Genomic DNA, 70,251 nt, shown 5'->3' with positions numbered 1-70,251 from the left:
CTGGCCCAGCAGGAGCAAACATATGCTAAAAATGTATGCAGAACCAAGCTTTTCAGTGAAGAGCAGCCAGGCACATTTTAGCAAGTTTCACTTGTAAGTGGGGTTGGAAACGCTTTTCAGGCTCAGTACTGGCCTCAAAATATGCAGCCCTGCTGTATCTCATGATAGCAGGTGGTTAAGTCGAAATTTGCTGCTCGGCTGACCCAGCAGGAGCAAACCTATGCCAAAAATGTACGCAGAATCAGCTTTTCAGTGAAGAGCAGAGAGGCACATTTTGGCAAGTTTCACTTGTAAGTGGGGTTGGAAACGCTTTTCAGGCACAGTACTGGGCTCAAAAGATGCAGCCCTGATGTCTCTCATGATAGCAGATGGTTAAGTAGAAATTCGCTGCTCTGCTGACGCAGCAGGAGCAAACGTATGCCAAAAATGTATGCAGAAACAAGCTTTTCAGTGAAGAGCAGCCAGGCACATTTTAGCAAGTTTCACTTGTAAGTGGGGTTGGAAATGCTTTTCAGGCTCAGTACTGGGCTCAAAAGATGCAGCCCTGATGTCTCTCATGATGCAGGTGGTTAAGTAGAAATTCGCTGTTCGGCTGACCCAGCAGGAGCAAACGTCTGCTAAAAATGTATGCAGAACCAAGCTTTTCAGTGAAGAACAGCCAGGCACATTTTAGCAAGTTTCACTTGTAAGTGGGGTTGGAAACGCTTTTCAGGCTCAGTACTGGGCTCAAAAGATGCAGCCCTGCTGTCTCTCATGATAGCAGGTGGTTAAGTAGAAATTCGCTGCTCGGCTGGCCCAGCAGGAGCAAACATATGCTAAAAATGTATGCAGAACCAAGCTTTTCAGTGAAGAGCAGCCAGGCACATTTTAGCAAGTTTCACTTGTAAGTGGGGTTGGAAACGCTTTTCAGGCTCAGTACTGGGCTCAAAAGATGCAGCCCTGATGTCTCTCATGATAGCAGGTGGTTAAGTAGAAATGTGCTGCTCGGCTGACCCAGCAGGAGCAAACGTATGCTAAAAATGTGTGCAGAACCAAGCTTTTCAGTGAATAGCAGCCAGGCACATTTTAGCAAGTTTCACTTGTAAGTGGGGTTGGAAACGCTTTTCAGGCTCAGTACTGGGCTCATAAGATGCAGCCTGATGTCTCTCATGATAGCAGGTGGTTAAGTAGAAATTTGCTGCTCGGCTGACCCAGCAGGAGCAAACGTATGCTAAAAATATGTGCAGAACCAAGCTTTTCAGTGAAGAGCAGCCAGACACATTTCAGCAAGTTTCACTTGTAAGTGGGGTTGGAAATGCTTTTCAGGCTCAGTACTGGGCTCAAAAGATGCAGCCCTGATCTCTCTCATGATAGCAGGTGGTTAAGTAGAAATTTGCTGCTCGGCTGACCCAGCAGGAGCAAACGTATGCTAAAAATGTATGCAGAACCAAGCTTTTCAGTGAAGAGCAGCCAGGCACATTTTAGCAAGTTTCACTTGTAAGTGGGGTTGGAAACGCTTTTCAGGCTCAGTACTGGGCTCAAAAGATGCAGCCCTGATGTCTCTCATGATAGCAGGTGGTTAAGTAGAAATTCGCTGCTCGGCTGACCCAGCAGGAGCAAACGTATGCCAAAAATGTATGCAGAAACAAGCTTTTCAGTGAAGAGCAGCTAGGCACATTTTAGCAAGTTTCACTTGTAAGTGGGGTTGGAAATGCTTTTCAGGCTCAGTACTGGGCTCAAAAGATGCAGCCCTGATGTATCTCATGATAGCAGGTGGTTAAGTAGAAATTTGCTGCTCGGCTGACTCAGCAGGAGCAAACCTATGCCAAAAATGTACGCAGAATCAGCTTTTCAGTGAAGAGCAGAGAGGCACATTTTAGCAAGTTTCACTTGTAAGTGGGGTTGGAAACGCTTTTCAGGCTCAGTACTGGGCTCAAAAGATGCAGCCCTGATGTCTCTCATGATAGCAGGTGGTTAAGTAGAAATTCGCTGCTCGGCTGACCCAGCAGGAGCAAACGTATGCTAAAAATAAGTGCAGAACCAAGCTTTTCAGTGAATAGCAGCCAGGCACATTTTAGCAAGTTTCACTTGTGAGTGGGGTTGGAAACGCTTTTCAGGCTCAGTACTGGGCTCAAAAGATGCAGCCCTGATGTCTCTCATGATAGCAGGTGGTTAAGTAGAAATTCGCTGCTCGGCTGACCCAGCAGGAGCAAACGTATTCCAAAAATGTATGCAGAAACAAGCTTTTCAGTGAAGAGCAGCTAGGCACATTTTTAGCAAGTTTCACTTGTAAGTGGGGTTGGAAATGCTTTTCAGGCTTAGTACTGGCCTCAAAAGATGCAGCCCTGCTGTATCTCATGATAGCAGGTGGTTAAGTCGAAATTTGCTGCTCGGCTGACCCAGCAGGAGCAAACCTATGCCAAAAATGTACGCAGAATAAGCTTTTCAGTGAAGAGCAGAGAGGCACATTTTGGCAAGTTTCACTTGTAAGTGGGGTTGGAAACGCTTTTCAGGCTCAGTACTGGGCTCAAAAGATGCAGCCCTGATGTCTCTCATGATAGCAGGTGGTTAAGTAGAAATTCGCTGCTCGGCTGACCCAGCAGGAGCAAACGTATGCTAAAAATGTGTGCAGAACCAAGCTTTTCAGTGAAGAGCAGCCAGGCACATTTTAGCAAGTTTCACTTGTAAGTGGGGTTGGAAACGCTTTTCAGGCTCAGTACTGGCCTCAAAAGATGCAGCCCTGCTGTATCTCATGATAGCAGGTGGTTAAGTCGAAATTTGCTTCTCGGCTGACCCAGCAGGAGCAAACCTATGCCAAAAATGTACGCAGAATCAGCTTTTCAGTGAAGAGCAGAGAGGCACATTTTGGCAAGTTTCACTTGTAAGTGGGGTTGGAAACGCTTTTCAGGCTCAGTACTGGGCTCAAAAGATGCAGCCCTGATGTCTCTCATGATAGAAGGTGGTTAAGTAGAAATGTGCTGCTCGGCTGACCCAGCAGGAGCAAACGTATGCTAAAAATGTGTGCAGAACCAAGCTTTTCAGTGAATAGCAGCCAGGCACATTTTAGCAAGTTTCACTTGTAAGTGGGGTTGGAAACGCTTTTCAGGCTCAGTACTGGGCTCATAAGATGCAGTCTGATGTCTCTCATGATAGCAGGTGGTTAAGTAGAAATTTGCTGCTCGGCTGACCCAGCAGGAGCAAACGTATGCTAAAAATGTGTGCAGAACCAAGCTTTTCAGTGAAGAGCAGCCAGACACATTTTAGCAAGTTTCACTTGTAAGTGGGGTTGGAAATGCTTTTCAGGCTCAGTACTGGGCTCAAAAGATGCAGCCTTGATCTCTCTCATGATAGCAGGTGGTTAAGTAGAAATTTGCTGCTCGGCTGACCCAGCAGGAGCAAACGTATGCTAAAAATGTATGCAGAACCAAGCTTTTCAGTGAAGAGCAGCCAGGCACATTTTAGCAAGTTTCACTTGTAAGTGGGGTTGGAAACGCTTTTCAGGCTCAGTACTGGGCTCAAAAGATGCAGCCCTGATGTTTCTCATGATAGCAGGTGGTTAAGTAGAAATTCGCTGCTCGGCTGACCCAGCAGGAGCAAACGTATGCCAAAAATGTATGCAGAAACAAGCTTTTCAGTGAAGAGCAGCTAGGCACATTTTAGCAAGTTTCACTTGTAAGTGGGGTTAGAAATGCTTTTCAGGCTCAGTACTGGGCTCAAAAGATGCAGCCCTGATGTATCTCATGATAGCAGGTGGTTAAGTAGAAATTTGCTGCTCGGCTGACTCAGCAGGAGCAAACCTATGCCAAAAATGTACGCAGAATCAGCTTTTCAGTGAAGAGCAGAGAGGCACATTTTAGCAAGTTTTACTTGTAAGTGGGGTTGGAAACGCTTTTCAGGCTCAGTACTGGGCTCAAAAGATGCAGCCCTGATGTCTCTCATGATAGCAGGTGGTTAAGTAGAAATTGGCTTCTCGGCTGGCCCAGCAGGAGCAAACATATGCAAAAAATGTATGCAGAACCAAGCTTTTCAGTGAAGAGCAGCCAGGCACATTTTAGCACGTTTCACTGTAAGTGGGGTTGGAAACGCTTTTCAGGCGCAGTACTGGGCTCCAAAGATGCAGCCCTGATGTCTCTCATGATAGCAGGTGGTTAAGTAGAAATTCGCTGCTCGGCTGACCCAGCAGGAGCAAACGTATGCTAAAAATGTATGCAGAACCAAGCTTTTCAGTGAAGAGCAGCCAGGCACATTTTAGCAAATTTCACTTGTAAGTGGGGTTGGAAATGCTTTTCAGGCTCAGTACTGGGCTCAAAAGATGCAGCCCTGATGTCTCTCATGATAGCAGGTGGTTAAGTAGAAATTCGCTGCTCGGCTGACCCAGCAGGAGCAAACGTATGCTAAAAATATGTGCAGAACCAAGCTTTCAGTGAAGAGCAGCCAGGCATATTTTAGCAAGTTTCACTTGTAAGTGGGGTTGGAAACGCTTTTCAGGCTCAGTACTGGCCTCAAAAGATGCAGCCCTGCTGTATCTCATGATAGCAGGTGGTTAAGTCGAAATTTGCTGCTCGGCTGACCCAGCAGGAGCAAACCTATGCCAAAAATGTACGCAGAATAAGCTTTTCAGTGAAGAGCAGAGAGGCACATTTTGGCAAGTTTCACTTGTAAGTGGGGTTGGAAACGCTTTTCAGGCTCAGTACTGGGCTCAAAAGATGCAGCCCTGATGTCTCTCATGATAGCAGGTGGTTAAGTAGAAATTCGCTGCTCTGCTTACGCAGCAGGAGCAAACGTATGCCTAAAATGTATGCAGAAACAAGTTTTCAGTGAAGAGCAGCCAGGCACATTTTCGCAAGTTTCACTTGTAAGTGGGGTTGGAAACGCTTTTCAGGCTCAGTACTGGGCTCAAAAGATGCAGCCCTGATGTCTCTCATGATAGCAGGTGGTTAAGTAGAAATTCGCTGCTCGGCTGACCCAGCAGGAGCAAACGTATGCTAAAAATGTGTGCAGAACCAAGCTTTTCAGTGAAGAGCAGCCAGGCACATTTTAGCAAGTTTCAATTGTAAGTGGGGTTGGAAACGCTATTCAGGCTCAGTACTGGCCTCAAAAGATGCAGCCCTGCTGTATCTCATGATAGCAGGTGGTTAAGTCGAAATTTGCTTCTCGGCTGACCCAGCAGGAGCAAACCTATGCCAAAAATGTACGCAGAATCAGCTTTTCAGTGAAGAGCAGAGAGGCACATTTTGGCAAGTTTCACTTGTAAGTGGGGTTGGAAACGCTTTTCAGGCTCAGTACTGGGCTCAAAAGATGCAGCCCTGATGTCTCTCATGATAGCAGGTGGTTAAGTAGAAATGTGCTGTTCGGCTGACCCAGCAGGAGCAAACGTATGCTAAAAATGTGTGCAGAACCAAGCTTTTCAGTGAATAGCAGCCAGGCACATTTTAGCAAGTTTCACTTGTAAGTGGGGTTGGAAACGCTTTCCAGGCTCAGTACTGGGCTCAAAAGATGCAGCCCTGATGTATCTCATGATAGCAGGTGGTTAAGTAGAAATTTGCTGCTCGGCTGACTCAGCAGGAGCAAACCTATGCCAAAAATGTACGCAGAATCAGCTTTTCAGTGAAGAGCAGAGAGGCACATTTTAGCAAGTTTTACTTGTAAGTGGGGTTGGAAATGCTTTTCAGGCTCAGTACTGGGCTCAAAAGATGCAGCCCTGATGTCTCTCATGATAGCAGGTGGTTAAGTAGAAATTGGCTTCTCGGCTGGCCCAGCAGGAGCAAACATATGCAAAAAATGTATGCAGAACCAAGCTTTTCAGTGAAGAGCAGCCAGGCACATTTTAGCACGTTTCACTGTAAGTGGGGTTGGAAACGCTTTTCAGGCGCAGTACTGGGCTCCAAAGATGCAGCCCTGATGTCTCTCATGATAGCAGGTGGTTAAGTAGAAATTCGCTGCTCGGCTGACCCAGCAGGAGCAAACGTATGCTAAAAATGTATGCAGAACCAAGCTTTTCAGTGAAGAGCAGCCAGGCACATTTTAGCAAATTTCACTTGTAAGTGGGGTTGGAAATGCTTTTCAGGCTCAGTACCGGGCTCAAAAGATGCAGCCCTGATGTCTCTCATGATAGCAGGTGGTTAAGTAGAAATTCGCTGCTCGGCTGACCCAGCAGGAGCAAACGTATGCTAAAAATATGTGCAGAACCAAGCTTTCAGTGAAGAGCAGCCAGGCATATTTTAGCAAGTTTCACTTGTAAGTGGGGTTGGAAACGCTTTTCAGGCTCAGTACTGGCCTCAAAAGATGCAGCCCTGCTGTATCTCATGATAGCAGGTGGTTAAGTCGAAATTTGCTGCTCGGCTGACCCAGCAGGAGCAAACCTATGCCAAAAATGTACGCAGAATAAGCTTTTCAGTGAAGAGCAGAGAGGCACATTTTGGCAAGTTTCACTTGTAAGTGGGGTTGGAAACGCTTTTCAGGCTCAGTACTGGGCTCAAAAGATGCAGCCCTGATGTCTCTCATGATAGCAGGTGGTTAAGTAGAAATTCGCTGCTCTGCTTACGCAGCAGGAGCAAACGTATGCCTAAAATGTATGCAGAAACAAGTTTTCAGTGAAGAGCAGCCAGGCACATTTTCGCAAGTTTCACTTGTAAGTGGGGTTGGAAACGCTTTTCAGGCTCAGTACTGGGCTCAAAAGATGCAGCCCTGATGTCTCTCATGATAGCAGGTGGTTAAGTAGAAATTCGCTGCTCGGCTGACCCAGCAGGAGCAAACGTATGCTAAAAATGTGTGCAGAACCAAGCTTTTCAGTGAAGAGCAGCCAGGCACATTTTAGCAAGTTTCACTTGTAAGTGGGGTTGGAAACGCTATTCAGGCTCAGTACTGGCCTCAAAAGATGCAGCCCTGCTGTATCTCATGATAGCAGGTGGTTAAGTCGAAATTTGCTTCTCGGCTGACCCAGCAGGAGCAAACCTATGCCAAAAATGTACGCAGAATCAGCTTTTCAGTGACGAGCAGAGAGGCACATTTTGGCAAGTTTCACTTGTAAGTGGGGTTGGAAACGCTTTTCAGGCTCAGTACTGGGCTCAAAAGATGCAGCCCTGATGTCTCTCATGATAGCAGGTGGTTAAGTAGAAATGTGCTGTTCGGCTGACCCAGCAGGAGCAAACGTATGCTAAAAATGTGTGCAGAACCAAGCTTTTCAGTGAATAGCAGCCAGGCACATTTTAGCAAGTTTCACTTGTAAGTGGGGTTGGAAACGCTTTTCAGGCTCAGTACTGGGCTCAAAAGATGCAGCCCTGATGTCTCTCATGATAGCAGGTGGTTAAGTAGAAATTCGCTGCTCGGCTGACCCAGCAGGAGCAAACGTATGCCAAAAATGTATGCAGAAACAAGCTTTTCAGTGAAGAGCAGCTAGGCACATTTTAGCAAGTTTCACTTGTAAGTGGGGTTGGAAATGCTTTTCAGGCTCAGTACTGGGCTCAAAAGATGCAGCCCTGATGTATCTCATGATAGCAGGTGGTTAAGTAGAAATTTGCTGCTCGGCTGACTCAGCAGGAGCAAACCTATGCCAAAAATGTACGCAGAATCAGCTTTTCAGTGAAGAGCAGAGAGGCACATTTTAGCAAGTTTTACTTGTAAGTGGGGTTGGAAATGCTTTTCAGGCTCAGTACTGGGCTCAAAAGAAGCAGCCCTGATGTCTCTCATGATAGCAGGTGGTTAAGTAGAAATTCGCTGCTCGGCTGGCCCAGCAGGAGCAAACATATGCTAAAAATGTATGCAGAACCAAGCTTTTCAGTGAAGAGCAGCCAGGCACATTTTAGCACGTTTCACTGTAAGTGGGGTTGGAAACGCTTTTCAGGCGCAGTACTGGGCTCCAAAGATGCAGCCCTGATGTCTCTCATGATAGCAGGTGGTTAAGTAGAAATTTGCTGCTCGGCTGACCCAGCAGGAGCAAACGTATGCTAAAAATGTATGCAGAACCAAGCTTTTCAGTGAAGAGCAGCCAGGCACATTTTAGCAAGTTTCACTTGTAAGTGGGGTTGGAAACGCTTTTCAGGCTCAGTACTGGGCTCAAAAGATGCAGCCCTGATGTCTCATGATAGCAGGTGGTTAAGTAGAAATTTGCTGCTCTGCTGATGCAGCAGGAGCAAACGTATGCCAAAAATGTATGCAGAACCAAGCTTTTCAGTGAAGAGCAGCCAGGCACATTTTAGCAAGTTTCACTTGTAAGTGGGGTTGGAAACGCTTTTCAGGCGCAGTACTGGGCTCCAAAGATGCAGCCCTGATGTCTCTCATGATAGCAGGTGGTTAAGTAGAAATTCGCTGCTCGGCTGACCCAGCAGGAGCAAACGTATGCTAAAAATGTATGCAGAACCAAGCTTTTCAGTGAAGAGCAGCCAGGCACATTTTAGCAAATTTCACTTGTAAGTGGGGTTGGAAATGCTTTTCAGGCTCAGTACTGGGCTCAAAAGATGCAGCCCTGATGTCTCTCATGATAGCAGGTGGTTAAGTAGAAATTCGCTGCTCGGCTGACCCAGCAGGAGCAAACGTATGCTAAAAATATGTGCAGAACCAAGCTTTCAGTGAAGAGCAGCCAGGCATATTTTAGCAAGTTTCACTTGTAAGTGGGGTTGGAAACGCTTTTCAGGCTCAGTACTGGCCTCAAAAGATGCAGCCCTGCTGTATCTCATGATAGCAGGTGGTTAAGTCGAAATTTGCTGCTCGGCTGACCCAGCAGGAGCAAACCTATGCCAAAAATGTACGCAGAATAAGCTTTTCATTGAAGAGCAGAGAGGCACATTTTGGCAAGTTTCACTTGTAAGTGGGGTTGGAAACGCTTTTCAGGCTCAGTACTGGGCTCAAAAGATGCAGCCCTGATGTCTCTCATGATAGCAGGTGGTTAAGTAGAAATTCGCTGCTCTGCTTACGCAGCAGGAGCAAACGTATGCCTAAAATGTATGCAGAAACAAGTTTTCAGTGAAGAGCAGCCAGGCACATTTTCGCAAGTTTCACTTGTAAGTGGGGTTGGAAACGCTTTTCAGGCTCAGTACTGGGCTCAAAAGATGCAGCCCTGATGTCTCTCATGATAGCAGGTGGTTAAGTAGAAATTCGCTGCTCGGCTGACCCAGCAGGAGCAAACGTATGCTAAAAATGTGTGCAGAACCAAGCTTTTCAGTGAAGAGCAGCCAGGCACATTTTAGCAAGTTTCACTTGTAAGTGGGGTTGGAAACGCTATTCAGGCTCAGTACTGGCCTCAAAAGATGCAGCCCTGCTGTATCTCATGATAGCAGGTGGTTAAGTCGAAATTTGCTTCTCGGCTGACCCAGCAGGAGCAAACCTATGCCAAAAATGTACGCAGAATCAGCTTTTCAGTGAAGAGCAGAGAGGCACATTTTGGCAAGTTTCACTTGTAAGTGGGGTTGGAAACGCTTTTCAGGCTCAGTACTGGGCTCAAAAGATGCAGCCCTGATGTCTCTCATGATAGCAGGTGGTTAAGTAGAAATGTGCTGTTCGGCTGACCCAGCAGGAGCAAACGTATGCTAAAAATGTGTGCAGAACCAAGCTTTTCAGTGAATAGCAGCCAGGCACATTTTAGCAAGTTTCACTTGTAAGTGGGGTTGGAAACGCTTTCCAGGCTCAGTACTGGGCTCATAAGATGCAGCCTGATGTCTCTCATGATAGCAGGTGGTTAAGTAGAAATTTGCTGCTCGGCTGACCCAGCAGGAGCAAACGTATGCTAAAAATGTGTGCAGAACCAAGCTTTTCAGTGAAGAGCAGCCAGACACATTTTAGCAAGTTTCACTTGTAAGTGGGGTTGGAAATGCTTTTCAGGCTCAGTACTGGGCTCAAAAGATGCAGCCTTGATCTCTCTCATGATAGCAGGTGGTTAAGTAGAAATTTGCTGCTCGGCTGACCCAGCAGGAGCAAACGTATGCTAAAAATGTATGCAGAACCAAGCTTTTCAGTGAAGAGCAGCCAGGCACATTTTAGCAAGTTTCACTTGTAAGTGGGGTTGGAAACGCTTTTCAGGCTCAGTACTGGGCTCAAAAGATGCAGCCCTGATGTCTCTCATGATAGCAGGTGGTTAAGTAGAAATTTGCTGCTCGGCTGACCCAGCAGGAGCAAACGTATGCTAAAAATGTGTGCAGAACCAAGCTTTTCAGTGAAGAGCAGCCAGGCACATTTTAGCAAGTTTCACTTGTAAGTGGGGTTGGAAACGCTTTTCAGGCTCAGTACTGGCCTCAAAAGATGCAGCCCTGCTGTATCTCATGATAGCAGGTGGTTAAGTCGAAATTTGCTGCTCGGCTGACCCAGCAGGAGCAAACCTATGCCAAAAATGTACGCAGAATCAGCTTTTCAGTGAAGAGCAGAGAGGCACATTTTGGCAAGTTTCACTTGTAAGTGGGGTTGGAAACGCTTTTCAGGCACAGTACTGGGCTCAAAAGATACAGCCCTGATGTCTCTCATGATAGCAGATGGTTAAGTAGAAATTCGCTGCTCTGCTGACGCAGCAGGAGCAAACGTATGCCAAAAATGTATGCAGAAACAAGCTTTTCAGTGAAGAGCAGCCAGGCACATTTTAGCAAGTTTCACTTGTAAGTGGGGTTGGAAATGCTTTTCAGGCTCAGTACTGGGCTCAAAAGATGCAGCCCTGATGTCTCTCATGATGCAGGTGGTTAAGTAGAAATTCGCTGCTCGGCTGTCCCAGCAGGAGCAAACGTATGCTAAAAATGTATGCAGAACCAAGCTTTTCAGTGAAGAACAGCCAGGCACATTTTAGCAAGTTTCACTTGTAAGTGGGGTTGGAAACGCTTTTCAGGCTCAGTACTGGGCTCAAAAGATGCAGCCCTGCTGTCTCTCATGATAGCAGGTGGTTAAGTAGAAATTCGCTGCTCGGCTGGCCCAGCAGGAGCAAACATATGCTAAAAATGTATGCAGAACCAAGCTTTTCAGTGAAGAGCAGCCAGGCACATTTTAGCAAGTTTCACTTGTAAGTGGGGTTGGAAACGCTTTTCAGGCTCAGTACTGGGCTCAAAAGATGCAGCCCTGATGTCTCTCATGATAGCAGGTGGTTAAGTAGAAATGTGCTGCTCGGCTGACCCAGCAGGAGCAAACGTATGCTAAAAATGTGTGCAGAACCAAGCTTTTCAGTGAATAGCAGCCAGGCACATTTTAGCAAGTTTCACTTGTAAGTGGGGTTGGAAACGCTTTTCAGGCTCAGTACTGGGCTCATAAGATGCAGCCTGATGTCTCTCATGATAGCAGGTGGTTAAGTAGAAATTTGCTGCTCGGCTGACCCAGCAGGAGCAAACGTATGCTAAAAATATGTGCAGAACCAAGCTTTTCAGTGAAGAGCAGCCAGACACATTTCAGCAAGTTTCACTTGTAAGTGGGGTTGGAAATGCTTTTCAGGCTCAGTACTGGGCTCAAAAGATGCAGCCCTGATCTCTCTCATGATAGCAGGTGGTTAAGTAGAAATTTGCTGCTCGGCTGACCCAGCAGGAGCAAACGTATGCTAAAAATGTATGCAGAACCAAGCTTTTCAGTGAAGAGCAGCCAGGCACATTTTAGCAAGTTTCACTTGTAAGTGGGGTTGGAAACGCTTTTCAGGCTCATTACTGGGCTCAAAAGATGCAGCCCTGATGTCTCTCATGATAGCAGGTGGTTAAGTAGAAATTCGCTGCTCGGCTGACCCAGCAGGAGCAAACGTATGCCAAAAATGTATGCAGAAACAAGCTTTTCAGTGAAGAGCAGCTAGGCACATTTTAGCAAGTTTCACTTGTAAGTGGGGTTGGAAATGCTTTTCAGGCTCAGTACTGGCCTCAAAAGATGCAGCCCTGATGTATCTCATGATAGCAGGTGGTTAAGTAGAAATTTGCTGCTCGGCTGACTCAGCAGGAGCAAACCTATGCCAAAAATGTACGCAGAATCAGCTTTTCAGTGAAGAGCAGAGAGGCACATTTTAGCAAGTTTCACTTGTAAGTGGGGTTGGAAACGCTTTTCAGGCTCAGTACTGGGCTCAAAAGATGCAGCCCTGATGTCTCTCATGATAGCAGGTGGTTAAGTAGAAATTCGCTGCTCGGCTGACCCAGCAGGAGCAAACGTATGCTAAAAATAAGTGCAGAACCAAGCTTTTCAGTGAATAGCAGCCAGGCACATTTTAGCAAGTTTCACTTGTGAGTGGGGTTGGAAATGCTTTTCAGGCTCAGTACTGGGCTCAAAAGATGCAGCCCTGATGTCTCTCATGATAGCAGGTGGTTAAGTAGAAATTCGCTGCTCGGCTGACCCAGCAGGAGCAAACGTATTCCAAAAATGTATGCAGAAACAAGCTTTTCAGTGAAGAGCAGCTAGGCACATTTTTAGCAAGTTTCACTTGTAAGTGGGGTTGGAAATGCTTTTCAGGCTTAGTACTGGCCTCAAAAGATGCAGCCCTGCTGTATCTCATGATAGCAGGTGGTTAAGTCGAAATTTGCTGCTCGGCTGACCCAGCAGGAGCAAACCTATGCCAAAAATGTACGCAGAATAAGCTTTTCAGTGAAGAGCAGAGAGGCACATTTTGGCAAGTTTCACTTGTAAGTGGGGTTGGAAACGCTTTTCAGGCTCAGTACTGGGCTCAAAAGATGCAGCCCTGATGTCTCTCATGATAGCAGGTGGTTAAGTAGAAATTCGCTGCTCGGCTGACCCAGCAGGAGCAAACGTATGCTAAAAATGTGTGCAGAACCAAGCTTTTCAGTGAAGAGCAGCCAGGCACATTTTAGCAAGTTTCACTTGTAAGTGGGGTTGGAAACGCTTTTCAGGCTCAGTACTGGCCTCAAAAGATGCAGCCCTGCTGTATCTCATGATAGCAGGTGGTTAAGTCGAAATTTGCTTCTCGGCTGACCCAGCAGGAGCAAACCTATGCCAAAAATGTACGCAGAATCAGCTTTTCAGTGAAGAGCAGAGAGGCACATTTTGGCAAGTTTCACTTGTAAGTGGGGTTGGAAACGCTTTTCAGGCTCAGTACTGGGCTCAAAAGATGCAGCCCTGATGTCTCTCATGATAGAAGGTGGTTAAGTAGAAATGTGCTGCTCGGCTGACCCAGCAGGAGCAAACGTATGCTAAAAATGTGTGCAGAACCAAGCTTTTCAGTGAATAGCAGCCAGGCACATTTTAGCAAGTTTCACTTGTAAGTGGGGTTGGAAACGCTTTTCAGGCTCAGTACTGGGCTCATAAGATGCAGCCTGATGTCTCTCATGATAGCAGGTGGTTAAGTAGAAATTTGCTGCTCGGCTGACCCAGCAGGAGCAAACGTATGCTAAAAATGTGTGCAGAACCAAGCTTTTCAGTGAAGAGCAGCCAGACACATTTTAGCAAGTTTCACTTGTAAGTGGGGTTGGAAATGCTTTTCAGGCTCAGTACTGGGCTCAAAAGATGCAGCCTTGATCTCTCTCATGATAGCAGGTGGTTAAGTAGAAATTTGCTGCTCGGCTGACCCAGCAGGAGCAAACGTATGCTAAAAATATGTGCAGAACCAAGCTTTCAGTGAAGAGCAGCCAGGCATATTTTAGCAAGTTTCACTTGTAAGTGGGGTTGGAAACGCTTTTCAGGCTCAGTACTGGCCTCAAAAGATGCAGCCCTGCTGTATCTCATGATAGCAGGTGGTTAAGTCGAAATTTGCTGCTCGGCTGACCCAGCAGGAGCAAACCTATGCCAAAAATGTACGCAGAATAAGCTTTTCAGTGAAGAGCAGAGAGGCACATTTTGGCAAGTTTCACTTGTAAGTGGGGTTGGAAACGCTTTTCAGGCTCAGTACTGGGCTCAAAAGATGCAGCCCTGATGTCTCTCATGATAGCAGGTGGTTAAGTAGAAATTCGCTGCTCTGCTTACGCAGCAGGAGCAAACGTATGCCTAAAATGTATGCAGAAACAAGTTTTCAGTGAAGAGCAGCCAGGCACATTTTCGCAATTTTCACTTGTAAGTGGGGTTGGAAACGCTTTTCAGGCTCAGTACTGGGCTCAAAAGATGCAGCCCTGATGTCTCTCATGATAGCAGGTGGTTAAGTAGAAATTCGCTGCTCGGCTGACCCAGCAGGAGCAAACGTATGCTAAAAATGTATGCAGAACCAAGCTTTTCAGTGAAGAGCAGCCAGGCACATTTTAGCAAGTTTCACTTGTAAGTGGGGTTGGAAACGCTATTCAGGCTCAGTACTGGCCTCAAAAGATGCAGCCCTGCTGTATCTCATGATAGCAGGTGGTTAAGTCGAAATTTGCTTCTCGGCTGACCCAGCAGGAGCAAACCTATGCCAAAAATGTACGCAGAATCAGCTTTTCAGTGAAGAGCAGAGAGGCACATTTTGGCAAGTTTCACTTGTAGGTGGGGTTGGAAACGCTTTTCAGGCTCAGTACTGGGCTCAAAAGATGCAGCCCTGATGTCTCTCATGATAGCAGGTGGTTAAGTAGAAATGTGCTGTTCGGCTGACCCAGCAGGAGCAAACGTATGCTAAAAATGTGTGCAGAACCAAGCTTTTCAGTGAATAGCAGCCAGGCACATTTTAGCAAGTTTCACTTGTAAGTGGGGTTGGAAACGCTTTCCAGGCTCAGTACTGGGCTCAAAAGATGCAGCCCTGATGTCTCTCATGATAGCAGATGGTTAAGTAGAAATTCGCTGCTCTGCTGACGCAGCAGGAGCAAACGTATGCCAAAAATGTATGCAGAAACAAGCTTTTCAGTGAAGAGCAGCCAGGCACATTTTAGCAAGTTTCACTTGTAAGTGGGGTTGGAAATGCTTTTCAGGCTCAGTACTGGGCTCAAAAGATGCAGCCCTGATGTCTCTCATGATGCAGGTGGTTAAGTAGAAATTCGCTGCTCGGCTGACCCAGCAGGAGCAAACGTATGCTAAAAATGTATGCAGAACCAAGCTTTTCAGTGAAGAACAGCCAGGCACATTTTAGCAAGTTTCACTTGTAAGTGGGGTTGGAAACGCTTTTCAGGCTCAGTACTGGGCTCAAAAGATGCAGCCCTGCTGTCTCTCATGATAGCAGGTGGTTAAGTAGAAATTCGCTGCTCGGCTGGCCCAGCAGGAGCAAACATATGCTAAAAATGTATGCAGAACCAAGCTTTTCAGTGAAGAGCAGCCAGGCACATTTTAGCAAGTTTCACTTGTAAGTGGGGTTGGAAACGCTTTTCAGGCTCAGTACTGGGCTCAAAAGATGCAGCCCTGATGTCTCTCATGATAGCAGGTGGTTAAGTAGAAATGTGCTGCTCGGCTGACCCAGCAGGAGCAAACGTATGCTAAAAATGTGTGCAGAACCAAGCTTTTCAGTGAATAGCAGCCAGGCACATTTTAGCAAGTTTCACTTGTAAGTGGGGTTGGAAACGCTTTTCAGGCTCAGTACTGGGCTCATAAGATGCAGCCTGATGTCTCTCATGATAGCAGGTGGTTAAGTAGAAATTTGCTGCTCGGCTGACCCAGCAGGAGCAAACGTATGCTAAAAATATGTGCAGAACCAAGCTTTTCAGTGAAGAGCAGCCAGACACATTTCAGCAAGTTTCACTTGTAAGTGGGGTTGGAAATGCTTTTCAGGCTCAGTACTGGGCTCAAAAGATGCAGCCCTGATCTCTCTCATGATAGCAGGTGGTTAAGTAGAAATTTGCTGCTCGGCTGACCCAGCAGGAGCAAACGTATGCTAAAAATGTATGCAGAACCAAGCTTTTCAGTGAAGAGCAGCCAGGCACATTTTAGCAAGTTTCACTTGTAAGTGGGGTTGGAAACGCTTTTCAGGCTCATTACTGGGCTCAAAAGATGCAGCCCTGATGTCTCTCATGATAGCAGGTGGTTAAGTAGAAATTCGCTGCTCGGCTGACCCAGCAGGAGCAAACGTATGCCAAAAATGTATGCAGAAACAAGCTTTTCAGTGAAGAGCAGCTAGGCACATTTTAGCAAGTTTCACTTGTAAGTGGGGTTGGAAATGCTTTTCAGGCTCAGTACTGGCCTCAAAAGATGCAGCCCTGATGTATCTCATGATAGCAGGTGGTTAAGTAGAAATTTGCTGCTCGGCTGACTCAGCAGGAGCAAACCTATGCCAAAAATGTACGCAGAATCAGCTTTTCAGTGAAGAGCAGAGAGGCACATTTTAGCAAGTTTCACTTGTAAGTGGGGTTGGAAACGCTTTTCAGGCTCAGTACTGGGCTCAAAAGATGCAGCCCTGATGTCTCTCATGATAGCAGGTGGTTAAGTAGAAATTCGCTGCTCGGCTGACCCAGCAGGAGCAAACGTATGCTAAAAATAAGTGCAGAACCAAGCTTTTCAGTGAATAGCAGCCAGGCACATTTTAGCAAGTTTCACTTGTGAGTGGGGTTGGAAATGCTTTTCAGGCTCAGTACTGGGCTCAAAAGATGCAGCCCTGATGTCTCTCATGATAGCAGGTGGTTAAGTAGAAATTCGCTGCTCGGCTGACCCAGCAGGAGCAAACGTATTCCAAAAATGTATGCAGAAACAAGCTTTTCAGTGAAGAGCAGCTAGGCACATTTTTAGCAAGTTTCACTTGTAAGTGGGGTTGGAAATGCTTTTCAGGCTTAGTACTGGCCTCAAAAGATGCAGCCCTGCTGTATCTCATGATAGCAGGTGGTTAAGTCGAAATTTGCTGCTCGGCTGACCCAGCAGGAGCAAACCTATGCCAAAAATGTACGCAGAATAAGCTTTTCAGTGAAGAGCAGAGAGGCACATTTTGGCAAGTTTCACTTGTAAGTGGGGTTGGAAACGCTTTTCAGGCTCAGTACTGGGCTCAAAAGATGCAGCCCTGATGTCTCTCATGATAGCAGGTGGTTAAGTAGAAATTCGCTGCTCGGCTGACCCAGCAGGAGCAAACGTATGCTAAAAATGTGTGCAGAACCAAGCTTTTCAGTGAAGAGCAGCCAGGCACATTTTAGCAAGTTTCACTTGTAAGTGGGGTTGGAAACGCTTTTCAGGCTCAGTACTGGCCTCAAAAGATGCAGCCCTGCTGTATCTCATGATAGCAGGTGGTTAAGTCGAAATTTGCTTCTCGGCTGACCCAGCAGGAGCAAACCTATGCCAAAAATGTACGCAGAATCAGCTTTTCAGTGAAGAGCAGAGAGGCACATTTTGGCAAGTTTCACTTGTAAGTGGGGTTGGAAACGCTTTTCAGGCTCAGTACTGGGCTCAAAAGATGCAGCCCTGATGTCTCTCATGATAGAAGGTGGTTAAGTAGAAATGTGCTGCTCGGCTGACCCAGCAGGAGCAAACGTATGCTAAAAATGTGTGCAGAACCAAGCTTTTCAGTGAATAGCAGCCAGGCACATTTTAGCAAGTTTCACTTGTAAGTGGGGTTGGAAACGCTTTTCAGGCTCAGTACTGGGCTCATAAGATGCAGCCTGATGTCTCTCATGATAGCAGGTGGTTAAGTAGAAATTTGCTGCTCGGCTGACCCAGCAGGAGCAAACGTATGCTAAAAATGTGTGCAGAACCAAGCTTTTCAGTGAAGAGCAGCCAGACACATTTTAGCAAGTTTCACTTGTAAGTGGGGTTGGAAATGCTTTTCAGGCTCAGTACTGGGCTCAAAAGATGCAGCCTTGATCTCTCTCATGATAGCAGGTGGTTAAGTAGAAATTTGCTGCTCGGCTGACCCAGCAGGAGCAAACGTATGCTAAAAATATGTGCAGAACCAAGCTTTCAGTGAAGAGCAGCCAGGCATATTTTAGCAAGTTTCACTTGTAAGTGGGGTTGGAAACGCTTTTCAGGCTCAGTACTGGCCTCAAAAGATGCAGCCCTGCTGTATCTCATGATAGCAGGTGGTTAAGTCGAAATTTGCTGCTCGGCTGACCCAGCAGGAGCAAACCTATGCCAAAAATGTACGCAGAATAAGCTTTTCAGTGAAGAGCAGAGAGGCACATTTTGGCAAGTTTCACTTGTAAGTGGGGTTGGAAACGCTTTTCAGGCTCAGTACTGGGCTCAAAAGATGCAGCCCTGATGTCTCTCATGATAGCAGGTGGTTAAGTAGAAATTCGCTGCTCTGCTTACGCAGCAGGAGCAAACGTATGCCTAAAATGTATGCAGAAACAAGTTTTCAGTGAAGAGCAGCCAGGCACATTTTCGCAATTTTCACTTGTAAGTGGGGTTGGAAACGCTTTTCAGGCTCAGTACTGGGCTCAAAAGATGCAGCCCTGATGTCTCTCATGATAGCAGGTGGTTAAGTAGAAATTCGCTGCTCGGCTGACCCAGCAGGAGCAAACGTATGCTAAAAATGTATGCAGAACCAAGCTTTTCAGTGAAGAGCAGCCAGGCACATTTTAGCAAGTTTCACTTGTAAGTGGGGTTGGAAACGCTATTCAGGCTCAGTACTGGCCTCAAAAGATGCAGCCCTGCTGTATCTCATGATAGCAGGTGGTTAAGTCGAAATTTGCTTCTCGGCTGACCCAGCAGGAGCAAACCTATGCCAAAAATGTACGCAGAATCAGCTTTTCAGTGAAGAGCAGAGAGGCACATTTTGGCAAGTTTCACTTGTAAGTGGGGTTGGAAACGCTTTTCAGGCTCAGTACTGGGCTCAAAAGATGCAGCCCTGATGTCTCTCATGATAGCAGGTGGTTAAGTAGAAATGTGCTGTTCGGCTGACCCAGCAGGAGCAAACGTATGCTAAAAATGTGTGCAGAACCAAGCTTTTCAGTGAATAGCAGCCAGGCACATTTTAGCAAGTTTCACTTGTAAGTGGGGTTGGAAACGCTTTCCAGGCTCAGTACTGGGCTCAAAAGATGCAGCCCTGATGTATCTCATGATAGCAGGTGGTTAAGTAGAAATTTGCTGCTCGGCTGACTCAGCAGGAGCAAACCTATGCCAAAAATGTACGCAGAATCAGCTTTTCAGTGAAGAGCAGAGAGGCACATTTTAGCAAGTTTTACTTGTAAGTGGGGTTGGAAACGCTTTTCAGGCTCAGTACTGGGCTCAAAAGATGCAGCCCTGATGTCTCTCATGATAGCAGGTGGTTAAGTAGAAATTGGCTTCTCGGCTGGCCCAGCAGGAGCAAACATATGCAAAAAATGTATGCAGAACCAAGCTTTTCAGTGAAGAGCAGCCAGGCACATTTTAGCACGTTTCACTGTAAGTGGGGTTGGAAACGCTTTTCAGGCGCAGTACTGGGCTCCAAAGATGCAGCCCTGATGTCTCTCATGATAGCAGGTGGTTAAGTAGAAATTCGCTGCTCGGCTGACCCAGCAGGAGCAAACGTATGCTAAAAATGTATGCAGAACCAAGCTTTTCAGTGAAGAGCAGCCAGGCACATTTTAGCAAATTTCACTTGTAAGTGGGGTTGGAAATGCTTTTCAGGCTCAGTACTGGGCTCAAAAGATGCAGCCCTGATGTCTCTCATGATAGCAGGTGGTTAAGTAGAAATTCGCTGCTCGGCTGACCCAGCAGGAGCAAACGTATGCTAAAAATATGTGCAGAACCAAGCTTTCAGTGAAGAGCAGCCAGGCATATTTTAGCAAGTTTCACTTGTAAGTGGGGTTGGAAACGCTTTTCAGGCTCAGTACTGGCCTCAAAAGATGCAGCCCTGCTGTATCTCATGATAGCAGGTGGTTAAGTCGAAATTTGCTGCTCGGCTGACCCAGCAGGAGCAAACCTATGCCAAAAATGTACGCAGAATAAGCTTTTCAGTGAAGAGCAGAGAGGCACATTTTGGCAAGTTTCACTTGTAAGTGCGGTTGGAAACGCTTTTCAGGCTCAGTACTGGGCTCAAAAGATGCAGCCCTGATGTCTCTCATGATAGCAGGTGGTTAAGTAGAAATTCGCTGCTCTGCTTACGCAGCAGGAGCAAACGTATGCCTAAAATGTATGCAGAAACAAGTTTTCAGTGAAGAGCAGCCAGGCACATTTTCGCAAGTTTCACTTGTAAGTGGGGTTGGAAACGCTTTTCAGGCTCAGTACTGGGCTCAAAAGATGCAGCCCTGATGTCTCTCATGATAGCAGGTGGTTAAGTAGAAATTCGCTGCTCGGCTGACCCAGCAGGAGCAAACGTATGCTAAAAATGTGTGCAGAACCAAGCTTTTCAGTGAAGAGCAGCCAGGCACATTTTAGCAAGTTTCACTTGTAAGTGGGGTTGGAAACGCTATTCAGGCTCAGTACTGGCCTCAAAAGATGCAGCCCTGCTGTATCTCATGATAGCAGGTGGTTAAGTCGAAATTTGCTTCTCGGCTGACCCAGCAGGAGCAAACCTATGCCAAAAATGTACGCAGAATAAGCTTTTCAGTGAAGAGCAGAGAGGCACATTTTGGCAAGTTTCACTTGTAAGTGCGGTTGGAAACGCTTTTCAGGCTCAGTACTGGGCTCAAAAGATGCAGCCCTGATGTCTCTCATGATAGCAGGTGGTTAAGTAGAAATTCGCTGCTCTGCTTACGCAGCAGGAGCAAACGTATGCCTAAAATGTATGCAGAAACAAGTTTTCAGTGAAGAGCAGCCAGGCACATTTTCGCAAGTTTCACTTGTAAGTGGGGTTGGAAACGCTTTTCAGGCTCAGTACTGGGCTCAAAAGATGCAGCCCTGATGTCTCTCATGATAGCAGGTGGTTAAGTAGAAATTCGCTGCTCGGCTGACCCAGCAGGAGCAAACGTATGCTAAAAATGTGTGCAGAACCAAGCTTTTCAGTGAAGAGCAGCCAGGCACATTTTAGCAAGTTTCACTTGTAAGTGGGGTTGGAAACGCTTTTCAGGCTCAGTACTGGGCTCAAAAGATGCAGCCCTGATGTCTCTCATGATAGCAGGTGGTTAAGTAGAAATGTGCTGTTCGGCTGACCCAGCAGGAGCAAACGTATGCTAAAAATGTGTGCAGAACCAAGCTTTTCAGTGAATAGCAGCCAGGCACATTTTAGCAAGTTTCACTTGTAAGTGGGGTTGGAAACGCTTTCCAGGCTCAGTACTGGGCTCATAAGATGCAGCCTGATGTCTCTCATGATAGCAGGTGGTTAAGTAGAAATTTGCTGCTCGGCTGACCCAGCAGGAGCAAACGTATGCTAAAAATGTGTGCAGAACCAAGCTTTTCAGTGAAGAGCAGCCAGACACATTTTAGCAAGTTTCACTTGTAAGTGGGGTTGGAAATGCTTTTCAGGCTCAGTACTGGGCTCAAAAGATGCAGCCTTGATCTCTCTCATGATAGCAGGTGGTTAAGTAGAAATTTGCTGCTCGGCTGACCCAGCAGGAGCAAACGTATGCTAAAAATGTATGCAGAACCAAGCTTTTCAGTGAAGAGCAGCCAGGCACATTTTAGCAAGTTTCACTTGTAAGTGGGGTTAGAAACGCTTTTCAGGCTCAGTACTGGGCTCAAAAGATGCAGCCCTGATGTCTCTCATGATAGCAGGTGGTTAAGTAGAAATTCGCTGCTCGGCTGACCCAGCAGGAGCAAACGTATGCCAAAAATGTATGCAGAAACAAGCTTTTCAGTGAAGAGCAGCTAGGCACATTTTAGCAAGTTTCACTTGTAAGTGGGGTTGGAAATGCTTTTCAGGCTCAGTACTGGGCTCAAAAGATGCAGCCCTGATGTATCTCATGATAGCAGGTGGTTAAGTAGAAATTTGCTGCTCGGCTGACTCAGCAGGAGCAAACCTATGCCAAAAATGTACGCAGAATCAGCTTTTCAGTGAAGAGCAGAGAGGCACATTTTAGCAAGTTTTACTTGTAAGTGGGGTTGGAAATGCTTTTCAGGCTCAGTACTGGGCTCAAAAGAAGCAGCCCTGATGTCTCTCATGATAGCAGGTGGTTAAGTAGAAATTCGCTGCTCGGCTGGCCCAGCAGGAGCAAACATATGCTAAAAATGTATGCAGAACCAAGCTTTTCAGTGAAGAGCAGCCAGGCACATTTTAGCACGTTTCACTGTAAGTGGGGTTGGAAACGCTTTTCAGGCGCAGTACTGGGCTCCAAAGATGCAGCCCTGATGTCTCTCATGATAGCAGGTGGTTAAGTAGAAATTTGCTGCTCGGCTGACCCAGCAGGAGCAAACGTATGCTAAAAATGTATGCAGAACCAAGCTTTTCAGTGAAGAGCAGCCAGGCACATTTTAGCAAGTTTCACTTGTAAGTGGGGTTGGAAACGCTTTTCAGGCTCAGTACTGGGCTCAAAAGATGCAGCCCTGATGTCTCATGATAGCAGGTGGTTAAGTAGAAATTTGCTGCTCTGCTGATGCAGCAGGAGCAAACGTATGCCAAAAATGTATGCAGAAACAAGCTTTTCAGTGAAGAGCAGTTAGGCACATTTTAGCAAGTTTCACTTGTAAGTGGGGTTGGAAATGCTTTTCAGGCTCAGTACTGGGCTCAAAACATGCAGCCCTGATGTCTCTCATGATAGCAGGTGGTTAAGTAGAAATTTGCTGCTCGGCTGACCCAGCAGGAGCAAACCCATGCCAAAAATGTACGCAGAATGAGCTTTTCAGTGAAGAGCAGAGAGGCACATTTTAGCAAGTTTCACTTGTAAGTGGGGTTGGAAACGCTTTTCAGGCTCAGTACTGGGCTCAAAAGATGCAGCCCTGATGTCTCTCATGATAGCAGGTGGTTAAGTAGAAATTTGCTGCTCGGCTGACACAGCAGGAGCAAACGTATGCTAAAAATTTATGCAGAAACAAGCTTTTCAGTGAAGAGCAGCCAGGCACATTTTAGCAAGTTTCACTTGTAAGTGGGGTTGGAAATGCTTTTCAGGCTCACTACTAGGCTCAAAAGATGCAGCCCTGATGTCTCTCATGATAGCAGGTGGTTAAGTAGAAATGTGCTGCTCGGCTGACCCAGCAGGAGCAAACGTATGCTAAAAATGTATGCAGAACCAAGCTTTTCAGTGAAGAGCAGAGAGGCACAGTTTAGCAAGTTTCACTTGTAAGTGGGGTTGGAAACGCTTTTCAGGCTCAGTACTGGGCTCAAAAGATGCAGCCCTGATGTCTCTCATGATAGCAGGTGGTTAAGTAGAAATTCGCTGCTCGGCTGACCCAGCAGGAGCAAACGTATGCTAAAAATGTATGCAGAACCAAGCTTTTCAGTGAAGAGCAGCCAGGCCCATTTTAGCAAGTTTCACTTGTAAGTGGGGTTGGAAATGCTTTTCAGGCTCAGTACTGGGCTCAAAAGATGCACCCCTGATGTCTCTCATGATAGCAGGTGGTTAAGTAGAAATTCGCTGCTCGGCTGACCCAGCAGGAGCAAACGTATGCTAAAAATGTGTGCAGAACCAAGCTTTCAGTGAATAGCAGCCAGGCACATTTTAGCAAGTTTCACTTGTAAGTGGGGTTGGAAACGCTTTTCAGGCTCAGTACTGGCCTCAAAAGATGCAGCCCTGCTGTATCTCATGATAGCAGGTGGTTAAGTCGAAATTTGCTGCTCGGCTGACCCAGCAGGAGCAAACCTATGCCAAAAATGTACGCAGAATCAGCTTTTCAGTGAAGAGCAGAGAGGCACATTTTGGCAAGTTTCACTTGTAAGTGGGGTTGGAAACGCTTTTCAGGCTCAGTACTGGGCTCAAAAGATGCAGCCCTGATGTCTCTCATGATAGCAGGTGGTTAAGTGGAAATTCGCTGCTCTGCTGACGCAGCAGGAGCAAACGTATGCCAAAAATGTATGCAGAACCAAGCTTTTCAGTGAATAGCAGCCAGGCACATTTTAGCAAGTTTCACTTGTGAGTGGGGTTGGAAACGCTTTTCAGGCTCAGTACTGGGCTCAAAAGATGCAGCCCTGATGTCTCTCATGATAGCAGGTGGTTAAGTAGAAATTCGCTGCTCGGCTAACCCAGCAGGAGCAAACGTATGCGAAAAATGTATGCAGAACCAAGCTTTTCAGTGAAGAGCAGAGAGGCACATTTTAGCAAGTTTCACTTGTAAGTGGGGTTGGGAACGCTTTTCAGGCTCAGTACTGGGCTCAAAAGATGCAGCCCTGATGTCTCTCATGATAGCAGGTGGTTAAGTAGAAATGTGCTGCTCGGCTGACCCAGCAGGAGCAAACCTATGCCAAAAATGTACGCAGAATCAGCTTTTCAGTGAAGAGCAGAGAGGCACATTTTAGCAAGTTTCACTTGTAAGTGGGGTTGGAAACGCTTTTCAGGCTCAGTACTGGGCTCAAAAGATGCATCCCTGATGTCTCTCATGATAGCAGGTGGTTAAGTAGAAATTCGCTGCTCGGCTAACCCAGCAGGAGCAAACGTATGCGAAAAATGTATGCAGAACCAAGCTTTTCAGTGAAGAGCAGAGAGGCACATTTTAGCAAGTTTCACTTGTAAGTGGGGTTGGGAACGCTTTTCAGGCTCAGTACTGGGCTCAAAAGATGCAGCCCTGATGTCTCTCATGATAGCAGGTGGTTAAGTAGAAATTCGCTGCTCGGCTGACCCAGCAGGAGCAAACGTATGCTAAAAATGTGTGCAGAACCAAGCTTTTCAGTGAAGAGCAGCCAGGCACATTTTAGCAAGTTTCACTTGTAAGTGCGGTTGGAAATGCTTTTCAGGCTCAGTACTGGGCTCAAAACATGCAGCCCTGATGTCTTTCATGATAGTAGGTGGTTAAGTAGAAATTTGCTGCTCGGCTGACCCAGCAGGAGCAAACCCATGCCTAAAATGTACGCAGAATGAGCTTTTCAGTGAAGAGCAGAGAGGCACATTTTAGCAAGTTTCACTTGTAAGTGGGGTTGGAAACACTTTTCAGGCTCAGTACTGGGCTCAAAAGATGCAGCCCTGATGTCTCTCATGATAGCAGGTGGTTAAGTAGAAATTTGCTGCTCGGCTGACCCAGCAGGAGCAAACGTATGCTAAAAATGTATGCAGAACCAAGCTTTTCAGTGAAGAGCAGCCAGGCACATTTTAGCAAGTTTCACTTGTAAGTGGGGTTGGAAATGCTTTTCAGGCTCACTACTAGGCTCAAAAGATGCAGCCCTGATGTCTCTCATGATAGCAGGTGGTTAAGTAGAAATGTGCTGCTCGGCTGACCCAGCAGGAGCTAACGTATGCTAAAAATTTATGCAGAACCAAGCTTTTCAGTGAAGAGCAGAGAGGCACAGTTTAGCAAGTTTCACTTGTAAGTGGGGTTGGAAACGCTTTTCAGGCTCAGTACTGGGCTCAAAAGATGCAGCCCTGATGTCTCTCATGATAGCAGGTGGTTAAGTAGAAATTCGCTGCTCGGCTGACCCAGCAGGAGCAAACGTATGCGAAAAATGTATGCAGAACCAAGCTTTTCAGTGAAGAGCAGCCAGGCACATTTTAGCAAGTTTCACTTGTAAGTGGGGTTGGAAATGCTTTTCAGGCTCAGTACTGGGTTCAAAAGATGCAGCCCTGATGTCTCTCATGATAGCAGGTGGTTAAGTAGAAATTCACTGCTCGGCTGACCCAGCAGGAGCAAACCTATGCCAAAAATGTACGCAGAATCAGCTTTTCAGTGAAGAGCAGAGAGGCACATTTTGGCAAGTTTCACTTGTAAGTGGGGTTGGAAACGCTTTTCAGGCTCAGTACTGGGCTCAAAAGATGCAGCCCTGATGTCTCTCATGATAGCAGGTGGTTAAGTAGAAATTCGCTGCTCTGCTGACGCAGCAGGAGCAAACGTATGCCAAAAATGTATGCAGAAACAAGCTTTTCAGTGAAGAGCAGCCAGGCACATTAAAGCAAGTTTCACTTGTAAGTGGGGTTGGAAACGCTTTTCAGGCTCAGTACTGGGCTCAAAAGATGCAGCCCTAATGTCTCTCATGATAGCAGGTGGTTAAGTAGAAATTCGCTGCTCGGCTGACCCAGCAGGAGCAAACGTATGCTAAAAATGTGTGCAGAACCAAGCTTTTCAGTGAAGAGCAGCCAGGCACATTTTAGCAAGTTTCACTTGTAGGTGGGGTTGGAAACGCTTTTCAGGCTCAATACTGGCTTCAAAAGATGCAGCCCTGCTGTATCTCATGATAGCAGGTGGTTAAGTCAAAATTTGCTGCTCGGCTGACCCAGCAGGAGCAAACCTATGCCAAAAATGTACGCAGAATAAGCTTTTCAGTGAAGAGCAGAGAGGCACATTTTGGCAAGTTTCACTTGTAAGTGGGGTTGGAAACGCTTTTCAGGCTCAGTACTGGGCTCAAAAGATGCAGCCCTGATGTCTCTCATGATAGCAGGTGGTTAAGTAGAAATTCGCTGCTCTGCTGACGCAGCAGGAGCAAACGTATGCCAAAAATGTATGCAGAAACAAGCTTTTCAGTGAAGAGCAGCCAGGCACATTTTAGCAAGTTTCACTTGTAAGTGGGGTTGGAAATGCTTTTCAGGCTCAGTACTGGGCTCAAAAGATGCAGCCCTGATGTCTCTCATGATGCAGGTGGTTAAGTAGAAATTCGCTGCTCGGCTGACCCAGCAGGAGCAAACGTATGCTAAAAATGTATGCAGAACAAAGCTTTTCAGTGAAGAACAGCCAGGCACATTTTAGCAAGTTTCACTTGTAAGTGGGGTTGGAACCGCTTTTCAGGCTCAGTACTGGGCTCAAAAGATGCAGCCCTGCTGTCTCTCATGATAGCAGGTGGTTAAGTAGAAATTCGCTGCTCGGCTGGCCCAGCAGGAGCAAACATATGCTAAAAATGTATGCAGAACCAAGCTTTTCAGTGAAGAGCAGCCAGGCACATTTTAGCAAGTTTCACTTGTAAGTGGGGTTGGAAACGCTTTTCAGGGTCAGTACTGGGCTCAAAAGATGCAGCCCTGATGTCTCTCATGATAGCAGGTGGTTAAGTAGAAATGTGCTGCTCGGCTGACCCAGCAGGAGCAAACGTATGCGAAAAATGTATGCAGAACCAAGCTTTTCAGTGAAGAGCAGAGAGGCACATTTTTAGCAAGTTTCACTTGTAAGTGGGGTTGGAAACGCTTTTCAGGCTCAGTACTGGGCTCAAAAGATGCAGCCCTGATGTCTCTCATGATAGCAGGTGGTTAAGTAGAAATTAGCTGCTTGGCTGACCCAGCAGGAGCAAACGTATGCTAAAAATGTGTGCAGAACCAAGCTTTTCAGTGAAGAGCAGCCAGGCACATTTTAGCAAGTTTCACTTGTAAGTGGGGTTGGAAACGCTTTTCAGGATCAGTACTGGGCTCAAAAGATGCAGCCCTGATGTCTCATGATAGCAGGTGGTTAAGTAGAAATTTGCTGCTCTGCTGACGCAGCAGGAGCAAACGTATGCCAAAAATGTATGCAGAAACAAGCTTTTCAGTGAAGAGCAGCCAGGCACATTTTAGCAAGTTTCATTTGTAAGTGGGGTTGGAAATGCTTTTCAGGCTCAGTACTGGGCTCAAAACATGCAGCCCTGATGTCTCTCATGATAGCAGGTGGTTAACTAGAAATTTGCTGCTCGGCTGACCCAGCAGGAGCAAACGCATGCTAAAAATGTATGCAGAACCAAGCTTTTCAGTGAAGAGCAGCCAGGCACATTTTAGCAAGTTTCACTTGTAAGTGGGGTTGGAAATGCTTTTCAGGCTCACTACTAGGCTCAAAAGATGCAGCCCTGATGTCTCTCATGATAGCAGGTGGTTAAGTAGAAATGTGCTGCTCGGCTGACCCAGCAGGAGCTAACGTATGCTAAAAATGTATGCAGAACCAAGCTTTTCAGTGAAGAGCAGAGAGGCACAGTTTAGCAAGTTTCACTTGTAAGTGGGGTTGGAAACGCTTTTCAGGCTCAGTACTGGGCTCAAAAGATGCAGCCCTGATGTCTCTCATGATAGCAGGTGGTTAAGTAGAAATTCGCTGCTCGGCTGACCCAGCAGGAGCAAACGTATGCTAAAAATGTATGCAGAACCAAGCTTTTCAGTGAAGAGCAGCCAGGCACATTTTAGCAAGTTTCACTTGTAAGTGGGGTTGGAAATGCTTTTCAGGCTCAGTACTGGGCTCAAAAGATGCAGCCCTGATGTCTCTCATGATAGCAGGTGGTTAAGTAGAAATTCACTGCTCGGCTGACCCAGCAGGAGCAAACGTATGCTAAAAATGTGTGCAGAACCAAGCTTTCAGTGAAGAGCAGCCAGGCACATTTTAGCAAGTTTCACTTGTAAGTGGGGTTGGAAACGCTTTTCAGGCTCAGTACTGGCCTCAAAAGATGCAGCCCTGCTGTATCTCATGATAGCAGGTGGTTAAGTTGAAATTTGCTGCTCGGCTGACCCAGCAGGAGCAAACCTATGCCAAAAATGTACGCATAATCAGCTTTTCAGTGAAGAGCAGAGAGGCACATTTTGGCAAGTTTCACTTGTAAGTGGGGTTGGAAACGCTTTTCAGGCTCAGTAGTGGGCTCAAAAGATGCAGCCCTGATGTCTCTCATGATAGCAGGTGGTTAAGTAGAAATTCGCTGCTCTGCTGACGCAGCAGGAGCAAACGTATGCCAAAAATGTATGCAGAAACAAGCTTTTCAGTGAAGAGCAGCCAGGCACATTAAAGCAAGTTTCACTTGTAAGTGGGGTTGGAAACGCTTTTCAGGCTCAGTACTGGGCTCAAAAGATGCAGCCCTAATGTCTCTCATGATAGCAGGTGGTTAAGTAGAAATTCGCTGCTCGGCTGACCCAGCAGGAGCAAACGTATGCTAAAAATGTGTGCAGAACCAAGCTTTTCAGTGAAGAGCAGCCAGGCACATTTTAGCAAATTTCACTTGTAAGTAGGGTTGGAAACGCTTTTCAGGCTCAGTACTGGGCTCAAAGATGCAGCCCTGATGTCTCTCATGATAGCAGGTGGTTAAGTAGAAATTCGCTGCTCTGCTGACGCAGCAGGAGCAAACGTATGCCAAAAATGTATGCAGAAACAAGCTTTTCAGTGAAGAGCAGCCAGGCACATTTTAGCAAGTTTCACTTGTAAGTGGGGTTGGAAACACTTTTCAGGCTCAGTACTGGCCTCAAAAGATGCACCCCTGCTGTATCTCATGATAGCAGGTGGTTAAGTCAAAATTTGCTGCTCGGCTGACCCAGCAGGAGCAAACCTATGCCAAAAATGTACGCAGAATAAGCTTTTCAGTGAAGAGCAGAGAGGCATATTTTGGCAAGTTTCACTTGTAAGTGGGGTTGGAAACGCTTTTCAGGCTCAGTACTGGGCTCAAAAGATGCAGCCCTGATGTCTCTCATGATAGCAGGTGGTTAAGTAGAAATTCGCTGCTCTGCTGACGCAGCAGGAGCAAACGTATGCCAAAAATGTATGCAGAAACAAGCTTTTCAGTGAAGAGCAGCCAGGCACAATTTAGCAAGTTTCACTTGTAAGTGGGGTTGGAAATGCTTTTCAGGCTCAGTACTGGGCTCAAAAGATGCAGCCCTGATGTCTCTCATGATGCAGGTGGTTAAGTAGAAATTTGCTGCTCGGCTGACCCAACAGGAGCAAACGTATGCTAAAAATGTATGCAGAACAAAGCTTTTCAGTGAAGAACAGCCAGGCACATTTTAGCAAGTTTCACTTGTAAGTGGGGTTGGAACCGCTTTTCAGGCTCAGTACTGGGCTCAAAAGATGCAGCCCTGCTGTCTCTCATGATAGCAGGTGGTTAAGTAGAAATTCGCTGCTCGGCTGACCCAGCAGGAGCAAACGTATGCCAAAAATGTATGCAGAAACAAGCTTTTCAGTGAAGAGCAGCTAGGCACATTTTTAGCAAGTTTCACTTGTAAGTGGGGTTGGAAATGCTTTTCAGGCTTAGTACTGGCCTCAAAAGATGCAGCCCTGATGTCTCTCATGATAGCAGGTGGTTAAGTAGAAATGTGCTGCTCGGCTGACCCAGCAGGAGCAAACCTATGCCAAAAATGTACGCAGAATCAGCTTTTCAGTGAAGAGCAGAGAGGCACATTTTAGCAAGTTTCACTTGTAAGTGGGGTTGGAAACGCTTTTCAGGCTCAGTACTGGGCTCAAAAGATGCATCCCTGATGTCTCTCATGATAGCAGGTGGTTAAGTAGAAATTCGCTGCTCGGCTAACCCAGCAGGAGCAAACGTATGCGAAAAATGTATGCAGAACCAAGCTTTTCAGTGAAGAGCAGAGAGGCACATTTTTAGCAAGTTTCACTTGTAAGTGGGGTTGGAAACGCTTTTCAGGATCAGTACTGGGCTCAAAAGATGCAGCCCTGATGTCTCATGATAGCAGGTGGTTAAGTAGAAATTTGCTGCTCTGCTGACGCAGCAGGAGCAAACGTATGCCAAAAATGTATGCAGAAACAAGCTTTTCAGTGAAGAGCAGCCAGGCACATTTTAGCAAGTTTCATTTGTAAGTGGGGTTGGAAATGCTTTTCAGGCTCAGTACTGGGCTCAAAACATGCAGCCCTGATGTCTCTCATGATAGCAGGTGGTTAAGTAGAAATTTGCTGCTCGGCTGACCCAGCAGGAGCAAACCCATGCCAAAAATGTACGCAGAATGAGCTTTTCAGTGAAGAGCAGAGAGGCACATTTTAGCAAGTTTCACTTGTAAGTGGGGTTGGAAACGCTTTTCAGGCTCAGTACTGGGCTCAAAAGATGCAGCCCTGATGTCTCTCATGATAGCAGGTGGTTAAGTAGAAATTTGCTGCTCGGCTGACCCAGCAGGAGCAAACGTATGCTAAAAATTTATGCAGAAACAAGCTTTTCAGTGAAGAGCAGCCAGGCACATTTTAGCAAGTTTCACTTGTAAGTGGGGTTGGAAACGCTTTTCAGGCTCAGTACTGGCCTCAAAAGATGCAGCCCTGATGTCTCTCATGATAGCAGGTGGTTAAGTAGAAATTCGCTGCTCTGCTGACGCAGCAGGAGCAAACGTATGCCAAAAATGTATGCAGAAACAAGCTTTTCAGTGAAGAGCAGCCAGGCACATTTTAGCAAGTTTCACTTGTAAGTGGGGTTGGAAACGCTTTTCAGGCTCAGTACTGGGCTCAAAAGATGCAGCCCTGATGTCTCTCATGATAGCAGGTGGTTAAGTAGAAATTCGCTGCTCAGCTGACCCAGCAGGAGCAAACGTATGCTAAAAATGTGTGCAGAACCAAGCTTTTCAGTGAAGAGCAGCCAGGCACATTTTAGCAAGTTTCACTTGTAAGTGGGGTTGGAAACGCTTTTCAGGCTCAGTACTGGCCTCAAAAGATGCAGCCCTGCTGATCTCATGATAGCCAGGTGGTTAAGTCGAAATTTGCTGCTCGGCTGACCCAGCAGGAGCAAACCTATGCCAAAAATGTACGCAGAATCAGCTTTTCAGTGAAGAGCAGAGAGGCACATTTTGGCAAGTTTCACTTGTAAGTGGGGTTGGAAACGCTTTTCAGGCTCTGGGCTAAAAAGATGCAGCCCTGATGTCTCTCATGATAGAAGGTGGTTAAGTAGAAATTCGCTGCTCGGCTGACCCAGCAGGAGCAAACGTATGCTAAAAATGTGTGCAGAACCAAGCTTTTCAGTGAAGAGCAGCCAGGCACATTTTAGCAAGTTTCACTTGTAAGTGGGGTTGGAAACGCTTTTCAGGCTCAATACTGGCTTCAAAAGATGCAGCCCTGCTGTATCTCATGATAGCAGGTGGTTAAGTCGAAATTTGCTGCTCGGCTGACCCAGCAGGAGCAAACCTATGCCAAAAATGTACGCAGAATCAGCTTTTTAGTGAAGAGCAGAGAGGCACATTTTGGCAAGTTTCACTTGTAAGTGGGGTTGGAAACGCTTTTCAGGCTCAGTACTGGGCTCAAAGATGCAGCCCTGATGTCTCTCATGATAGCAGGTGGTTAAGTAGAAATTCGCTGCTCTGCTGACGCAGCAGGAGCAAACGTATGCCAAAAATGTATGCAGAAACAAGCTTTTCAGTGAAGAGCAGCCAGGCACATTTTAGCAAGTTTCACTTGTAAGTGGGGTTGGAAACACTTTTCAGGCTCAGTACTGGCCTCAAAAGATGCACCCCTGCTGTATCTCATGATAGCAGGTGGTTAAGTCAAAATTTGCTGCTCGGCTGACCCAGCAGGAGCAAACCTATGCCAAAAATGTACGCAGAATAAGCTTTTCAGTGAAGAGCAGAGAGGCACATTTTGGCAAGTTTCACTTGTAAGTGGGGTTGGAAACGCTTTTCAGGCTCAGTACTGGGCTCAAAAGATGCAGCCCTGATGTCTCTCATGATAGCAGGTGGTTAAATAGAAATTCGCTGCTCTGCTGACGCAGCAGGAGCAAACGTATGCCAAAAATGTATGCAGAAACAAGCTTTTCAGTGAAGAGCAGCCAGGCACATTTTAGCAAGTTTCACTTGTAAGTGGGGTTGGAAATGCTTTTCAGGCTCAGTACTGGGCTCAAAAGATGCAGCCCTGATGTCTCTCATGATGCAGGTGGTTAAGTAGAAATTCGCTGCTCGGCTGACCCAACAGGAGCAAACGTATGCTAAAAATGTATGCAGAACAAAGCTTTTCAGTGAAGAACAGCCAGGCACATTTTAGCAAGTTTCAATTGTAAGTGGGTTTGGAAACGCTTTTCAGGCTCAGTACTGGGCTCAAAAGATGCAGCCCTGCTGTCTCTCATGATAGCAGGTGGTTAAGTAGAAATTCGCTGCTCGGCTGGCCCAGCAGGAGCAAACATATGCTAAAAATGTATGCAGAACCAAGCTTTTCAGTGAAGAGCAGCCAGGCACATTTTAGCAAGTTTCACTTGTAAGTGGGGTTGGAAACGCTTTTCAGGCTCAGTACTGGGCTCAAAAGATGCAGCCCTGATGTCTCTCATGATAGCAGGTGGTTAAGTAGAAATGTGCTGCTCGGCTGACCCAGCAGGAGCAAACGTATGCTAAAAATGTGTGCAGAACCAAGCTTTTCAGTGAATAGCAGCCAGGCACATTTTAGCAAGTTTCACTTGTGAGTGGGGTTGGAAACGCTTTTCAGCCTCAGTACTGGGCTCAAAAGATGCAGCCCTGATGTCTCTCATGATAGCAGGTGGTTAAGTAGAAATTCGCTGCTCGGCTGACCCAGCAGGAGCAAACGTATGCCAAAAATGTATGCAGAAACAAGCTTTTCAGTGAAGAGCAGCTAGGCACATTTTTAGCAAGTTTCAATTGTAAGTGGGGTTGGAAATGCTTTTCAGGCTTAGTACTGGCCTCAAAAGATGCAGCCCTGATGTCTCTCATGATAGCAGGTGGTTAAGTAGAAATGTGCTGCTCGGCTGACCCAGTAGGAGCAAACCTATGCCAAAAATGTACGCAGAATCAGCTTTTCAGTGAAGAGCAGAGAGGCACATTTTAGCAAGTTTCACTTGTAAGTGGGGTTGGAAACGCTTTTCAGGCTCAGTACTGGGCTCAAAAGATGCATCCCTGATGTCTCTCATGATAGCAGGTGGTTAAGTAGAAATTCGCTGCTCGGCTAACCCAGCAGGAGCAAACGTATGCGAAAAATGTATGCAGAACCAAGCTTTTCAGTGAAGAGCAGAGAGGCACATTTTTAGCAAGTTTCACTTGTAAGTGGGGTTGGAAACGCTTTTCAGGCTCAGTACTGGGCTCAAAAGATGCAGCCCTGATGTCTCTCATGATAGCAGGTGGTTAAGTAGAAATTCGCTGCTCGGCTGACCCAGCAGGAGCAAACGTATGCTAAAAATGTGTGCAGAACCAAGCTTTTCAGTGAAGAGCAGCCAGGCACATTTTAGCAAGTTTCACTTGTAAGTGGGGTTGGAAACGCTTTTCAGGATCAGTACTGGGCTCAAAAGATGCAGCCCTGATGTCTCATGATAGCAGGTGGTTAAGTAGAAATTCGCTGCTCTGCTGACGCAGCAGGAGCAAACGTATGCCAAAAATGTATGCAGAAACAAGCTTTTCAGTGAAGAGCAGCCAGGCACATTTTAGCAAGTTTCATTTGTAAGTGGGGTTGGAAATGCTTTTCAGGCTCAGTACTGGGCTCAAAACATGCAGCCCTGATGTCTCTCATGATAGCAGGTGGTTAAGTAGAAATTTGCTGCTCGGCTGACCCAGCAGGAGCAAACCCATGCCAAAAATGTACGCAGAATCAGCTTTTCAGTGAAGAGCAGAGAGGCACATTTTGGCAAGTTTCACTTGTAAGTGGGGTTGGAAACGCTTTTCAGGCTCAGTACTGGGCTCAAAAGATGCAGCCCTGATGTCTCTCATGATAGCAGGTGGTTAAGTAGAAATTCGCTGCTCTGCTGACGCAGCAGGAGCAAACGTATGCCAAAAATGTATGCAGAAACAAGCTTTTCAGTGAAGAGCAGCCAGGCACATTTTAGCAAGTTTCACTTGTTAGTGGGGTTGGAAACGCTTTTCAGGCTCAGTACTGGGCTCAAAAGATGCAGCCCTGATGTCTCTCATGATAGCAGGTGGTTAAGTAGAAATTCGCTGCTCAGCTGACCCAGCAGGAGCAAACGTATGCCAAAAATGTATGCAGAAACAAGCTTTTCAGTGAAGAGCAGCTAGGCACATTTTTAGCAAGTTTCACTTGTAAGTGGGGTTGGAAATGCTTTTCAGGCTTAGTACTGGCCTCAAAAGATGCAGCCCTGATGTCTCTCATGATAGCAGGTGGTTAAGTAGAAATGTGCTGCTCGGCTGACCCAGCAGGAGCAAACCTATGCCAAAAATGTACGCAGAATCAGCTTTTCAGTGAAGAGCAGAGAGGCACATTTTAGCAAGTTTCACTTGTAAGTGGGGTTGGAAACGCTTTTCAGGCTCAGTACTGGGCTCAAAAGATGCATCCCTGATGTCTCTCATGATAGCAGGTGGTTAAGTAGAAATTCGCTGCTCGGCTAACCCAGCAGGAGCAAACGTATGCGAAAAATGTATGCAGAACCAAGCTTTTCAGTGAAGAGCAGAGAGGCACATTTTTAGCAAGTTTCACTTGTAAGTGGGGTTGGAAACGCTTTTCAGGATCAGTACTGGGCTCAAAAGATGCAGCCCTGATGTCTCATGATAGCAGGTGGTTAAGTAGAAATTTGCTGCTCTGCTGACGCAGCAGGAGCAAACGTATGCCAAAAATGTATGCAGAAACAAGCTTTTCAGTGAAGAGCAGCCAGGCACATTTTAGCAAGTTTCATTTGTAAGTGGGGTTGGAAATGCTTTTCAGGCTCAGTACTGGGCTCAAAACATGCAGCCCTGATGTCTCTCATGATAGCAGGTGGTTAAGTAGAAATTTGCTGCTCGGCTGACCCAGCAGGAGCAAACCCATGCCAAAAATGTACGCAGAATGAGCTTTTCAGTGAAGAGCAGAGAGGCACATTTTAGCAAGTTTCACTTGTAAGTGGGGTTGGAAACGCTTTTCAGGCTCAGTACTGGGCTCAAAAGATGCAGCCCTGATGTCTCTCATGATAGCAGGTGGTTAAGTAGAAATTTGCTGCTCGGCTGACCCAGCAGGAGCAAACGTATGCTAAAAATTTATGCAGAAACAAGCTTTTCAGTGAAGAGCAGCCAGGCACATTTTAGCAAGTTTCACTTGTAAGTGGGGTTGGAAACGCTTTTCAGGCTCAGTACTGGCCTCAAAAGATGCAGCCCTGATGTCTCTCATGATAGCAGGTGGTTAAGTAGAAATTCGCTGCTCTGCTGACGCAGCAGGAGCAAACGTATGCCAAAAATGTATGCAGAAACAAGCTTTTCAGTGAAGAGCAGCCAGGCACATTTTAGCAAGTTTCACTTGTAAGTGGGGTTGGAAACGCTTTTCAGGCTCAGTACTGGGCTCAAAAGATGCAGCCCTGATGTCTCTCATGATAGCAGGTGGTTAAGTAGAAATTCGCTGCTCAGCTGACCCAGCAGGAGCAAACGTATGCTAAAAATGTGTGCAGAACCAAGCTTTTCAGTGAAGAGCAGCCAGGCACATTTTAGCAAGTTTCACTTGTAAGTGGGGTTGGAAACGCTTTTCAGGCTCAGTACTGGCCTCAAAAGATGCAGCCCTGCTGTATCTCATGATAGCAGGTGGTTAAGTCGAAATTTGCTGCTCGGCTGACCCAGCAGGAGCAAACCTATGCCAAAAATGTACGCAGAATCAGCTTTTCAGTGAAGAGCAGAGAGGCACATTTTGGCAAGTTTCACTTGTAAGTGGGGTTGGAAACGCTTTTCAGGCTCTGGGCTAAAAAGATGCAGCCCTGATGTCTCTCATGATAGAAGGTGGTTAAGTAGAAATTCGCTGCTCGGCTGACCCAGCAGGAGCAAACGTATGCTAAAAATGTGTGCAGAACCAAGCTTTTCAGTGAAGAGCAGCCAGGCACATTTTAGCAAGTTTCACTTGTAAGTGGGGTTGGAAACGCTTTTCAGGCTCAATACTGGCTTCAAAAGATGCAGCCCTGCTGTATCTCATGATAGCAGGTGGTTAAGTCGAAATTTGCTGCTCGGCTGACCCAGCAGGAGCAAACCTATGCCAAAAATGTACGCAGAATCAGCTTTTTAGTGAAGAGCAGAGAGGCACATTTTGGCAAGTTTCACTTGTAAGTGGGGTTGGAAACGCTTTTCAGGCTCAGTACTGGGCTCAAAGATGCAGCCCTGATGTCTCTCATGATAGCAGGTGGTTAAGTAGAAATTCGCTGCTCTGCTGACGCAGCAGGAGCAAACGTATGCCAAAAATGTATGCAGAAACAAGCTTTTCAGTGAAGAGCAGCCAGGCACATTTTAGCAAGTTTCACTTGTAAGTGGGGTTGGAAACACTTTTCAGGCTCAGTACTGGCCTCAAAAGATGCACCCCTGCTGTATCTCATGATAGCAGGTGGTTAAGTCAAAATTTGCTGCTCGGCTGACCCAGCAGGAGCAAACCTATGCCAAAAATGTACGCAGAATAAGCTTTTCAGTGAAGAGCAGAGAGGCACATTTTGGCAAGTTTCACTTGTAAGTGGGGTTGGAAACGCTTTTCAGGCTCAGTACTGGGCTCAAAAGATGCAGCCCTGATGTCTCTCATGATAGCAGGTGGTTAAATAGAAATTCGCTGCTCTGCTGACGCAGCAGGAGCAAACGTATGCCAAAAATGTATGCAGAAACAAGCTTTTCAGTGAAGAGCAGCCAGGCACATTTTAGCAAGTTTCACTTGTAAGTGGGGTTGGAAATGCTTTTCAGGCTCAGTACTGGGCTCAAAAGATGCAGCCCTGATGTCTCTCATGATGCAGGTGGTTAAGTAGAAATTCGCTGCTCGGCTGACCCAACAGGAGCAAACGTATGCTAAAAATGTATGCAGAACAAAGCTTTTCAGTGAAGAACAGCCAGGCACATTTTAGCAAGTTTCAATTGTAAGTGGGTTTGGAAACGCTTTTCAGGCTCAGTACTGGGCTCAAAAGATGCAGCCCTGCTGTCTCTCATGATAGCAGGTGGTTAAGTAGAAATTCGCTGCTCGGCTGGCCCAGCAGGAGCAAACATATGCTAAAAATGTATGCAGAACCAAGCTTTTCAGTGAAGAGCAGCCAGGCACATTTTAGCAAGTTTCACTTGTAAGTGGGGTTGGAAACGCTTTTCAGGCTCAGTACTGGGCTCAAAAGATGCAGCCCTGATGTCTCTCATGATAGCAGGTGGTTAAGTAGAAATGTGCTGCTCGGCTGACCCAGCAGGAGCAAACGTATGCTAAAAATGTGTGCAGAACCAAGCTTTTCAGTGAATAGCAGCCAGGCACATTTTAGCAAGTTTCACTTGTGAGTGGGGTTGGAAACGCTTTTCAGCCTCAGTACTGGGCTCAAAAGATGCAGCCCTGATGTCTCTCATGATAGCAGGTGGTTAAGTTGAAATTCGCTGCTCGGCTGACCCAGCAGGAGCAAACGTATGCCAAAAATGTATGCAGAAACAAGCTTTTCAGTGAAGAGCAGCTAGGCACATTTTTAGCAAGTTTCAATTGTAAGTGGGGTTGGAAATGCTTTTCAGGCTTAGTACTGGCCTCAAAAGATGCAGCCCTGATGTCTCTCATGATAGCAGGTGGTTAAGTAGAAATGTGCTGCTCGGCTGACCCAGTAGGAGCAAACCTATGCCAAAAATGTACGCAGAATCAGCTTTTCAGTGAAGAGCAGAGAGGCACATTTTAGCAAGTTTCACTTGTAAGTGGGGTTGGAAACGCTTTTCAGGCTCAGTACTGGGCTCAAAAGATGCATCCCTGATGTCTCTCATGATAGCAGGTGGTTAAGTAGAAATTCGCTGCTCGGCTAACCCAGCAGGAGCAAACGTATGCGAAAAATGTATGCAGAACCAAGCTTTTCAGTGAAGAGCAGAGAGGCACATTTTTAGCAAGTTTCACTTGTAAGTGGGGTTGGAAACGCTTTTCAGGCTCAGTACTGGGCTCAAAAGATGCAGCCCTGATGTCTCTCATGATAGCAGGTGGTTAAGTAGAAATTCGCTGCTCGGCTGACCCAGCAGGAGCAAACGTATGCTAAAAATGTGTGCAGAACCAAGCTTTTCAGTGAAGAGCAGCCAGGCACATTTTAGCAAGTTTCACTTGTAAGTGGGGTTGGAAACGCTTTTCAGGATCAGTACTGGGCTCAAAAGATGCAGCCCTGATGTCTCATGATAGCAGGTGGTTAAGTAGAAATTCGCTGCTCTGCTGACGCAGCAGGAGCAAACGTATGCCAAAAATGTATGCAGAAACAAGCTTTTCAGTGAAGAGCAGCCAGGCACATTTTAGCAAGTTTCATTTGTAAGTGGGGTTGGAAATGCTTTTCAGGCTCAGTACTGGGCTCAAAACATGCAGCCCTGATGTCTCTCATGATAGCAGGTGGTTAAGTAGAAATTTGCTGCTCGGCTGACCCAGCAGGAGCAAACCCATGCCAAAAATGTACGCAGAATCAGCTTTTCAGTGAAGAGCAGAGAGGCACATTTTGGCAAGTTTCACTTGTAAGTGGGGTTGGAAACGCTTTTCAGGCTCAGTACTGGGCTCAAAAGATGCAGCCCTGATGTCTCTCATGATAGCAGGTGGTTAAGTAGAAATTCGCTGCTCTGCTGACGCAGCAGGAGCAAACGTATGCCAAAAATGTATGCAGAAACAAGCTTTTCAGTGAAGAGCAGCCAGGCACATTTTAGCAAGTTTCACTTGTTAGTGGGGTTGGAAACGCTTTTCAGGCTCAGTACTGGGCTCAAAAGATGCAGCCCTGATGTCTCTCATGATAGCAGGTGGTTAAGTAGAAATTCGCTGCTCAGCTGACCCAGCAGGAGCAAACGTATGCCAAAAATGTATGCAGAAACAAGCTTTTCAGTGAAGAGCAGCTAGGCACATTTTTAGCAAGTTTCACTTGTAAGTGGGGTTGGAAATGCTTTTCAGGCTTAGTACTGGCCTCAAAAGATGCAGCCCTGATGTCTCTCATGATAGCAGGTGGTTAAGTAGAAATGTGCTGCTCGGCTGACCCAGCAGGAGCAAACCTATGCCAAAAATGTACGCAGAATCAGCTTTTCAGTGAAGAGCAGAGAGGCACATTTTAGCAAGTTTCACTTGTAAGTGGGGTTGGAAACGCTTTTCAGGCTCAGTACTGGGCTCAAAAGATGCATCCCTGATGTCTCTCATGATAGCAGGTGGTTAAGTAGAAATTCGCTGCTCGGCTAACCCAGCAGGAGCAAACGTATGCGAAAAATGTATGCAGAACCAAGCTTTTCAGTGAAGAGCAGAGAGGCACATTTTTAGCAAGTTTCACTTGTAAGTGGGGTTGGAAACGCTTTTCAGGCTCAGTACTGGGCTCAAAAGATGCAGCCCTGATGTCTCTCATGATAGCAGGTGGTTAAGTAGAAATTCGCTGCTCGGCTGACCCAGCAGGAACAAACGTATGCTAAAAATGTGTGCAGAACCAAGCTTTTCAGTGAAGATCAGCCAGGCACATTTTAGCAAGTTTCACTTGTAAGTGGGGTTGGAAACGCTTTTCAGGATCAGTACTGGGCTCAAAAGATGCAGCCCTGATGTCTCATGATAGCAGGTGGTTAAGTAGAAATTCGCTGCTCTGCTGACGCAGCAGGAGCAAACGTATGCCAAAAATGTATGCAGAAACAAGCTTTTCAGTGAAGAGCAGCCAGGCACATTTTAGCAAGTTTCATTTGTAAGTGGGGTTGGAAATGCTTTTCAGGCTCAGTACTGGGCTCAAAACATGCAGCCCTGATGTCTCTCATGATAGCAGGTGGTTAAGTAGAAATTTGCTGCTCGGCTGACCCAGCAGGAGCAAACCCATGCCAAAAATGTACGCAGAATCAGCTTTTCAGTGAAGAGCAGAGAGGCACATTTTGGCAAGTTTCACTTGTAAGTGGGGTTGGAAACGCTTTTCAGGCTCAGTACTGGGCTCAAAAGATGCAGCCCTGATGTCTCTCATGATAGCAGGTGGTTAAGTAGAAATTCGCTGCTCTGCTGACGCAGCAGGAGCAAACGTATGCCAAAAATGTATGCAGAAACAAGCTTTTCAGTGAAGAGCAGCCAGGCACATTTTAGCAAGTTTTACTTGTAAGTGGGGTTGGAAACGCTTTTCAGGCTCAGTACTGGGCTCAAAAGATGCAGCCCTGATGTCTCTCATGATAGCACGTGGTTAAGTAGAAATTCGCTGCTCAGCTGACCCAGCAGGAGCAAACGTATGCTAAAAATGTGTGCAGAACCAAGCTTTTCAGTGAAGAGCAGCCAGGCACATTTTAGCAAGTTTCACTTGTAAGTGGGGTTGGAAACGCTTTTCAGGCTCAGTACTGGCCTCAAAAGATGCAGCCCTGCTGTATCTCATGATAGCAGGTGGTTAAGTCGAAATTTGCTGCTCGGCTGACCCAGCAGGAGCAAACCTATGCCAAAAATGTACGCAGAATCAGCTTTTCAGTGAAGAGCAGAGAGGCACATTTTGGCAAGTTTCACTTGTAAGTGGGGTTGGAAACGCTTTTCAGGCTCTGGGCTAAAAAGATGCAGCCCTGATGTCTCTCATGATAGCAGGTGGTTAAGTAGAAATTCGCTGCTCTGCTGACGCAGCAGGAGCAAACGTATGCCAAAAATGTATGCAGAAACAAGCTTTTCAGTGAAGAGCAGCCAGGCACATTAAAGCAAGTTTCACTTGTAAGTGGGGTTGGAAACGCTTTTCAGGCTCAGTACTGGGCTCAAAAGATGCAGCCCTAATGTCTCTCATGATAGCAGGTGGTTAAGTAGAAATTCGCTGCTCGGCTGACCCAGCAGGAGCAAACGTATGCTAAAAATGTGTGCAGAACCAAGCTTTTCAGTGAAGAGCAGCCAGGCACATTTTAGCAAGTTTCACTTGTAAGTGGGGTTGTAAACGCTTTTCAGGCTCAGTACTGGGCTCAAAAGATGCAGCCCTGATGTCTCTCATGATAGCAGGTGGTTAAGTAGAAATGTGCTGCTCGGCTGACCCAGCAGGAGCAAACGTATGCTAAAAATGTGTGCAGAACCAAGTTTTTCAGTGAATAGCAGCCAGGCACATTTTAGCAAGTTTCACTTGTGAGTGGGGTTGGAAACGCTTTTCAGGCTCAGTACTGGGCTCAAAAGATGCAGCCCTGATGTCTCTCATGATAGCAGGTGGTTAAGTAGAAATTCGCTGCTCGGCTGACCCAGCAGGAGCAAACGTATGCCAAAAATGTATGCAGAAACAAGCTTTTCAGTGAAGAGCAGCTAGGCACATTTTTAGCAAGTTTCACTTGTAAGTGGGGTTGGAAATGCTTTTCAGGCTTAGTACTGGCCTCAAAAGATGCAGCCCTGATGTCTCTCATGATAGCAGGTGGTTAAGTAGAAATGTGCTGCTCGGCTGACCCAGCAGGAGCAAACCTATGCCAAAAATGTACGCAGAATCAGCTTTTTAGTGAAGAGCAGAGAGGCACATTTTGGCAAGTTTCACTTGTAAGTGGGGTTGGAAACGCTTTTCAGGCTCAGTACTGGGCTCAAAGATGCAGCCCTGATGTCTCTCATGATAGCAGGTGGTTAAGTAGAAATTCGCTGCTCTGTTGACGCAGCAGGAGCAAACGTATGCCAAAAATGTATGCAGAAACAAGCTTTTCAGTGAAGAGCAGCCAGGCACATTTTAGCAAGTTTCACTTGTAAGTGGGGTTGGAAACACTTTTCAGGCTCAGTACTGGCCTCAAAAGATGCACCCCTGCTGTATCTCATGATAGCAGGTGGTTAAGTCAAAATTTGCTGCTCGGCTGACCCAGCAGGAGCAAACCTATGCCAAAAATGTACGCAGAATAAGCTTTTCAGTGAAGAGCAGAGAGGCACATTTTGGCAAGTTTCACTTGTAAGTGGGGTTGGAAACGCTTTTCAGGCTCAGTACTGGGCTCAAAAGATGCAGCCCTGATGTCTCTCATGATAGCAGGTGGTTAAGTAGAAATTCGCTGCTCTGCTGACGCAGCAGGAGCAAACGTATGCCAAAAATGTATGCAGAAACAAGCTTTTCAGTGAAGAGCAGCCAGGCACATTTTAGCAAGTTTCACTTGTAAGTGGGGTTGGAAATGCTTTTCAGGCTCAGTACTGGGCTCAAAAGATGCAGCCCTGATGTCTCTCATGATGCAGGTGGTTAAGTAGAAATTTGCTGCTTGGCTGACCCAACAGGAGCAAACGTATGCTAAAAATGTATGCAGAACAAAGCTTTTCAGTGAAGAACAGCCAGGCACATTTTAGCAAGTTTCAATTGTAAGTGGGGTTGGAAACGCTTTTCAGGCTCAGTACTGGGCTCAAAAGATGCAGCCCTGCTGTCTCTCATGATAGCAGGTGGTTAAGTAGAAATTCGCTGCTCGGCTGGCCCAGCAGGAGCAAACATATGCTAAAAATGTATGCAGAACCAAGCTTTTCAGTGAAGAGCAGCCAGGCACATTTTAGCAAGTTTCACTTGTAAGTGGGGTTGGAAACGCTTTTCAGGCTCAGTACTGGGCTCAAAAGATGCAGCCATGATGTCTCTCATGATAGCAGGTGGTTAAGTAGAAATGTGCTGCTCGGCTGACCCAGCAGGAGCAAACGTATGCTAAAAATGTGTGCGGAACCAAGCTTTTCAGTGAATAGCAGCCAGGCACATTTTAGCAAGTTTCACTTGTGAGTGGGGTTGGAAACGCTTTTCAGGCTCAGTACTGGGCTCAAAAGATGCAGCCCTGATGTCTCTCATGATAGCAGGTGGTTAAGTAGAAATTCGCTGCTCGGCTGACCCAGCAGGAGCAAACGTATGCCAAAAATGTATGCAGAAACAAGCTTTTCAGTGAAGAGCAGCTAGGCACATTTTTAGCAAGTTTCACTTGTAAGTGGGGTTGGAAATGCTTTTCAGGCTTAGTACTGGCCTCAAAAGATGCAGCCCTGATGTCTCTCATGATAGCAGGTGGTTAAGTAGAAATGTGCTGCTCGGCTGACCCAGCAGGAGCAAACCTATGCCAAAAATGTACGCAGAATCAGCTTTTCAGTGAAGAGCAGAGAGGCACATTTTAGCAAGTTTCACTTGTAAGTGGGGTTGGAAACGCTTTTCAGGCTCAGTACTGGGCTCAAAAGGTGCATCCCTGATGTCTCTCATGATAGCAGGTGGTTAAGTAGAAATTCGCTGCTCGGCTAACCCAGCAGGAGCAAACGTATGTGAAAAATGTATGCAGAACCAAGCTTTTCAGTGAAGAGCAGAGAGGCACATTTTAGCAAGTTTCACTTGTAAGTGGGGTTGGAAACGCTTTTCAGGATCAGTACTGGGCTCAAAAGATGCAGCCCTGATGTCTCATGATAGCAGGTGGTTAGGTAGAAATTCGCTGCTCTGCTGACGCAGCAGGAGCAAACGTATGCCAAAAATGTATGCAGAAACATGCTTTTCAGTGAAGAGCAGCCAGGCACATTTTAGCAAGTTTCATTTGTAAGTTGGGTTGGAAATGCTTTTCAGGCTCAGTACTGGGCTCAAAACATGCAGCCCTGATGTCTCTCATGATAGCAGGTGGTTAAGTAGAAATTTGCTGCTCGGCTGACCCAGCAGGAGCAAACCCATGCCAAAAATGTACGCAGAATGAGCTTTTCAGTGAAGAGCAGAGAGGCACATTTTAACAAGTTTCACTTGTAAGTGGGGTTGGAAACGCTTTTCAGGCTCAGTACTGGGCTCAAAAGATGCAGCCCTGATGTCTCTCATGATAGCAGGTGGTTAAGTAGAAATTTGCTGCTCGGCTGACCCAGCAGGAGCAAACGTATGCTAAAAATGTATGCAGAAACAAGCTTTTCAGTGAAGAGCAGCCAGGCACATTTTAGCAAGTTTCACTTGTAAGTGGGGTTGGAAACGCTTTTCAGGCTCAGTACTGGCCTCAAAAGATGCAGCCCTGCTGTATCTCATGATAGCAGGTGGTTAAGTCGAAATTTGCTGCTCGGCTGACCCAGCAGGAGCAAACCTATGCCAAAAATGTACGCAGAATCAGCTTTTCAGTGAAGAGCAGAGAGGCACATTTTGGCAAGTTTCACTTGTAAGTGGGGTTGGAAACGCTTTTCAAGCTCTGTACTGGGCTCAAAAGATGCAGCCCTGATGTCTCTCATGATAGCAGGTGGTTAAGTAGAAATTCGCTGCTCTGCTGACGCAGCAGGAGCAAACGTATGCCAAAAACGTATGCAGAAACAAGCTTTTCAGTGAAGAGCAGCCAGGCACATTTTAGCAAGTTTCACTTGTAAGTGGGGTTGGAAACGCTTTTCAGGCTCAGTACTGGGATCAAAAGATGCAGCCCTGATGTCTCTCATGATAGCAGGTGGTTAAGTAGAAATTCGCTGCTCAGCTGACCCAGCAGGAGCAAACGTATGCTAAAAATGTGTGCAGAACCAAGCTTTTCAGTGAAGAGCAGCCAGGCACATTTTAGCAAGTTTCACTTGTAAGTGGGGTTGGAAACGCTTTTCAGGCTCAGTACTGGCCTCAAAAGATGCAGCCCTGCTGTATCTCATGATAGCAGGTGGTTAAGTCAAAATTTGCTGCTCGGCTGACCCAGCAGGAGCAAACCTATGCCAAAAATGTACGCAGAATCAGCTTTTCCTTGAAGAGCAGAGAGGCACATTTTGGCAAGTTTCACTTGTAAGTGGGGTTGGAAACGCTTTTCAGGCTCTGGGCTAAAAAGATGCAGCCCTGATGTCTCTCATGATAGCAGGTGGTTAAGTAGAAATTCGCTGCTCTGCTGACGCAGCAGGAGCAAACGTATGCCAAAAATGTATGCAGAAACAAGCTTTTCAGTGAAGAGCAGCCAGGCACATTTTAGCAAGTTTCACTTGTAAGTGGGGTTGGAAATGCTTTTCAGGCTCAGTACTGGGCTCAAAAGATGCAGCCCTGATGTCTCTCATGATGCAGGTGGTTAAGTAGAAATTCGCTGCTCGGCTGACCTAGCAGGAGCAAACGTATGCTAAAAATGTATGCAGAACCAAGCTTTTCAGTGAAGAACAGCCAGGCACATTTTAGCAAGTTTCACTTGTGAGTGGGGTTGGAAACGCTTTTCAGGCTCAGTACTGGGCTCAAAAGATGCAGCCCTGATGTCTCTCATGATAGCAGGTGGTTAAGTAGAAATTCGCTGCTCTGCTGACGCAGCAGGAGCAAACGTATGCCAAAAATGTATGCAGAAACAAGCTTTTCAGTGAAGAGCAGCCAGGCACATTTTAGCAAGTTTCACTTGTAAGTGGGGTTGGAAACGCTTTCCAGGCTCAGTACTGGGCTCCAAAGATGCAGCCCTGCTGTCTCTCATGATAGCAGGTGGTTAAGTAGAAATTCGCTGCTCGGCTGGCCCAGCAGGAGCAAACATATGCTAAAAATATATGCAGAACCAAGCTTTTCAGTGAATAGCAGCCAGGCACATTTTAGCAAGTTTCACTTGTGAGTGGGGTTGGAAACGCTTTTCAGGCTCAGTACTGGGCTCAAAAGATGCAGCCCTGATGTCTCTCATGATAGCAGGTGGTTAAGTAGAAATTCGCTGCTCGGCTGACCCAGCAGGAGGAAACGTATGCCAAAAATGTATGCAGAAACAAGCTTTTCAGTGAAGAGCAGCTAGGCACATTTTTAGCAAGTTTCACTTGTAAGTGGGGTTGGAAATGCTTTTCAGACTTAGTACTGGCCTCAAAAGATGCAGCCCTGATGTCTCTCATGATAGCAGGTGGTTAAGTAGAAATTCGCTGCTCGGCTAACCCAGCAGGAGCAAACGTATGCGAAAAATGTATGCAGAACCAAGCTTTTCAGTGAAGAGCAGAGAGGCACATTTTTAGCAAGTTTCACTTGTAAGTGGGGTTGGAAACGCTTTTCAGGCTCAGTACTGGGCTCAAAAGATGCAGCCCTGATGTCTCTCATGATAGCAGGTGGTTAAGTAGAAATGTGCTGCTCGGCTGACCCAGCAGGAGCAAACGGATGCTAAAAATGTGTGCAGAACCAAGCTTTTCAGTGAATAGCAGCCAGGCACATTTTAGCAAGTTTCACTTGTGAGTGGGGTTGGAAACGCTTTTCAGGCTCAGTACTGGGCTCAAAAGATGCAGCCCTGATGTCTCTCATGATAGCAGGTGGTTAAGTAGAAATTCGCTGCTCGGCTGACCCAGCAGGAGCAAACGTATGCTAAAAATGTGCGCAGAACCAAGCTTTTCAGTGAAGAGCAGCCAGGCACATTTTAGCAAGTTTCACTTGTAAGTGGGGTTGGAAACGCTTTTCAGGATCAGTACTGGGCTCAAAAGATGCAGCCCTGATGTCTCATGATAGCAGGTGGTTAAGTAGAAATTTGCTGCTCTGCTGACGCAGCAGGAGCAAACGTATACCAAAAATGTATGCAGAAACAAGCTTTTCAGTGAAGAGCAGCCAGGCACATTTTAGCAAGTTTCATTTGTAAGTGGGGTTAGAAATGCTTTTCAGGCTCAGTACTGGGCTCAAAACATGCAGCCCTGATGTCTCTCATGATAGCAGGTGGTTAAGTAGAAATTTGCTGCTCGGCTGACCCAGCAGGAGCAAACCCATGCCAAAAATGTACGCAGAATGAGCTTTTCAGTGAAGAGCAGAGAGGCACATTTTAGCAAGTTTCACTTGTAAGTGGGGTTGGAAACGCTTTTCAGGCTCAGTACTGGGCTCAAAAGATGCAGCCCTGATATCTCTCATGATAGCAGGTGGTTAAGTAGAAATTTGCTGCTCGGCTGACCCAGCAGGAGCAAACGTATGCTAAAAATTTATGCAGAAACAAGCTTTTCAGTGAAGAGCAGCCAGGCACATTTTAGCAAGTTTCACTTGTAAGTGGGGTTGGAAACGCTTTTCAGGCTCAGTACTGGGATCAAAAGATGCAGCCCTGATGTCTCTCATGATAGCAGGTGGTTAAGTAGAAATTCGCTGCTCAGCTGACCCAGCAGGAGCAAACGTATGCTAAAAATGTGTGCAGAACCAAGCTTTTCAGTGAAGAGCAGCCAGGCACATTTTAGCAAGTTTCACTTGTAAGTGGGGTTGGAAACGCTTTTCAGGCTCAGTACTGGCCTCAAAAGATGCAGCCCTGCTGTATCTCATGATAGCAGGTGGTTAAGTCAAAATTTGCTGCTCGGCTGACCCAGCAGGAGCAAACCTATGCCAAAAATGTACGCAGAATCAGCTTTTCCTTGAAGAGCAGAGAGGCACATTTTGGCAAGTTTCACTTGTAAGTGGGGTTGGAAACGCTTTTCAGGCTCTGGGCTAAAAAGATGCAGCCCTGATGTCTCTCATGATAGAAGGTGGTTAAGTAGAAATTCGCTGCTCTGCTGACGCAGCAGGAGCAAACGTATGCCAAAAATGTATGCAGAAACAAGCTTTTCAGTGAAGAGCAGCCAGGCACATTTTAGCAAGTTTCACTTGTAAGTGGGGTTGGAAATGTTTTTCAGGCTCCAGTACTGGGCTCAAAAGATGCAGCCCTGATGTCTCTCATGATGCAGGTGGTTAAGTAGAAATTCGCTGCTCGGCTGACCTAGCAGGAGCAAACGTATGCTAAAAATGTATGCAGAACCAAGCTTTTCAGTGAAGAACAGCCAGGCACATTTTAGCAAGTTTCACTTGTGAGTGGGGTTGGAAACGCTTTTCAGGCTCAGTACTGGGCTCAAAAGATGCAGCCCTGATGTCTCTCATGATAGCAGGTGGTTAAGTAGAAATTCGCTGCTCTGCTGACGCAGCAGGAGCAAACGTATGCCAAAAATGTATGCAGAAACAAGCTTTTCAGTGAAGAGCAGCCAGGCACATTTTAGCAAGTTTCACTTGTAAGTGGGGTTGGAAACGCTTTCCAGGCTCAGTACTGGGCTCCAAAGATGCAGCCCTGCTGTCTCTCATGATAGCAGGTGGTTAAGTAGAAATTTGCTGCTCGGCTGGCCCAGCAGGAGCAAACATATGCTAAAAATGTATGCAGAACCAAGCTTTTCAGTGAATAGCAGCCAGGCACATTTTAGCAAGTTTCACTTGTGAGTGGGGTTGGAAACGCTTTTCAGGCTCAGTACTGGGCTCAAAAGATGCAGCCCTGATGTCTCTCATGATAGCAGGTGGTTAAGTAGAAATTCGCTGCTCGGCTGACCCAGCAGGAGGAAACGTATGCCAAAAATGTATGCAGAAACAAGCTTTTCAGTGAAGAGCAGCTAGGCACATTTTTAGCAAGTTTCACTTGTAAGTGGGGTTGGAAATGCTTTTCAGACTTAGTACTGGCCTCAAAAGATGCAGCCCTGATGTCTCTCATGATAGCAGGTGGTTAAGTAGAAATTCGCTGCTCGGCTAACCCAGCAGGAGCAAACGTATGCAAAAAATGTATGCAGAACCAAGCTTTTCAGTGAAGAGCAGAGAGGCACATTTTTAGCAAGTTTCACTTGTAAGTGGGGTTGGAAACGCTTTTCAGGCTCAGTACTGGGCTCAAAAGATGCAGCCCTGATGTCTCTCATGATAGCAGGTGGTTAAGTAGAAATGTGCTGCTCGGCTGACCCAGCAGGAGCAAACGGATGCTAAAAATGTGTGCAGAACCAAGCTTTTCAGTGAATAGCAGCCAGGCACATTTTAGCAAGTTTCACTTGTGAGTGGGGTTGGAAACGCTTTTCAGGCTCAGTACTGGGCTCAAAAGATGCAGCCCTGATGTCTCTCATGATAGCAGGTGGTTAAGTAGAAATTCGCTGCTCGGCTGACCCAGCAGGAGCAAACGTATGCTAAAAATGTGCGCAGAACCAAGCTTTTCAGTGAAGAGCAGCCAGGCACATTTTAGCAAGTTTCACTTGTAAGTGGGGTTGGAAACGCTTTTCAGGATCAGTACTGGGCTCAAAAGATGCAGCCCTGATGTCTCATGATAGCAGGTGGTTAAGTAGAAATTTGCTGCTCTGCTGACGCAGCAGGAGCAAACGTATGCCAAAAATGTATGCAGAAACAAGCTTTTCAGTGAAGAGCAGCCAGGCACATTTTAGCAAGTTTCATTTGTAAGTGGGGTTAGAAATGCTTTTCAGGCTCAGTACTGGGCTCAAAACATGCAGCCCTGATGTCTCTCATGATAGCAGGTGGTTAAGTAGAAATTTGCTGCTCGGCTGACCCAGCAGGAGCAAACCCATGCCAAAAATGTACGCAGAATGAGCTTTTCAGTGAAGAGCAGAGAGGCACATTTTAGCAAGTTTCACTTGTAAGTGGGGTTGGAAACGCTTTTCAGGCTCAGTACTGGGCTCAAAAGATGCAGCCCTGATATCTCTCATGATAGCAGGTGGTTAAGTAGAAATTTGCTGCTCGGCTGACCCAGCAGGAGCAAACGTATGCTAAAAATTTATGCAGAAACAAGCTTTTCAGTGAAGAGCAGCCAGGCACATTTTAGCAAGTTTCACTTGTAAGTGGGGTTGGAAATGCTTTTCAGGCTCACTACTAGGCTCAAAAGATGCAGCCCTGATGTCTCTCATGATAGCAGGTGGTTAAGTAGAAATGTGCTGCTCGGCTAACCCAGCAGGAGCAAACGTATGCTAAAAATGTATGCAGAACCAAGCTTTTCAGTGAAGAGCAGAGAGGCACAGTTTAGCAAGTTTCACTTGTAAGTGGGGTTGATAACGCTTTTCAGGCTCAGTACTGGGCTCAAAAGATGCAGCCCTGATGTCTCTCATGATAGCAGGTGGTTAAGTAGAAATTCGCTGCTCGGCTGACCCAGCAGGAGCAAACGTATGCTAAAAATTTATGCAGAACCAAGCTTTTCAGTGAAGAGCAGCCAGGCACATTTTAGCAAGTTTCACTTGTAAGTGGGGTTGGAAACGCTTTTCAGGCTCAGTACTGGGCTCAAAAGATGCAGCCCTGATGTCTCTCATGATAGCAGGTGGTTAAGTAGAAATTCGCTGCTCGGCTGACCCAGCAGGAGCAAACGTATGCTAAAAATTTATGCAGAACCAAGCTTTTCAGTGAAGAGCAGAGAGGCACAGTTTAGCAAGTTTCACTTGTAAGTGGGGTTGATAACGCTTTTCAGGCTCAGTACTGGGCTCAAAAGATGCAGCCCTGATGTCTCTCATGATAGCAGGTGGTTAAGTAGAAATTCGCTGCTCGGCTGACCCAGCAGGAGCAAACGTATGCTAAAAATTTATGCAGAACCAAGCTTTTCAGTGAAGAGCAGCCAGGCACATTTTAGCAAGTTTCACTTGTAAGTGGGGTTGGAAACGCTTTTCAGGCTCAGTACTGGCCTCAAAAGATGCAGCCCTGCTGTATCTCATGATAGCAGGTGGTTAAGTCGAAATTTTCTGCTCGGCTGACCCAGCAGGAGCAAACCTATGCCAAAAATGTACGCAGAATCAGCTTTTCAGTGAAGAGCAGAGAGGCACATTTTGGCAAGTTTCACTTGTAAGTGGGGTTGGAAACGCTTTTCAGGCTCAGTACTGGGCTCAAAAGATGCAGCTCTGATGTCTCTCATGATAGCAGGTGGTTAAGTAGAAATTCGCTGCTCTGCTGACGCAGCAGGAGCAAACGTATGCCAAAAATGTATGCAGAAACAAGCTTTTCAGTGAAGAGCAGCCAGGCACATTTTAGCAAGTTTCACTTGTAAGTGGGGTTGGAAACGCTTTTCAGGCTCAGTACTGGGCTCAAAAGATGCAGCCCTGATGTCTCTCATGATAGCAGGTGGTTAAGTAGAAATTCGCTGCTCGGCTGACCCAGCAGGAGCAAACGTATGCTAAAAATGTGTGCAGAACCAAGCTTTTCAGTGAAGAGCAGCCAGGCACATTTTAGCAAGTTTCACTTGTAAGTGGGGTTGGAAACACTTTTCAGGCTCAGTACTGGCCTCAAAAGATGCAGCCCTGCTGTATCTCATGATAGCAGGTGGTTAAGTCGAAATTTGCTGCTCGGCTGACCCAGCAGGAGCAAACCTATGCCAAAAATGTACGCAGAATCAGCTTTTCAGTGAAGAGCAGAGAGGCACATTTTGGCAAGTTTCACTTGTAAGTGGGGTTGGAAACGCTTTTCAAGCTCTGTACTGGGCTCAAAAGATGCAGCCCTGATGTCTCTCATGATAGCAGGTGGTTAAGTAGAAATTCGCTGCTCTGCTGACGCAGCAGGAGCAAACGTATGCCAAAAACGTATGCAGAAACAAGCTTTTCAGTGAAGAGCAGCCAGGCACATTTTAGCAAGTTTCACTTGTAAGTGGGGTTGGAAACGCTTTTCAGGCTCAGTACTGGGATCAAAAGATGCAGCCCTGATGTCTCTCATGATAGCAGGTGGTTAAGTAGAAATTCGCTGCTCAGCTGACCCAGCAAGAGCAAACGTATGCTAAAAATGTGTGCAGAACCAAGCTTTTCAGTGAAGAGCAGCCAGGCACATTTTAGCAAGTTTCACTTGTAAGTGGGGTTGGAAACGCTTTTCAGGCTCAGTACTGGCCTCAAAAGATGCAGCCCTGCTGTATCTCATGATAGCAGGTGGTTAAGTCAAAATTTGCTGCTCGGCTGACCCAGCAGGAGCAAACCTATGCCAAAAATGTACGCAGAATCAGCTTTTCCTTGAAGAGCAGAGAGGCACATTTTGGCAAGTTTCACTTGTAAGTGGGGTTGGAAACGCTTTTCAGGCTCTGGGCTAAAAAGATGCAGCCCTGATGTCTCTCATGATAGCAGGTGGTTAAGTAGAAATTCGCTGCTCTGCTGACGCAGCAGGAGCAAACGTATGCCAAAAATGTATGCAGAAACAAGCTTTTCAGTGAAGAGCAGCCAGGCACATTTTAGCAAGTTTCACTTGTAAGTGGGGTTGGAAATGCTTTTCAGGCTCAGTACTGGGCTCAAAAGATGCAGCCCTGATGTCTCTCATGATGCAGGTGGTTAAGTAGAAATTCGCTGCTCGGCTGACCTAGCAGGAGCAAACGTATGCTAAAAATGTATGCAGAACCAAGCTTTTCAGTGAAGAACAGCCAGGCACATTTTAGCAAGTTTCACTTGTGAGTGGGGTTGGAAACGCTTTTCAGGCTCAGTACTGGGCTCAAAAGATGCAGCCCTGATGTCTCTCATGATAGCAGGTGGTTAAGTAGAAATTCGCTGCTCTGCTGACGCAGCAGGAGCAAACGTATGCCAAAAATGTATGCAGAAACAAGCTTTTCAGTGAAGAGCAGCCAGGCACACTTTAGCAAGTTTCACTTGTAAGTGGGGTTGGAAACGCTTTCCAGGCTCAGTACTGGGCTCCAAAGATGCAGCCCTGCTGTCTCTCATGATAGCAGGTGGTTAAGTAGAAATTCGCTGCTCGGCTGGCCCAGCAGGAGCAAACATATGCTAAAAATGTATGCAGAACCAAGCTTTTCAGTGAATAGCAGCCAGGCACATTTTAGCAAGTTTCACTTGTGAGTGGGGTTGGAAACGCTTTTCAGGCTCAGTACTGGGCTCAAAAGATGCAGCCCTGATGTCTCTCATGATAGCAGGTGGTTAAGTAGAAATTCGCTGCTCGGCTGACCCAGCAGGAGGAAACGTATGCCAAAAATGTATGCAGAAACAAGCTTTTCAGTGAAGAGCAGCTAGGCACATTTTTAGCAAGTTTCACTTGTAAGTGGGGTTGGAAATGCTTTTCAGACTTAGTACTGGCCTCAAAAGATGCAGCCCTGATGTCTCTCATGATAGCAGGTGGTTAAGTAGAAATTCGCTGCTCGGCTAACCCAGCAGGAGCAAACGTATGCGAAAAATGTATGCAGAACCAAGCTTTTCAGTGAAGAGCAGAGAGGCACATTTTTAGCAAGTTTCACTTGTAAGTGGGGTTGGAAACGCTTTTCAGGCTCAGTACTGGGCTCAAAAGATGCAGCCCTGATGTCTCTCATGATAGCAGGTGGTTAAGTAGAAATGTGCTGCTCGGCTGACCCAGCAGGAGCAAACGGATGCTAAAAATGTGTGCAGAACCAAGCTTTTCAGTGAATAGCAGCCAGGCACATTTTAGCAAGTTTCACTTGTGAGTGGGGTTGGAAACGCTTTTCAGGCTCAGTACTGGGCTCAAAAGATGCAGCCCTGATGTCTCTCATGATAGCAGGTGGTTAAGTAGAAATTCGCTGCTCGGCTGACCCAGCAGGAGCAAACGTATGCTAAAAATGTGCGCAGAACCAAGCTTTTCAGTGAAGAGCAGCCAGGCACATTTTAGCAAGTTTCACTTGTAAGTGGGGTTGGAAACGCTTTTCAGGATCAGTACTGGGCTCAAAAGATGCAGCCCTGATGTCTCATGATAGCAGGTGGTTAAGTAGAAATTTGCTGCTCTGCTGACGCAGCAGGAGCAAACGTATGCCAAAAATGTATGCAGAAACAAGCTTTTCAGTGAAGAGCAGCCAGGCACATTTTAGCAAGTTTCATTTGTAAGTGGGGTTAGAAATGCTTTTCAGGCTCAGTACTGGGCTCAAAAGATGCAGCCCTGATATCTCTCATGATAGCAGGTGGTTAAGTAGAAATTTGCTGCTCGGCTGACCCAGCAGGAGCAAACGTATGCTAAAAATTTATGCAGAAACAAGCTTTTCAGTGAAGAGCAGCCAGGCACATTTTAGCAAGTTTCACTTGTAAGTGGGGTTGGAAACGCTTTTCAGGCTCAGTACTGGGATCAAAAGATGCAGCCCTGATGTCTCTCATGATAGCAGGTGGTTAAGTAGAAATTCGCTGCTCAGCTGACCCAGCAGGAGCAAACGTATGCTAAAAATGTGTGCAGAACCAAGCTTTTCAGTGAAGAGCAGCCAGGCACATTTTAGCAAGTTTCACTTGTAAGTGGGGTTGGAAACGCTTTTCAGGCTCAGTACTGGCCTCAAAAGATGCAGCCCTGCTGTATCTCATGATAGCAGGTAGTTAAGTCAAAATTTGCTGCTCGGCTGACCCAGCAGGAGCAAACCTATGCCAAAAATGTACGCAGAATCAGCTTTTCCTTGAAGAGCAGAGAGGCACATTTTGGCAAGTTTCACTTGTAAGTGGGGTTGGAAACGCTTTTCAGGCTCTGGGCTAAAAAGATGCAGCCCTGATGTCTCTCATGATAGCAGGTGGTTAAGTAGAAATTCGCTGCTCTGCTGACGCAGCAGGAGCAAACGTATGCCAAAAATGTATGCAGAAACAAGCTTTTCAGTGAAGAGCAGCCAGGCACATTTTAGCAAGTTTCACTTGTAAGTGGGGTTGGAAATGCTTTTCAGGCTCAGTACTGGGCTCAAAAGATGCAGCCCTGATGTCTCTCATGATGCAGGTGGTTAAGTAGAAATTCGCTGCTCGGCTGACCTAGCAGGAGCAAACGTATGCTAAAAATGTATGCAGAACCAAGCTTTTCAGTGAAGAACAGCCAGGCACATTTTAGCAAGTTTCACTTGTGAGTGGGGTTGGAAACGCTTTTCAGGCTCAGTACTGGGCTCAAAAGATGCAGCCCTGATGTCTCTCATGATAGCAGGTGGTTAAGTAGAAATTCGCTGCTCTGCTGACGCAGCAGGAGCAAACGTATGCCAAAAATGTATGCAGAAACAAGCTTTTCAGTGAAGAGCAGCCAGGCACATTTTAGCAAGTTTCACTTGTAAGTGGGGTTGGAAACGCTTTCCAGGCTCAGTACTGGGCTCCAAAGATGCAGCCCTGCTGTCTCTCATGATAGCAGGTGGTTAAGTAGAAATTCGCTGCTCGGCTGGCCCAGCAGGAGCAAACATATGCTAAAAATGTATGCAGAACCAAGCTTTTCAGTGAATAGCAGCCAGGCACATTTTAGCAAGTTTCACTTGTGAGTGGGGTTGGAAACGCTTTTCAGGCTCAGTACTGGGCTCAAAAGATGCAGCCCTGATGTCTCTCATGATAGCAGGTGGTTAAGTAGAAATTCGCTGCTCGGCTGACCCAGCAGGAGGAAACGTATGCCAAAAATGTATGCAGAAACAAGCTTTTCAGTGAAGAGCAGCTAGGCACATTTTTAGCAAGTTTCACTTGTAAGTGGGGTTGGAAATGCTTTTCAGACTTAGTACTGGCCTCAAAAGATGCAGCCCTGATGTCTCTCATGATAGCAGGTGGTTAAGTAGAAATTCGCTGCTCGGCTAACCCAGCAGGAGCAAACGTATGCGAAAAATGTATGCAGAACCAAGCTTTTCAGTGAAGAGCAGAGAGGCACATTTTTAGCAAGTTTCACTTGTAAGTGGGGTTGGAAACGCTTTTCAGGCTCAGTACTGGGCTCAAAAGATGCAGCCCTGATGTCTCTCATGATAGCAGGTGGTTAAGTAGAAATGTGCTGCTCGGCTGACCCAGCAGGAGCAAACGGATGCTAAAAATGTGTGCAGAACCAAGCTTTTCAGTGAATAGCAGCCAGGCACATTTTAGCAAGTTTCACTTGTGAGTGGGGTTGGAAACGCTTTTCAGGCTCAGTACTGGGCTCAAAAGATGCAGCCCTGATGTCTCTCATGATAGCAGGTGGTTAAGTAGAAATTCGCTGCTCGGCTGACCCAGCAGGAGCAAACGTATGCTAAAAATGTGCGCAGAACCAAGCTTTTCAGTGAAGAGCAGCCAGGCACATTTTAGCAAGTTTCACTTGTAAGTGGGGTTGGAAACGCTTTTCAGGATCAGTACTGGGCTCAAAAGATGCAGCCCTGATGTCTCATGATAGCAGGTGGTTAAGTAGAAATTTGCTGCTCTGCTGACGCAGCAGGAGCAAACGTATGCCAAAAATGTATGCAGAAACAAGCTTTTCAGTGAAGAGCAGCCAGGCACATTTTAGCAAGTTTCATTTGTAAGTGGGGTTAGAAATGCTTTTCAGGCTCAGTACTGGGCTCAAAACATGCAGCCCTGATGTCTCTCATGATAGCAGGTGGTTAAGTAGAAATTTGCTGCTCGGCTGACCCAGCAGGAGCAAACCCATGCCAAAAATGTACGCAGAATGAGCTTTTCAGTGAAGAGCAGAGAGGCACATTTTAGCAAGTTTCACTTGTAAGTGGGGTTGGAAACGCTTTTCAGGCTCAGTACTGGGCTCAAAAGATGCAGCCCTGATATCTCTCATGATAGCAGGTGGTTAAGTAGAAATTTGCTGCTCGGCTGACCCAGCAGGAGCAAACGTATGCTAAAAATTTATGCAGAAACAAGCTTTTCAGTGAAGAGCAGCCAGGCACATTTTAGCAAGTTTCACTTGTAAGTGGGGTTGGAAATGCTTTTCAGGCTCACTACTAGGCTCAAAAGATGCAGCCCTGATGTCTCTCATGATAGCAGGTGGTTAAGTAGAAATGTGCTGCTCGGTTAACCCAGCAGGAGCAAACGTATGCTAAAAATGTATGCAGAACCAAGCTTTTCAGTGAAGAGCAGAGAGGCACAGTTTAGCAAGTTTCACTTGTAAGTGGGGTTGATAACGCTTTTCAGGCTCAGTACTGGGCTCAAAAGATGCAGCCCTGATGTCTCTCATGATAGCAGGTGGTTAAGTAGAAATTCGCTGCTCGGCTGACCCAGCAGGAGCAAACGTATGCTAAAAATTTATGCAGAACCAAGCTTTTCAGTGAAGAGCAGCCAGGCACATTTTAGCAAGTTTCACTTGTAAGTGGGGTTGGAAACGCTTTTCAGGCTCAGTACTGGGCTCAAAAGATGCAGCCCTGATGTCTCTCATGATAGCAGGTGGTTAAGTAGAAATTCGCTGCTCGGCTGACCCAGCAGGAGCAAACGTATGCTAAAAATTTATGCAGAACCAAGCTTTTCAGTGAAGAGCAGAGAGGCACAGTTTAGCAAGTTTCACTTGTAAGTGGGGTTGATAACGCTTTTCAGGCTCAGTACTGGGCTCAAAAGATGCAGCCCTGATGTCTCTCATGATAGCAGGTGGTTAAGTAGAAATTCGCTGCTCGGCTGACCCAGCAGGAGCAAACGTATGCTAAAAATTTATGCAGAACCAAGCTTTTCAGTGAAGAGCAGCCAGGCACATTTTAGCAAGTTTCACTTGTAAGTGGGGTTGGAAACGCTTTTCAGGCTCAGTACTGGCCTCAAAAGATGCAGCCCTGCTGTATCTCATGATAGCAGGTGGTTAAGTCGAAATTTTCTGCTCGGCTGACCCAGCAGGAGCAAACCTATGCCAAAAATGTACGCAGAATCAGCTTTTCAGTGAAGAGCAGAGAGGCACATTTTGGCAAGTTTCACTTGTAAGTGGGGTTGGAAACGCTTTTCAGGCTCAGTACTGGGCTCAAAAGATGCAGCCCTGATGTCTCTCATGATAGCAGGTGGTTAAGTAGAAATTCGCTGCTCTGCTGACGCAGCAGGAGCAAACATATGCCAAAAATGTATGCAGAAACAAGCTTTTCAGTGAAGAGCAGCCAGGCACATTTTAGCAAGTTTCACTTGTAAGTGGGGTTGGAAACGCTTTTCAGGCTCAGTACTGGGCTCAAAAGATGCAGCCCTGATGTCTCTCATGATAGCAGGTGGTTAAGTAGAAATTCGCTGCTCGGCTGACCCAGCAGGAGCAAACGTATGCTAAAAATGTGTGCAGAACCAAGCTTTTCAGTGAAGAGCAGCCAGGCACATTTTAGCAAGTTTCACTTGTAAGTGGGGTTGGAAACGCTTTTCAGGCTCAGTACTGGCCTCAAAAGATGCAGCCCTGCTGTATCTCATGATAGCAGGTGGTTAAGTCGAAATTTGCTGCTCGGCTGACCCAGCAGGAGCAAACCTATGCCAAAAATGTACGCAGAATCAGCTTTTCAGTGAAGAGCAGAGAGGCACATTTTGGCAAGTTTCACTTGTAAGTGGGGTTGGAAACGCTTTTCAGGCTCTGGGCTAAAAAGATGCAGCCCTGATGTCTCTCATGATAGCAGGTGGTTAAGTAGAAATTCGCTGCTCTGCTGACGCAGCAGGAGCAAACGTATGCCAAAAATGTATGCAGAAACAAGCTTTTCAGTGAAGAGCAGCCAGGCACATTTTAGCAAGTTTCACTTGTAAGTGGGGTTGGAAATGCTTTTCAGGCTCAGTACTGGGCTCAAAAGATGCAGCCCTGATGTCTCTCCTGATGCAGGTGGTTAAGTAGAAATTCGCTGCTCGGCTGACCCAGCAGGAGCAAACGTATGCTAAAAATGTATGCAGAACCAAGCTTTTCAGTGAAGAACAGCCAGGCACATTTTAGCAAGTTTCACTTGTAAGTGGGGTTGGAAACGCTTTTCAGGCTCAGTACTGGGCTCAAAAGATGCAGCCCTGATGTCTCTCATGATAGCAGGTGGTTAAGTAGAAATGTGCTGCTCGGCTGACCCAGCAGGAGCAAACGTATGCTAAAAATGTGTGCAGAACCAAGCTTTTCAGTGAATAGCAGCCAGGCACATTTTAGCAAGTTTCACTTGTAAGTGGGGTTGGAAACGCTTTTCAGGCTCAGTACTGGGCTCAAAAGATGCAGCCTGATGTCTCTCATGATAGCAGGTGGTTAAGTAGAAATTTGCTGCTCGGCTGACCCAGCAGGAGCAAACGTATGCTAAAAATGTGTGCAGAACCAAGCTTTTCAGTGAAGAGCAGCCATGCACATTTTAGCAAGTTTCACTTGTAAGTGGGGTTGGAAATGCTTTTCAGGCTCACTACTAGGCTCAAAAGATGCAGCCCTGATGTCTCTCATGATAGCAGGTGGTTAAGTAGAAATGTGCTGCTCGGCTGACCCAGCAGGAGCAAACGTATGCTAAAAATGTATGCAGAACCAAGCTTTTCAGTGAAGAGCAGCCAGGCACATTTTAGCAAGTTTCACTTGTAAGTGGGGTTGGAAACGCTTTTCAGGCTCAGTACTGGGCTCAAAAGATGCAGCTCTGATGTCTCTCATGATAGCAGGTGGTTAAGTAGAAATGTGCTGCTCGGCTGACCCAGCAGGAGCAAACGTATGCTAAAAATGTGTGCAGAACCAAGCTTTTCAGTGAATAGCAGCCAGGCACATTTTAGCAAGTTTCACTTGTGAGTGGGGTTGGAAACGCTTTTCAGGCTCAGTACTGGGCTCAAAAGATGCAGCCCTGATGTCTCTCATGATAGCAGGTGGTTAAGTAGAAATTCGCTGCTCGGCTGACCCAGCAGGAGCAAACGTATGCCAAAAATGTATGCAGAAACAAGCTTTTCAGTGAAGAGCAGCTAGGCACATTTTTAGCAAGTTTCACTTGTAAGTGGGGTTGGAAATGCTTTTCAGGCTTAGTACTGGCCTCAAAAGATGCAGCCCTGATGTCTCTCATGATAGCAGGTGGTTAAGTAGAAATGTGCTGCTCGGCTGACCCAGCAGGAGCAAACCTATGCCAAAAATGTACGCAGAATCAGCTTTTTAGTGAAGAGCAGAGAGGCACATTTTGGCAAGTTTCACTTGTAAGTGGGGTTGGAAACGCTTTTCAGGCTCAGTACTGGGCTCAAAGATGCAGCCCTGATGTCTCTCATGATAGCAGGTGGTTAAGTAGAAATTCGCTGCTCTGCTGACGCAGCAGGAGCAAACGTATGACAAAAATGTATGCAGAAACAAGCTTTTCAGTGAAGAGCAGCCAGGCACATTTTAGCAAGTTTCACTTGTAAGTGGGGTTGAAAACACTTTTCAGGCTCAGTACTGGCCTCAAAAGATGCACCCCTGCTGTATCTCATGATAGCAGGTGGTTAAGTCAAAATTTGCTGCTCGGCTGACCCAGCAGGAGCAAACCTATGCCAAAAATGTACGCAGAATAAGCTTTTCAGTGAAGAGCAGAGAGGCACATTTTGGCAAGTTTCACTTGTAAGTGGGGTTGGAAACGCTTTTCAGGCTCAGTACTGGGCTCAAAAGATGCAGCCCTGATGTCTCTCATGATAGCAGGTGGTTAAGTAGAAATTCGCTGCTCTGCTGACGCAGCAGGAGCAAACGTATGCCAAAAATGTATGCAGAAACAAGCTTTTCAGTGAAGAGCAGCCAGGCACATTTTAGCAAGTTTCACTTGTAAGTGGGGTTGGAAATGCTTTTCAGGCTCAGTACTGGGCTCAAAAGATGCAGCCCTGATGTCTCTCATGATGCAGGTGGTTAAGTAGAAATTTGCTGCTCGGCTGACCCAACAGGAGCAAACGTATGCTAAAAATGTATGCAGAACAAAGCTTTTCAGTGAAGAACAGCCAGGCACATTTTAGCAAGTTTCAATTGTAAGTGGGGTTGGAAACGCTTTTCAGGCTCAGTACTGGGCTCAAAAGATGCAGCCCTGCTGTCTCTCATGATAGCAGGTGGTTAAGTAGAAATTCGCTGCTCGGCTGGCCCAGCAGGAGCAAACATATGCTAAAAATGTATGCAGAACCAAGCTTTTCAGTAAAGAGCAGCCAGGCACATTTTAGCAAGTTTCACTTGTAAGTGGGGTTGGAAACGCTTTTCAGGCTCAGTACTGGGCTCAAAAGATGCAGCCATGATGTCTCTCATGATAGCAGGTGGTTAAGTAGAAATGTGCTGCTCGGCTGACCCAGCAGGAGCAAACGTATGCTAAAAATGTGTGCAGAACCAAGCTTTTCAGTGAATAGCAGCCAGGCACATTTTAGCAAGTTTCACTTGTGAGTGGGGTTGGAAACGCTTTTCAGGCTCAGTACTGGGCTCAAAAGATGCAGCCCTGATGTCTCTCATGATAGCAGGTGGTTAAGTAGAAATTCGCTGCTCGGCTGACCCAGCAGGAGCAAACGTATGCCAAAAATGTATGCAGAAACAAGCTTTTCAGTGAAGAGCAGCTAGGCACATTTTTAGCAAGTTTCACTTGTAAGTGGGGTTGGAAATGCTTTTCAGGCTTAGTACTGGCCTCAAAAGATGCAGCCCTGATGTCTCTCATGATAGCAGGTGGTTAAGTAGAAATGTGCTGCTCGGCTGACCCAGCAGGAGCAAACCTATGCCAAAAATGTACGCAGAATCAGCTTTTCAGTGAAGAGCAGAGAGGCACATTTTAGCAAGTTGCACTTGTAAGTGGGGTTGGAAACGCTTTTCAGGCTCAGTACTGGGCTCAAAAGATGCAGCCTGATGTCTCTCATGATAGCAGGTGGTTAAGTAGAAATTTGCTGCTCGGCTGACCCAGCAGGAGCAAACGTATGCTAAAAATGTGTGCAGAACCAAGCTTTTCAGTGAAGAGCAGCCATGCACATTTTAGCAAGTTTCACTTGTAAGTGGGGTTGGAAATGCTTTTCAGGCTCACTACTAGGCTCAAAAGATGCAGCCCTGATGTCTCTCATGATAGCAGGTGGTTAAGTAGAAATGTGCTGCTCGGCTGACCCAGCAGGAGCAAACGTATGCTAAAAATGTATGCAGAACCAAGCTTTTCAGTGAAGAGCAGCCAGGCACATTTTAGCAAGTTTCACTTGTAAGTGGGGTTGGAAACGCTTTTCAGGCTCAGTACTGGGCTCAAAAGATGCAGCTCTGATGTCTCTCATGATAGCAGGTGGTTAAGTAGAAATGTGCTGCTCGGCTGACCCAGCAGGAGCAAACGTATGCTAAAAATGTGTGCAGAACCAAGCTTTTCAGTGAATAGCAGCCAGGCACATTTTAGCAAGTTTCACTTGTGAGTGGGGTTGGAAACGCTTTTCAGGCTCAGTACTGGGCTCAAAAGATGCAGCCCTGATGTCTCTCATGATAGCAGGTGGTTAAGTAGAAATTCGCTGCTCGGCTGACCCAGCAGGAGCAAACGTATGCCAAAAATGTATGCAGAAACAAGCTTTTCAGTGAAGAGCAGCTAGGCACATTTTTAGCAAGTTTCACTTGTAAGTGGGGTTGGAAATGCTTTTCAGGCTTAGTACTGGCCTCAAAAGATGCAGCCCTGATGTCTCTCATGATAGCAGGTGGTTAAGTAGAAATGTGCTGCTCGGCTGACCCAGCAGGAGCAAACCTATGCCAAAAATGTACGCAGAATCAGCTTTTTAGTGAAGAGCAGAGAGGCACATTTTGGCAAGTTTCACTTGTAAGTGGGGTTGGAAACGCTTTTCAGGCTCAGTACTGGGCTCAAAGATGCAGCCCTGATGTCTCTCATGATAGCAGGTGGTTAAGTAGAAATTCGCTGCTCTGCTGACGCAGCAGGAGCAAACGTATGACAAAAATGTATGCAGAAACAGGCTTTTCAGTGAAGAGCAGCCAGGCACATTTTAGCAAGTTTCACTTGTAAGTGGGGTTGGAAACACTTTTCAGGCTCAGTACTGGCCTCAAAAGATGCACCCCTGCTGTATCTCATGATAGCAGGTGGTTAAGTCAAAATTTGCTGCTCGGCTGACCCAGCAGGAGCAAACCTATGCCAAAAATGTACGCAGAATAAGCTTTTCAGTGAAGAGCAGAGAGGCACATTTTGGCAAGTTTCACTTGTAAGTGGGGTTGGAAACGCTTTTCAGGCTCAGTACTGGGCTCAAAAGATGCAGCCCTGATGTCTCTCATGATAGCAGGTGGTTAAGTAGAAATTCGCTGCTCTGCTGACGCAGCAGGAGCAAACGTATGCCAAAAATGTATGCAGAAACAAGCTTTTCAGTGAAGAGCAGCCAGGCACATTTTAGCAAGTTTCACTTGTAAGTGGGGTTGGGAATGCTTTTCAGGCTCAGTACTGGGCTCAAAAGATGCAGCCCTGATGTCTCTCATGATGCAGGTGGTTAAGTAGAAATTTGCTGCTCGGCTGACCCAACAGGAGCAAACGTATGCTAAAAATGTATGCAGAACAAAGCTTTTCAGTGAAGAACAGCCAGGCACATTTTAGCAAGTTTCAATTGTAAGTGGGGTTGGAAACGCTTTTCAGGCTCAGTACTGGGCTCAAAAGATGCAGCCCTGCTGTCTCTCATGATAGCAGGTGGTTAAGTAGAAATTCGCTGCTCGGCTGGCCCAGCAGGAGCAAACATATGCTAAAAATGTATGCAGAACCAAGCTTTTCAGTGAAGAGCAGCCAGGCACATTTTAGCAAGTTTCACTTGTAAGTGGGGTTGGAAACGCTTTTCAGGCTCAGTACTGGGCTCAAAAGATGCAGCCATGATGTCTCTCATGATAGCAGGTGGTTAAGTAGAAATGTGCTGCTCGGCTGACCCAGCAGGAGCAAACGTATGCTAAAAATGTGTGCAGAACCAAGCTTTTCAGTGAATAGCAGCCAGGCACATTTTAGCAAGTTTCACTTGTGAGTGGGGTTGGAAACGCTTTTCAGGCTCAGTACTGGGCTCAAAAGATGCAGCCCTGATGTCTCTCATGATAGCAGGTGGTTAAGTAGAAATTCGCTGCTCGGCTGACCCAGCAGGAGCAAACGTATGCCAAAAATGTATGCAGAAACAAGCTTTTCAGTGAAGAGCAGCTAGGCACATTTTTAGCAAGTTTCACTTGTAAGTGGGGTTGGAAATGCTTTTCAGGCTTAGTACTGGCCTCAAAAGATGCAGCCCTGATGTCTCTCATGATAGCAGGTGGTTAAGTAGAAATGTGCTGCTCGGCTGACCCAGCAGGAGCAAACCTATGCCAAAAATGTACGCAGAATCAGCTTTTCAGTGAAGAGCAGAGAGGCACATTTTAGCAAGTTGCACTTGTAAGTGGGGTTGGAAACGCTTTTCAGGCTCAGTACTGGGCTCAAAAGATGCATCCCTGATGTCTCTCATGATAGCAGGTGGTTAAGTAGAAATTCGCTGCTCGGCTAACCCAGCAGGAGCAAACGTATGTGAAAAATGTATGCAGAACCAAGCTTTTCAGTGAAGAGCAGAGAGGCACATTTTTAGCAAGTTTCACTTGTAAGTGGGGTTGGAAACGCTTTTCAGGCTCAGTACTGGGCTCAAAAGATGCAGCCCTGATGTCTCTCATGATAGCAGGTGGTTAAGTAGAAATTATCTGCTCGGCTGACCCAGCAGGAGCAAACGTATGCTAAAAATGTGTGCAGAACCAAGCTTTTCAGTGAAGAGCAGCCAGGCACATTTTAGCAAGTTTCACTTGTAAGTGGGGTTGGAAACGCTTTTCAGGATCAGTACTGGGCTCAAAAGATGCAGCCCTGATGTCTCATGATAGCAGGTGGTTAAGTAGAAATTTGCTGCTCTGCTGACGCAGCAGGAGCAAACGTATGCCAAAAATGTATGCAGAAACAAGCTTTTCAGTGAAGAGCAGCCAGGCACATTTTAGCAAGTTTCATTTGTAAGAGGGGTTGGAAATGCTTTTCAGGCTCAGTACTGGGCTCAAAACATGCAGCCCTGATGTCTCTCATGATAGCAGGTGGTTAAGTAGAAATTTGCTGCTCGGCTGACCCAGCAGGAGCAAACCCATGCCAAAAATGTACGCAGAATGAGCTTTTCAGTGAAGAGCAGAGAGGCACATTTTAGCAAGTTTCACTTGTAAGTGGGGTTGGAAACGCTTTTCAGGCTCAGTACTGGGCTCAAAAGATGCAGCCCTGATGTCTCTCATGATAGCAGGTGGTTAAGTAGAAATTTGCTGCTCGGCTGACCCAGCAGGAGCAAACGTATGCTAAAAATTTATGCAGAAACAAGCTTTTCAGTGAAGAGCAGCCAGGCACATTTTAGCAAGTTTCACTTGTAAGTGGGGTTGGAAATGCTTTTCAGGCTCAGTACTGGGCTCAAAAGATGCAGCCCTGATGTCTCTCATGATGCAGGTGGTTAAGTAGAAATTTGCTGCTCGGCTGACCCAACAGGAGCAAACGTATGCTAAAAATGTATGCAGAACAAAGCTTTTCAGTGAAGAACAGCCAGGCACATTTTAGCAAGTTTCAATTGTAAGTGGGGTTGGAAACGCTTTTCAGGCTCAGTACTGGGCTCAAAAGATGCAGCCCTGCTGTCTCTCATGATAGCAGGTGGTTAAGTAGAAATTCGCTGCTCGGCTGGCCCAGCAGGAGCAAACATATGCTAAAAATGTATGCAGAACCAAGCTTTTCAGTAAAGAGCAGCCAGGCACATTTTAGCAAGTTTCACTTGTAAGTGGGGTTGGAAACGCTTTTCAGGCTCAGTACTGGGCTCAAAAGATGCAGCCATGATGTCTCTCATGATAGCAGGTGGTTAAGTAGAAATGTGCTGCTCGGCTGACCCAGCAGGAGCAAACGTATGCTAAAAATGTGTGCAGAACCAAGCTTTTCAGTGAATAGCAGCCAGGCACATTTTAGCAAGTTTCACTTGTGAGTGGGGTTGGAAACGCTTTTCAGGCTCAGTACTGGGCTCAAAAGATGCAGCCCTGATGTCTCTCATGATAGCAGGTGGTTAAGTAGAAATTCGCTGCTCGGCTGACCCAGCAGGAGCAAACGTATGCCAAAAATGTATGCAGAAACAAGCTTTTCAGTGAAGAGCAGCTAGGCACATTTTTAGCAAGTTTCACTTGTAAGTGGGGTTGGAAATGCTTTTCAGGCTTAGTACTGGCCTCAAAAGATGCAGCCCTGATGTCTCTCATGATAGCAGGTGGTTAAGTAGAAATGTGCTGCTCGGCTGACCCAGCAGGAGCAAACCTATGCCAAAAATGTACGCAGAATCAGCTTTTCAGTGAAGAGCAGAGAGGCACATTTTAGCAAGTTGCACTTGTAAGTGGGGTTGGAAACGCTTTTCAGGCTCAGTACTGGGCTCAAAAGATGCAGCCTGATGTCTCTCATGATAGCAGGTGGTTAAGTAGAAATTTGCTGCTCGGCTGACCCAGCAGGAGCAAACGTATGCTAAAAATGTGTGCAGAACCAAGCTTTTCAGTGAAGAGCAGCCATGCACATTTTAGCAAGTTTCACTTGTAAGTGGGGTTGGAAATGCTTTTCAGGCTCACTACTAGGCTCAAAAGATGCAGCCCTGATGTCTCTCATGATAGCAGGTGGTTAAGTAGAAATGTGCTGCTCGGCTGACCCAGCAGGAGCAAACGTATGCTAAAAATGTATGCAGAACCAAGCTTTTCAGTGAAGAGCAGCCAGGCACATTTTAGCAAGTTTCACTTGTAAGTGGGGTTGGAAACGCTTTTCAGGCTCAGTACTGGGCTCAAAAGATGCAGCTCTGATGTCTCTCATGATAGCAGGTGGTTAAGTAGAAATGTGCTGCTCGGCTGACCCAGCAGGAGCAAACGTATGCTAAAAATGTGTGCAGAACCAAGCTTTTCAGTGAATAGCAGCCAGGCACATTTTAGCAAGTTTCACTTGTGAGTGGGGTTGGAAACGCTTTTCAGGCTCAGTACTGGGCTCAAAAGATGCAGCCCTGATGTCTCTCATGATAGCAGGTGGTTAAGTAGAAATTCGCTGCTCGGCTGACCCAGCAGGAGCAAACGTATGCCAAAAATGTATGCAGAAACAAGCTTTTCAGTGAAGAGCAGCTAGGCACATTTTTAGCAAGTTTCACTTGTAAGTGGGGTTGGAAATGCTTTTCAGGCTTAGTACTGGCCTCAAAAGATGCAGCCCTGATGTCTCTCATGATAGCAGGTGGTTAAGTAGAAATGTGCTGCTCGGCTGACCCAGCAGGAGCAAACCTATGCCAAAAATGTACGCAGAATCAGCTTTTTAGTGAAGAGCAGAGAGGCACATTTTGGCAAGTTTCACTTGTAAGTGGGGTTGGAAACGCTTTTCAGGCTCAGTACTGGGCTCAAAGATGCAGCCCTGATGTCTCTCATGATAGCAGGTGGTTAAGTAGAAATTCGCTGCTCTGCTGACGCAGCAGGAGCAAACGTATGACAAAAATGTATGCAGAAACAAGCTTTTCAGTGAAGAGCAGCCAGGCACATTTTAGCAAGTTTCACTTGTAAGTGGGGTTGGAAACACTTTTCAGGCTCAGTACTGGCCTCAAAAGATGCACCCCTGCTGTATCTCATGATAGCAGGTGGTTAAGTCAAAATTTGCTGCTCGGCTGACCCAGCAGGAGCAAACCTATGCCAAAAATGTACGCAGAATAAGCTTTTCAGTGAAGAGCAGAGAGGCACATTTTGGCAAGTTTCACTTGTAAGTGGGGTTGGAAACGCTTTTCAGGCTCAGTACTGGGCTCAAAAGATGCAGCCCTGATGTCTCTCATGATAGCAGGTGGTTAAGTAGAAATTCGCTGCTCTGCTGACGCAGCAGGAGCAAACGTATGCCAAAAATGTATGCAGAAACAAGCTTTTCAGTGAAGAGCAGCCAGGCACATTTTAGCAAGTTTCACTTGTAAGTGGGGTTGGGAATGCTTTTCAGGCTCAGTACTGGGCTCAAAAGATGCAGCCCTGATGTCTCTCATGATGCAGGTGGTTAAGTAGAAATTTGCTGCTCGGCTGACCCAACAGGAGCAAACGTATGCTAAAAATGTATGCAGAACAAAGCTTTTCAGTGAAGAACAGCCAGGCACATTTTAGCAAGTTTCAATTGTAAGTGGGGTTGGAAACGCTTTTCAGGCTCAGTACTGGGCTCAAAAGATGCAGCCCTGCTGTCTCTCATGATAGCAGGTGGTTAAGTAGAAATTCGCTGCTCGGCTGGCCCAGCAGGAGCAAACATATGCTAAAAATGTATGCAGAACCAAGCTTTTCAGTGAAGAGCAGCCAGGCACATTTTAGCAAGTTTCACTTGTAAGTGGGGTTGGAAACGCTTTTCAGGCTCAGTACTGGGCTCAAAAGATGCAGCCATGATGTCTCTCATGATAGCAGGTGGTTAAGTAGAAATGTGCTGCTCGGCTGACCCAGCAGGAGCAAACGTATGCTAAAAATGTGTGCAGAACCAAGCTTTTCAGTGAATAGCAGCCAGGCACATTTTAGCAAGTTTCACTTGTGAGTGGGGTTGGAAACGCTTTTCAGGCTCAGTACTGGGCTCAAAAGATGCAGCCCTGATGTCTCTCATGATAGCAGGTGGTTAAGTAGAAATTCGCTGCTCGGCTGACCCAGCAGGAGCAAACGTATGCCAAAAATGTATGCAGAAACAAGCTTTTCAGTGAAGAGCAGCTAGGCACATTTTTAGCAAGTTTCACTTGTAAGTGGGGTTGGAAATGCTTTTCAGGCTTAGTACTGGCCTCAAAAGATGCAGCCCTGATGTCTCTCATGATAGCAGGTGGTTAAGTAGAAATGTGCTGCTCGGCTGACCCAGCAGGAGCAAACCTATGCCAAAAATGTACGCAGAATCAGCTTTTCAGTGAAGAGCAGAGAGGCACATTTTAGCAAGTTGCACTTGTAAGTGGGGTTGGAAACGCTTTTCAGGCTCAGTACTGGGCTCAAAAGATGCATCCCTGATGTCTCTCATGATAGCAGGTGGTTAAGTAGAAATTCGCTGCTCGGCTAACCCAGCAGGAGCAAACGTATGTGAAAAATGTATGCAGAACCAAGCTTTTCAGTGAAGAGCAGAGAGGCACATTTTTAGCAAGTTTCACTTGTAAGTGGGGTTGGAAACGCTTTTCAGGCTCAGTACTGGGCTCAAAAGATGCAGCCCTGATGTCTCTCATGATAGCAGGTGGTTAAGTAGAAATTATCTGCTCGGCTGACCCAGCAGGAGCAAACGTATGCTAAAAATGTGTGCAGAACCAAGCTTTTCAGTGAAGAGCAGCCAGGCACATTTTAGCAAGTTTCACTTGTAAGTGGGGTTGGAAACGCTTTTCAGGATCAGTACTGGGCTCAAAAGATGCAGCCCTGATGTCTCATGATAGCAGGTGGTTAAGTAGAAATTCGCTGCTCTGCTGACGCAGCAGGAGCAAACGTATGCCAAAAATGTATGCAGAAACAAGCTTTTCAGTGAAGAGCAGCCAGGCACATTTTAGCAAGTTTCATTTGTAAGAGGGGTTGGAAATGCTTTTCAGGCTCAGTACTGGGCTCAAAACATGCAGCCCTGATGTCTCTCATGATAGCAGGTGGTTAAGTAGAAATTTGCTGCTCGGCTGACCCAGCAGGAGCAAACCCATGCCAAAAATGTACGCAGAATGAGCTTTTCAGTGAAGAGCAGAGAGGCACATTTTAGCAAGTTTCACTTGTAAGTGGGGTTGGAAACGCTTTTCAGGCTCAGTACTGGGCTCAAAAGATGCAGCCCTGATGTCTCTCATGATAGCAGGTGGTTAAGTAGAAATTTGCTGCTCGGCTGACCCAGCAGGAGCAAACGTATGCTAAAAATGTATGCAGAAACAAGCTTTTCAGTGAAGAGCAGCCAGGCACATTTTAGCAAGTTTCACTTGTAAGTGGGGTTGGAAACGCTTTTCAGGCTCAGTACTGGCCTCAAAAGATGCAGCCCTGCTGTATCTCATGATAGCAGGTGGTTAAGTCGAAATTTGCTGCTCGGCTGACCCAGCAGGAGCAAACCTATGCCAAAAATGTACGCAGAATCAGCTTTTCAGTGAAGAGCAGAGAGGCACATTTTGGCAAGTTTCACTTGTAAGTGGGGTTGAAAACGCTTTTCAAGCTCTGTACTGGGCTCAAAAGATGCAGCCCTGATGTCTCTCATGATAGCAGGTGGTTAAGTAGAAATTCGCTGCTCTGCTGACGCAGCAGGAGCAAACGTATGCCAAAAACGTATGCAGAAACAAGCTTTTCAGTGAAGAGCAGCCAGGCACATTTTAGCAAGTTTCACTTGTAAGTGGGGTTGGAAACGCTTTTCAGGCTCAGTACTGGGATCAAAAGATGCATCCCTGATGTCTCTCATGATAGCAGGTGGTTAAGTAGAAATTCGCTGCTCAGCTGACCCAGCAGGAGCAAACGTATGCTAAAAATGTGTGCAGAACCAAGCTTTTCAGTGAAGAGCAGCCAGGCACATTTTAGCAAGTTTCACTTGTAAGTGGGGTTGGAAACGCTTTTCAGGCTCAGTACTGGCCTCAAAAGATGCAGCCCTGCTGTATCTCATGATAGCAGGTGGTTAAGTCAAAATTTGCTGCTCGGCTGACCCAGCAGGAGCAAACCTATGCCAAAAATGTACGCAGAATCAGCTTTTCCTTGAAGAGCAGAGAGGCACATTTTGGCAAGTTTCACTTGTAAGTGGGGTTGGAAACGCTTTTCAGGCTCTGGGCTAAAAAGATGCAGCCCTGATGTCTCTCATGATAGCAGGTGGTTAAGTAGAAATTCGCTGCTCTGCTGACGCAGCAGGAGCAAACGTATGCCAAAAATGTATGCAGAAACAAGCTTTTCAGTGAAGAGCAGCCAGGCACATTTTAGCAAGTTTCACTTGTAAGTGGGGTTGGAAATGCTTTTCAGGCTCAGTACTGGGCTCAAAAGATGCAGCCCTGATGTCTCTCATGATGCAGGTGGTTAAGTAGAAATTCGCTGCTCGGCTGACCCAGCAGGAGCAAACGTATGCTAAAAATGTATGCAGAACCAAGCTTTTCAGTGAAGAACAGCCAGGCACATTTTAGCAAGTTTCACTTGTGAGTGGGGTTGGAAACGCTTTTCAGGCTCAGTACTGGGCTCAAAAG

Source organism: Lissotriton helveticus, chromosome 5_1 (assembly GCF_964261635.1).
Source record: "Lissotriton helveticus chromosome 5_1, aLisHel1.1, whole genome shotgun sequence".
In the NCBI taxonomy this organism is placed as follows: Eukaryota; Metazoa; Chordata; class Amphibia; order Caudata; family Salamandridae; genus Lissotriton; species Lissotriton helveticus.
This window is presented reverse-complemented; position numbering follows the sequence as displayed.